This window comes from Rousettus aegyptiacus, unplaced genomic scaffold, assembly GCF_014176215.1.
Source record: "Rousettus aegyptiacus isolate mRouAeg1 unplaced genomic scaffold, mRouAeg1.p scaffold_m13_p_2, whole genome shotgun sequence".
NCBI classification, from domain to species: domain Eukaryota; kingdom Metazoa; phylum Chordata; class Mammalia; order Chiroptera; family Pteropodidae; genus Rousettus; species Rousettus aegyptiacus.
Genome location: NW_023416295.1, coordinates 129,553,966 through 129,611,172, shown reverse-complemented (window position 1 = coordinate 129,611,172; position 57,207 = coordinate 129,553,966). Strand labels below are relative to the sequence as shown.

The 57,207-nt window shown below is 45.5% G+C and overlaps 2 protein-coding genes across 2 annotated transcripts in view; both read left to right on the top strand.

The window, feature by feature from the left end:
* The first annotated feature begins 15,192 nt into the window (after window positions 1–15,192).
* On the top strand, window positions 15,193–47,433 carry ACVR1B (activin A receptor type 1B). Its single transcript, XM_016142656.2, has 9 exons — window positions 15,193–15,321; window positions 30,638–30,877; window positions 31,709–31,957; window positions 34,880–35,110; window positions 37,612–37,779; window positions 38,827–38,983; window positions 40,159–40,283; window positions 42,644–42,774; window positions 44,292–47,433. The coding sequence occupies exons 1-9, from the start codon at window positions 15,231–15,233 to the stop codon at window positions 44,415–44,417; spliced, it is 1,518 nt and encodes a 505-aa protein (XP_015998142.2). The 5' UTR covers window positions 15,193–15,230; the 3' UTR covers window positions 44,418–47,433.
* A 7,091-nt stretch (window positions 47,434–54,524) lies between these two features.
* The window catches only part of TAMALIN (trafficking regulator and scaffold protein tamalin), a 6,905-nt gene continuing 4,222 nt past the window's right edge, over window positions 54,525–57,207 (top strand). Inside the window, exons 1-2 of the mRNA XM_016142657.2 lie at window positions 54,525–54,848; window positions 56,877–56,926. Coding sequence (XP_015998143.2) covers window positions 54,606–54,848; window positions 56,877–56,926 — 293 coding nt within the window. The 5' untranslated portion in view covers window positions 54,525–54,605. The remainder of the gene's footprint in view (window positions 54,849–56,876; window positions 56,927–57,207) is intronic.

The window sequence follows — 57,207 nt, the reverse complement described above, 5'->3', positions numbered from 1 at the left end:
GAGATGCTCTCAACTGCTGACACCAAACCTACAAACTCCCTCCTCAGGTCCCCCTTTCAGGTTCCTCCATCTAAATGACCTTTCACTCTTCTGAATGAATCCTCAACTTGTCCTTCTTTATCAGGTCCTTCCCACCCAGGCGTAAACTTGCTGCAAACAAAAAACTCTCCACTCCATCCCCCTGCCAACCTTCCCAATCTCTCTCCCCTCCCTTTCATGGTCACATTTATTGGAAAAGTCTCTGCTTCCTCACCTCCCACTCGCTCCTCAGCCCACTACCTTCTGGCTCTGCCATGGAAACTGATCTCTTGGAGGTTACCACTGGCCTCCTTGTTGAGGATTCCAGTCCTTAACAGTCTTTCCTTATCTAACTCAACCTCTGGGCAACATTTGACTGCTGGCCACCCCCGCCTCTTGGCTTTCCTGCCACTCGCTGGTGGTCTCCCTCCTACCTTTCTGGGGGGCACTTTCTCAGACTTCTTTGCAGGCTTCTCTCCATTACCTCGCCCATAAATGCTGGTATTCCCAGTGTTCCGTCCCAGGTCTTCCTCTCCATCTACACACACCTCCTGGGTGAGCTCATCACACCTTGGCTTAATGCTCACTGATGAGTTTCACATCTGTGTCTCCAGCCCACACCTCCCTCCTGAGCTCCAGACGTCAAGACCCATTGCTTCCGGAAGGCTCCTTGGGTGGCTCCCAGGAACCCCAAATTCATCGTGTCCAAAACAGACTCATTATCTGCCACCTCAAACCTTCTCCATTTCTGATGTTCAGAGAATAGTATCGCTAGCCAAGCAAACATATGATATCTATTCATGACCTAGCTCCCTATCACTCCCCCCACCCCAATCAATCAATCAATCAATCAAACTCGAAGTCTTGTCTAGTCTACCTCCAAATTATCTCTCTGACTTCGGCCACCTCTCTCCATCCCTACCCTGGTCCCCACTACCTGCATCTCTCACCTAGGTTAGTGGAACACCCTCCTACTCTCCTGCATCCATCTAGCTCCCCGCCCCCCACCCCAGTACATCCTTCACACTGAAGCTGGAGAAGCACCTCTAAAATACAAATTAATATTCTATAATGCTCTCCTCCGAATGTCACTGCCCTCAGGTTAAATTCCAAACTCCTTATCTACAGACACTTCTTGCTTGATCTGATCAGGCCCACAGCTCTTCCCACAGCACACCTTCCTCTTCATGTTCCAACTTCACTTGACCGCTTTCTTTCAGCTTCTTAGACTCACAGTTCGTTTTTGTCTCTAGGCCTTTGCACATGCTGTCCTTCTGTCTAGAACACTTTTAGTCCGACTAACTTGCATTTATTAGTAAAAGTGTATGGCGGTGTGATGGAGTAAACTTTGGAGAGAGGCAGACCTAGGTTTGAATTCTAGCTCTTTTGTTTTTGAGCTGTAAGTGTGACCTTAAACCTAGTGACTAACCTGAGACTCTGTGTCTTCACCTGTAGAAAGAGGGATAATAATACCTGTTTCGTCAGTCATTTATTGATTTTTCTTGTCAACTGCCTGACCCACTTCCACCTATCTACTCTCACATACTTTTTCTGGAAATTGCCCCTTCTTCGCCATGTGTGTAAGAATGGTGGTAGTTCCGAGCAGCCATGTTCTTACAAAATGATTCACTCCTGATAGAGGTGGGCACCTGACTCAAGCTGGAACATCAGTCCCTACCTCCTGAATGAGGAATGGCGATCCAGAGAGAGTCACACTGGAGACATTCCTGCACAGTTGGACTGAGCAGAGACCCAATGGCTGTCAGGAGCCATATATTCCTGTGTGGATGAGAAGCAGGGAAAGCTGGTCTGCATCAAAGAGGATGAAAGCGGATGCGCAGATGAAGCAAAGGCCTGGAGAGAAAACGAAGGTAGAAACAGAGAAAGAATTTTGTACATTAGACATCCTGCTTCCAGTGACTGACTGAGACCAGCTGCCCTGAGCCTGGCAGAAACCTTTGCATCCTTAAACTAAAAAAATTAAATAAAATAAAATGTCTTCAATAGCTAGACTGGATTTTTCTTACTTAGAACCAACAAAGTCCGAAGTTATATGCCTATCTTGCAGAGTTATAGTGAAAGTTAGAAATGAAGTATGTTTTCATATGGTAGATATTCAATAAATAATAACAATAACATTATTATTAACACATTCAATGGATGAATGAGGTGAGGACTGAGGAAGTGATGTCAGAACTCTCTGAACTAATTTCTCTAGAATAGTTTCCAAAATAGGCCCCAGTGCTTTGCACCGTTATCGTCCCGTGAGCATTTTTTTTTTAATTAAAAAGGTAAAGTATCATAGTTCGATAATTTTGAAAGAAAGGAAAAAAATTACACAGAATCTCTCCCTACCAAATTGAAGCAATTATTTTCTTTGCATACATACTTTACATTCTTATAATCATGGTGCACATTCCATTTTGTGTCTGGTATTTTTTACTTAACATATCATAAACATTTTAATATTTCTACACAGACTTTACAATCATTGTAATGATTGCATAATATTTAATACAGTATATTATGTAATTTATTAAGCATATGTATTCTGTTTTTCTCTCTCGTAAATCATGCTGCAATGTGTATATTTGTGATGAGGCTCTTTTAAATTAGCTTACATTGATTGTTTTAATGACAAAAGTAATATATAGTCATCTTTGAAAAGGTTGATAACATAGATAATCACCAGGAAAATATTCGTGATTTCACCACCTGGAGAAACATTTTACTAAATATCTTTCCAGCTCTTTTTTATGTATAATTTTAAAATAAATATTAGATTATACTATACATATTTAATAACCTGCTTTCTTCCCACTTTTACTGTAGATCATAAACATCTTTTTGTGTCATTAAATACTTTCTACATCCCTTTGTATAAGATGAACTTCACATGAACAATGCTCTATATTTGAATATTCATTTGTTGCCAATATTTCGCTATCTCAGCCAAAACTATGATGACATTCCTAAGTCAAATCTTTATGCATATGTCTGATTACAGTATTCCTTTAGGATGGGTTCCTATAACTGGAATTGTAGGGTCGAGAAGTATATGGATATGCTTGGGACAATTTCTAGGAGTGCAATTGTGAAGTCCAGATTTAAAAATTCTTTAAGGCTCTTGATGTATTGCTATTTTGCTCTTTTAGAACGGCTGCTTTAATTTTCAAGAGTGGAATTTTAGTGGAGGAGGAAAGGAGAGTGGATTTTTTTTGTCCTCTCAGAATCATCTCCCAGAGGAGAGACAGATGGTGTGCACTGGGTTATAGGGACCAGCTCTTGGCCCTCATCCCTCCCTCCCCTTCACCCTCCAAGGCAGGCTCCCCCTACAGTCCCAGGCATTTCGGGGTAATGGCAAAGATCAAAAGACTTGGGTTTCGAGTGTTGGCTAAATGACTCTGGCAAGTCACTTAAGTGTGCTGAGGCCTCAGTTTTCCCATCTAAGTGAGGCTCATATACCTACTCTTGGACTTGAGTAGTTTGTCTCCTAGGTAAAGAGGAGTAATACATCAATTATAAATCCCTATTCTAAGCCATACATTTGTTCAGCCTCACAAGGAAACGATGTGTTCAGTACCAGGATCTGTTTCTGAAAAGATGATGGAGGGTGGTGCTGGAAAGTGTTGAACGATGGGATCTCACTCACCTGGCCAGCAATGGGCTGGATCAGGAGTGACCCCCATAAACCCCTCCCTCTGGCCCCCACTGTCTGGATCTGTTCTTGGGGCTAGCATGGTGGCCGGGCCACTACTGTAGTGGCTGGAACAGCCATGATGGGATTCCTTGGCTTTAATCCACAACCCCTTCCTTCCCCAAACCCAGGAGGCCACTGGAGGTTCCCATGGCAACAGCACGCCTGGGAAGGACCAGCTTGGGAAAAAACAGATTTTACTGTAAGGAAAACTGGCCAGAAGCCACAGACAGGGCAAGCTGGGACAGGGGCTCTGTAGTGTGGCTGGTCCTGAAACAAAGAGATGTGAGTGCAGGTTCTGTATTAGGTGATCTGTAGAGTAACACCAGACATGTTTTGAGTACTTACTATGGCCAGACATCATTAAATGTGCTTCGTATGTATTGACTCGTTTGATCCTCATGACAAACCTATGAGGTAGGATCATTATTATCTCTACTTTACAGGTGAGGAGATGGGTATAGTAAGGTTAAAAACTGGTAGTCTGCATTATGGACCTCCAGGAAGTCATAACTCTCCTGTTCACAGACTTTGGCAATTGATAAAGGATGGTTTCATTCTATCATAAAGATTTTGCAAGATAAATATTATCATTCCCATATTATAAATGAGGAACCCAAGTTCAGAGAGGTTAAGTGATGGGCCACAAATCACACAGCTAGTAAGTAACAGACCTGGGATTTGAACCCAGGTCTGTCTCAACCCAAAGCCCATGGTCTTTCTTTTACTAAGGTGCCTAGAAATAAATCTGGACCTTCATGTATTCACATGGGTACATATGCCCATAAGCCTGGAGAAGCAGGTCATAATTGCTTAATATAGCTTTAGGAGTGCGTGTGCAGCGGGCATGTTTCTGTGCCTTAAGCATTGTGCCAACTTTTCCCCAACATATCCACACATGCACAGACACAGGCCCTGGCAGGCTGACACTGTCCTCCTCCCAGCCAGCAATGGCCCGCCTACTCACAGCAGGCTTTCCAGGCAGGTGAGCCTGCCCACACCTGCTTGCTCACCTGGGAGAGGCTGTTAGAAGGTACATCTTCCCACCCCAACTCATTCTGCATAACCAGGACCTGGCTTCTCAAGGGAACTTCCAGAGGTCTGTGATGCTACTGGAACTTTTGGGATTTTTGCCTTAACAGAGCAGAGACCTTAAACTCCAGTGCTTGGCACCTAGGCTGCTTAGGGTAGGGAAGGTCCTAAAGGACACTGTCCCTGTTGTTCTTCCAGTGTCCATTTTTTATTTAATATATTTAATTACTTGTCCCTGATTTGATTCTTTTCTAGATGGTGGCCTTTGATTTTTAAAAGTCCCACAACCCCTATGGTAAACACAATGGCCTTCTGTCTATCTATATTTCTGTCTCATCTCTGACAGACTATTCCATATTTTCAACTGAGAGCTTACCTCTAAAGTCTTAAAGGAAAATCACAACATTTGCATGAGGTATTGCATAGATATTCATCCTATGCCTTTCCCCTCAAAGACAGGGTATACCCGGGATATTAAGACACATTTGGACCCACCCCTTCCCCCCTCTACAAAGTCAAGGGAAGCACAGAAGCTTCAAGTCCCGCCAAGTTGTGTCTCAGATGGTGGGCTAGATAAGGGGCAGAGAGTCGATAAAAGGCGGAGACCTGAAGTCCTGTCTTGCAGCAGGCAATTTCTACACACTTTTCCACTTGAAGCCGAGTTAAGGTCCTCTCCCCAACTCCACAGCCTGACTCTCTGCCTCCATCCAGTTCCCTCTTAAGCACCCTAAGCATGTCCCTGGGGAGAATTTTAAACCATCTTAAGAGGCTTGGATGCCCAGCTTTCTCCAGCAGCCAGCAGACCCCGCCATGCCTCAGCATAAACCCCATTTCTCCATGCCCAACTGCAAAGGATTAGAGTTGAAGATTCAGCACACTGCAGCCAGTTCCCAGTTTCTCACTTGTCTACACAGTTTCTACAACCAGCCATGAAGTCTTTCTTTAGAGGATCTGGACATTCATCTGCAGGACATCTTGGACTCTAAAGTGGAGCGGATAAGGGGGAGAGAGGCTGCAGGCTCAGGGAAGAGAAGAGCCAGAAAGTGAGGAAGTAGGGGCTGGCAGGAGAGAGAGCAGGGCAGATCGTGGTCAAAATATGTCAGCACCATGATTGTTTTCTCCTCTGGTGGGGACAGGGGGGTGGGGGAAGGCATCCCTGCTGTCTTGAGTATTGAGCATCTTGCATGCACCAGCCTCCACTGAATGCCCCTCCCAGCCTGGTCCAGTCACGCAGTGGGCATTCAGTAGGTGCACACTTGAGCTGGTGGTTATGTTGATGAGATGACAGCACAGCACTCAGTCTGCAAAGTCCAGACTTCTGTCTCACCCACCCCCTGGGAAATTCATAAATAAATCTCTGGACCTGTTCCAAGAAGAATTTCAAGGCTTCTCTGCGTGTGTGTGTGTGTGTTTCCAGAAACACAACAATTTTACATGCTGCCTGGTGTGCAAACTCCTAAGCAATTCATGGGGGAGTGGGGGTGGGGATGAGGGCGGGGCACAGCAAAGAGAAGGCTGAGGCCTATTGGGCCAGACTGGGTCAGGCAAGCAGCAGTTAACAGTGTAGGTTCCAGCTGGCACTGCAGCTGGCTCTGATAACCTGGCTCCCAGACGCCCAGTCGGCCCCAGGCTCAGGTTGCTCAGCCTCCCCTCCCCCGCCCTTTGGCTTTGGCAGTATTCTCCACCAGGTTTTTGCAAAGTGCTGGGGTCTTAAAATAGCATAAATGCACACAGACATACTCAGGCTATAGTGTCAATTCTTGTACCACAGAATGATCAAAAAAGAGGGAGAGTGAGAACTCCAGAGCATCTTCCTAAACAGAGAGCAGTGTGAGTGTGAGGACAGGAGGGAGACAGGGTTGAGCACTTGGTGTGAGGAAGGGGATAAAGGAACGGGGAGGAGAAATTGAAATAGAGTCTGTATTTGAGTGTGTGTGACATGACAGGGCTAATAGTCATGTCTGGATTATGTGTGTATGTGTGTCTGAGACCATGAAACGAAAGTGTTGGTGTGACCAGTTTGTCAATGGGAATCTGGATTTCCCTCCTGAACTCCTAGAGGGCAAGAATTAAGAACTTCATCTGAACCATTCCCAGGGCCCAGCCCAGTGCCTGGCAAATAGACATTTCCCAGGATAAAGAAATGATGGATGGAAGCATGGATTTGCCAGAACATAAAATGACAGAAATAAAGATAGTCCAACTTCAGATGGTAAAATTAGAAATGGGTGCCCGAAAGTTAGAAGATTCCATCAATGAACAAGTATTCACTGAATGTCGGTAGAAAAATGGAAGTGGTGGAGTTGATGTGTCTGAAGGAGAGAGGAACACACCCAGTGGGGGGGGGGGCACTTCCTGGAGGAGTCAGACCTTGAGCTTGTTCTGAAGGATGGGTAGAGTTCCTTGAGCTGGTCTTCTAGCCAGCGCTCCTAGGCTATAAGACAAATACACTCAAACCAGTGGAAGAAAAAGAGGATTTCCTGGAAAGATGTATGGGAATTTTGAAGAAACCGGTAGTTGAAAATATAAGCAGATCTCATGGGATCTTAGTGGGCAATGGGCTGAGTATGGGTTGAGGACAATTTGACTGTTAGAGTGGGTGAGGATGGAGGGCACGGTGCACACACACACCCGCAGACACACCTGGGTAATCTTCTCTATCCTTCTTTCTCTCTCCCCTTTTCCCTGCCTCTGTTCCTTTGCCTCTCCTGCTGCCACATATCCCTGAATGGCTGTCAGGTACTATTCTGTAGCACCTGCCACCATCTAAGTAACTTGATTTCTATGCCTTGTTAGTTCAAATGCTTATGAAAGGGCAGCTGAATAGTTCAGCCAATCTATTTATTGCTATGTCTTGGCTGTGACGCCCAACCCTGGTGCAATCATCCGTGGTCAGAGGGCAGACTGTGCACTCACCTAGGAGAAGAGGGTGTAGGCAGGTGAGAGCCATAGACTCTTGTGGTACAGATAGAAAAGAAAGAGCAGGGGATGGGGAAAACTATGAGTGAGGACTAGATGTAAATATGTGTGCATGCATGTGTGTGTTTGTGTGAGTGTGTGTAAGAGAGAGAGAGAGACAGAGAGATAGAGACAGCGATATAGATGATAGATAGGTAGATAGATACACAGATAGATAGAAAGAAAGCACAGCAGGACAATAGGGGAGCTGTCAAGACTGGGATTAACTGGGCGATCATGGGTAAATTATTTGATCTCTCTATGCCTCAGTTCCTCATCTCTACAATGGGGTGGTGAATAGTAGTACCTCTCAAATGGGCTTGTTGTGAAGATTTAAAAAATAATCTACATTAAGCTCTTAGAAAAGTAAATGGCCAGTCTCTGAACACTATTTTTATGTGTAGGGGTAGTAAGTTTGAATGGATATCATGTAGAGGTCTGGACTATCCATTTTGGTTCTGTTGTGGATAAGTCACTTATCATCTCTGGACCTCAGTTTTTCTACTTGCAAAACAATGAGATCAGACGAAATAATTTAGATTTAGCATGACATATGTTTGGCTGGTTGTTATGGGGCAATAGGGACCCTGTGTGTTCTCAAGAAGTCAGATAACAAAAGGAAAGGAAACTTCCCTGAACACAGGTATGCGGGAATGTGCCTGGTGACTGTACGAAAGTGTGGCCAAGAGGTAGGGAGGTTGTAGCAGTAGCAGCACCAGAAATGTGTAATATGAGGTTCTGGACTGTGGTTTCATCGAGGAGAAGAGGCAAAAGCTCAGAGGTCCACAATAAAAGGAGAATGAGCAGGAGAGCCATTCTGCTTGGTCTCTGGGCATGCCTGGATAGAAACTGAAGTATGAATCATCAAGGCTAAGGGCACCAAGCCTGTTTACCGAGAAGGCACTGGGGTAGAACAAGGTCAGTGTGAGGGTTAAAGAAAATAAAAAAGTCATAAAATGGCCTCTGGAGTAGAAAATGAGTGAGAAAAGCCTGAGGAAGGTTTTCTTTGGGACCACCATAGCTCCGCACCATCCGATAAGACCACTGAGCACAGACTGCATGCTGCTGACCACATCAGGTCCCTGACGCTGACGAGGGCCTTCGGGCTTTTCAGGCCTGCAGCAGCCCCTCTAACCAGCCGCCTCCCATCTTCAGCCACCAGACACATCACGTTCAAGATTCTTCCATTGCCTAAGTTGCGCTCCCTTTGCTTCCCTCAGTTTCATAGCCCAGCTGTTATCTCACCAGCCCCTATATCCCACCCCCACCGCTTCAGCCTCCAAACATCCTCTCTCCTGCTCCCACTCTGGGCTGCTGTTCTATCAAAGAGGTGTATTATGACCTCTACTTTGTGCTTTCGCGCTCTGGCCTAGTGCCACTCCGACAATCCCCTTTCGCTTTTTTATGTCCCTGGACACCACTTCCGTGCTCCACAGTGGCTTTTACAAATTCTCGCCACTCTCTCTTCAAGCACATCCACCATCAAGTGCCATCCTACCTCCTGACCATATTGCCCCAAAACAGACAGCCATAACTGTAACTTGACTGAGAACATCCAGTTGATTCTCTCATGCTTTGCTCACCACCTTTCTCCAGCCTCTGAGAAGATAATATTCTCCTCCAGGATAAAGCTATTCTCTGTACCTCTGGATGTTGATCCTGTGCCCCCGTCCAATCTGGGTTCCGGCACCATCACTTATTCGTCCTTCTTCCTGTATCTTTTGAGCAACTCTTGGCTCTCTTATAGCTATCTGAGTTGCAGTCTGTCCTTTTTACTAAAGGAGCAAAACAAAGGAAACACTTCTGTGATCGTGTGTACTCCTGGAAATTCCCTTTTTCTCTCTTTCTCTTGTCCAGTCTGGAAATTTCTATTTTAAAATTGGATTATTTAGCTTATTTATATTTACTATATCATGGATGTATTTGAACTTTTCAACATCTCATTTTGTGCTCTATATTTATATATTTATTCCACCTTAATGTTGTCCCTTTTCTTCCTTTTTTTTTTGCCCTTTTTTACATTATTTTTATCTCATTCTACTTCCTTCTTTCTCCTATTCTGGAAGTTATGCACTCTGTTTCTCTCCTATTAGTGAATATCTGACAATTAGTAAAGTACACGTGAATTCATACATAACTTACACATTTTTTAATTTAGCCCTCACTTTTAAAAAACATTTCTATGAGCATGTAATTATAAGTTATTTTTTTGTTTGGATTTTTGACTATTTAGAGTATATTTATTGGAATTTTGTCTGTGAGAAGTCCTTGTAGCCTGAGTTGAAGATGGGTTCCTATGGAGATGATTTGCTCTTCTTCCTTCCAGGTACTACCAGGGGGTCCTACCATCCCAGGACCACTTTAGTATAAATAATGTGTAGTTTTTCACACTACCTAGGTAGGATGAATTTGAAATGAAATTAAATCATGAAGGCCAGTTTGCGATTATGAATCCTCGGGGAATATTTTTCCCCACTGTCACTCAGAACCAAGGCTGAAGTCAGACAATTTCCCTTGCAGTCTCCCGGAGGAAGGAATTATTCCTAGTTCATCCTTTGAGTATATTACTATCCCTTGTGGGACACAGCTTTGAATGGAGGGTCTCTTATTAGACTGTCTACCTTGGGCAGGCCTGGGTTTTACATCCCGTTCCCTGCATCTTGCTCACCTTAGCAAACCAAGTTTAAGTTCATCTGGTCTGCAAATATCCTCAAGGGGAAAGCCAGCTTTGGTGCTCCGTTTTCCTCAATTTGTTCCTTAGTTTTGACTTGAGCATTCTTCAGTTTCCCCCTAGTTTACTGAGTATTTTGAGTTGTTTCTTTGGCAGCAGATTTGCTCAGGGAACCGGGTCCATCATTCTGAAGAAAATCTCTTTCTATTACAGCCAACCTCTTTTCAAGAATAGACGATGCTCAGTCTTTCGAAGCCTTCACCTCTCATCCACTTATAGCCCCCTGAAGTTAGGCCTCCATGCCATCTTCCGCTGAATCTGCTTAGGTAAATGTCATTGATGGGCTTCAAGTTATCAAATCCTAGACATTCTTTGTTCCTCATCTTATTTGACCTCTTCTCAACATTAGATACTACTGATCTCTTGAAATCCTCTCCTGTCTTGGTTTTCATGTTTTTGTTCTTTCCACGTTCTCTTCCTATTTTTCTGACTGTTCCTTCCCTCTCCTCTTTTCTGCAGTATTGCTGTACAGAATTCTCTCACTCCCCTGAGCTATTTGAATAGCTATTATATGGAGCTGTATCTTCATGGCTCCAGGTACCTACAGGAGGCCCTTCAAACCTAGTATGCCCAATGCAGAGCTTATTATCTTCCTCCCAAACCTGCTTTAGCTAATCTGCTAAATAGAGCCACCAAGCAGCCAGTCACCCAAGTCAGATTATCCTGGAATCATTTGGGGTCATCCCATTTTTTCCTCGCTTCCCCCATCTAATCAATCTGATAGTTTCTACCTTGTTAAAATCTCTTGAATCTATTTCTCTTTCCCATTTCTATTGCTGCTGCCCAGGGTCAGGTCCTCCTCCAGCTTGTCTGGGATACTAGAATTGCCTCCTGTTTGGTTTCCTACCACCAGTCTTGTCTTCCTCCAACCATCTACACAAAGTCATTTGGTTCAGCAAAGTGGTCTTCCTAAAATACGAATATGGTCATTTTACCCCCTTGCTTAGAACTCTTCCAAGTATACTGGAGAAAAGTATATTTCCAAGTGTAATTCCATGTCTATCTGTCTCTCCAACATTATCTTTCATCACCAACAGCCCCCTTCACTCTGCACTCCCTGGGTGTGCTGTAATGCTGCTCACAGGTCCCCTAAATGCCAGGCAATTTTACCTCAGTATCTTGCTTGTACTGTTCCCACTGCCAGGTACAATCTCTTACCTTCCCTTGCCCCATACAAGCCTATCTACCTACTTAGGGCCCACTCTTTGGTTTTCCAAGGGTCAGCTGTAGCATGGCCTGTTTGTGAGACCTTTACCACCTCCTCAGCTTATCCCTGAAAAAGTGAATCACCCATGCCCTCCTAAGTGTTTCCACTGACCCTTTAAGGTGCATGCTATAGCATACATAGCACATTGTTGCTTCCCCCCACCCCCATGCTTGTCTCTGTTAGACTGTAAGTTCCATGATGGCAAGGACCATGACTTATCTACGTTAATATGTTGTGCTTGGTATACCGTAGATGTTTAATAAGTGTTTGCAGAATGCATAACTGAAGATGAACTGTTGCCTTCTTGGGATTAATGACCCTGCTGCTTGCTTACCAAGACAAACTGTGCTGAATCCCCTAGGAGGCAGGGTGTCTTGGTGCACTGCAACCAAGATGGCAGCTGTAGCACCAAGTGGTTTAGTCAGTGGAGACTGGGGAGGGAGACTTTTTCCTAGAAACGTGAATCCTGTCAGGTCTGGAGAGTCTCATGACAAAGGGACAGAGCAAGGCTGATGAGAAGTTCATAGATTATGACGTGGGTCCAACCCTAAGACTAAAGAGGCTCACAGAAACGGGCACTTTGCTGAGGACTTCATGGATGGTAAGAGAGCCAGGTTGCAGCCGAGAGGACAGGTAGCTTGGGCAGTCTACCCCACACAGCCTGGGACCTAAAAGGCAAGGTTGATGCATCACCTAGGAAAGCTCTGACTTGAGCAGATGCCCCAAACTCTGAAGAATGGGGTGTGACAGATATAATTAACCTCCCTTCCCAACCCCATCAAGTCTAATTTCCTGAAGGGCTCCTGAAGACCAGACTCTGGGAAAGCATGAGATGCTAGCTATGATGTTGAAGGAGCACAGGACCAGCAGGCTATGGCTTCAACACTTAATTACACCTGAGCCTGGGCAAGTTGCTTACCTTCCCCAGGTCTCAGTTGCCTCACCCATAAACTGAGCACACCCTGACATGCCTCAACCACTTCACAGGATTGTAGTAAAGGTCTAATCATCATAACAAGAATAGTGATTCTTTTTATATCACTTCCTATGTGTCAGAGACTATGCTAGATGCTTTACATGAAATATCTTCATCCATCCTCATGACATCTCTCTGAGATAGAATTATTATCAGCTCCATTTTACAGATGAGTGAATCAAGGTTTAGGGAGGTAAAATACCTTGCTAAAGTCAAATGCTAGCCAGTGGGCTGATCGAGGTGGCATTTTGTCTGTGGATCCAGCATTCTAGTTTCCTGGGCTGTATATTCAGGCATGTAGCAGATTTTGCTATTTAGGAGTAAACCTACCACAGGTCTCCACTGGGACTTTTGGTCCTGCAGCCACAGTGGCAACACTTAGCAAGGTTTAGGGAAGAATAGTCCCTTCCCCTTGGCCACAGGTATGCTTCTGAGGGGTCAGCTTTCCCTTCCCAACCACAGGGATTGATGAATATATTGTGTTGAATAGTGTCTCCTCAAAATTCATGTCCACCTGGAAACTGTGAAAGTAATCTTACTTGGAAATAGGACCTCTGTATATGTAATTAAGTTAAATTACTTGAATTTCAGTGCTAATCCAATGACTGGTGTCTTCTTCATAACAGAAATCTGGAAGGAGATACAGACACAGAGGGAAGACAAGTATGTAAAGATACGGGCAGAGATTGAAGTTATGCTTCCACAAGCCAAGGAACACCATGGATTCTGGGAACCACCAGAAACTAGAAGAGCTAAGAAAGGAATCTTCCCTAGAGCCTATTTGGAGAGAACATGGGCCTGCTGACACCCTGGTTTCAGATTTCTAGCCTCCAGAACTGTGAGAGAATAAATTTCTGTTATTTTAAGCCACTCAATTTGTGGTGTTACAGCAGCCCTAGGAAACTAACACAGTCACCTAGAGCTATGCCCACCACGGCTGGGAACTCTAGGGGTAGGTGGAGCAGAGTTTGGGAGATCAGTTAAATGGACTGGAGGGAGGAGGTGCCCGTTTGGGTGGGTGAGGGAGAGCAGTATAAAAATAAGGTGTTTACTCATCCAGCTATACTGACCCACTTGTAGACAGTGCCTCTGCATGACTTTGCATGTGTGAGTGTGTGTGTGGTGGGGGGAGTAGAGTTTTGTCTGGGGAGTGTGTCTGCAGTCTTGTTTTTTACTGAGGTCTTGTTTTTTTTTCTGGTGAAGATGGGCATTCTTCAGGTTGCTGACAACTTAGAAGGTGAGGACTCTATGTAAGAAACTCCTTCCACCCTTTGGACATTGTCTCCCTCCCTAGATCTTAGAGCTTGAAACTGAGCTTAGAGAGGTGAAGAAAACTTGCCCAAGTTTTCATCAGTTAATAAGAACAGGAGAATTCAGATCGACAACTCTGGCTCCAAAGACCCTGCTCTTCTCACCATCTCAAGCTCAAGAAAGTGAACACTTTTCAGAAAGATATGGTGATTCAGTTTTTCTTTCACAAGCATTTTTTCTAAATTTGAAAGTAGCACTTGTTTATTTGTAAAATATTTAGAAAATACAGAAATGTTTAAAGAAAAAGTAAAAAATTATTTTGGCAATAACTCCCGATAATATTGGGTAATTTCCTTCCTTTCTTTCTCCCATACGGATATTAAAATTAGACTAACTACTATAAAGTTTTGTATTTTGCTTTTTCATTTAAGTGATCTCACTTAGCATTATCAGTCATTTAACATTTTCTCATTTCATTAGTTTTTACAAACATTTTAAATTACTAAATAATACTCCATTATACGAATGGGCCATAAGTTGTCTTCTATTATTGCCTACTTAAGTTTCTAGCTTTTTACAATGATAAGCATGCAACAATTAACACACTTTTAGTAAACATTTGTCCTCATCTCTATTATTTCTGGAAGACAGGGGATATACCAGGTATGTATATTTTAGGGGATTTGATACATAATGCCAAATTGTTTACCAAAAGGGTTCAACCTACCACAATGGGAGTGTCTCATAGGAACCCTTACCAAGATTGAGTACTATCATTAAAAAGCCTTGGTATGTTCTGCAAAGGGGCATCTTATGATTGATCACACAGGTTGCTGGCCGTCCAGAAGCTTGCACTGAGGAGACCAGTTAGCGGACGCTTGCAATGATCCGGGTGGGACGTGACGGGGCTCGAGGCTAGGCAGCACGGATGAAGGGAACGAGAAAGCGCACGACACTCGTAGAACATTCGATGCAGGGGAGGGGGTCAGTGCGGATAAGATAACCTGAGCTGGGTGGGGTACAGGGGAGGACTGAGGCTGCGCGCTCCACTCGACCTCCTCCGCGCTGCGCTCGCACCCACCCGTGAGGGGGGCCGAGGAACGTACCCTTCCCACCCCTTTAACAGGGACACTCCCCTTTAAGGCGGGCGCCCGCGCGCACCCGGCCCCGCCCTTCGGGGGCGCGCGCGGCGGCTGCGGCGCCGGCTCCGCCGGGAGCGCACGTGCAGGCGCCGGGCGCAGGAGCGGGAGGCGGGAGCGGGGCCGCGGGAGGAGGGGAGGCGCCGGGGGCGCGCGCGCGCGCTGGGCGCTGCTGGGCTGCGGCGGCGGCGGCGGCGGCGGCGGCGGCGGTGGTGGTTACTATGGCGGAGTCGGCCGGAGCCTCCTCCTTCTTATCCCTTGTCGTCCTCCTGCTCGCCGGCAGCGGCGGGTCCGGGCCCCGGGGAATCCAGGGTGAGTCCCGCGCGGGGGGCGGGGGCCGGGATGGAGAGGGCCGGGCGAGGGCGAGGCCTCGCGCCGCGGCGCCTTGACTACAGCGCGCCCCCTCCCCACGCGCACAATATGGCCGGGCGGGGGGCGCGGAGGAGTCGGGGTGACCCCCAGTGGTTTCTTCTGACCCCTAAGGCTCGGCCACTCAGCCGCTACCCAGCTCACGCCGGGCCCCTGGGGATCCGAGCCCTCTTCCAGGCGGACCTGGATTCACGGAGCTCTCAGGGGTCGCGCTCCTAGCACCCCCATGTTCTATATAGGGGAACGCAGGTTTCCTTCCCCTAAATTTGGAGATCATGTTTCTTTCCCTTTGCTTGTCTAGGGACGGGGGGGGGTCATCATTCCTTCTCTCCAGATGCTCCTAGGGGGACACCTTTTCTCCCGCCAAGATTGTAGGGCCGGGGCGAGTGGATTTTTGCTTCTCCGAGGTATCCTGATGCTGAGAGTCCTTGCGCATCTCAGATGATAGGGGAAGGGGTCTCTAACCTTTCCTTTAGATCCTGCTCTTTGGGCCTCTGTTTTCCTCGATCTCCTTCCTCCCTCATGTTTTGGGGAAGGGAGTCACATTTCCCCTTCGCGCGGTCCCTTGAGTTCAGTGGGGCAAACCCCCCACCTCCAATACACATGCCCCATGGAAGCCCTTTGAAGGAAGTGGGACGAACAGGCTCCCTCAGCCGTTTTGGAGCTTGCCTTTGGAATCTCTCTAACCCTAGGAAACCTAGTTCCGGAATGGTTAATCTGCATTTAGTTGTATTTGCTTTCCATCTCGCCTCCCCCCAGCCTCCCCCCACCTTTCCCCACTCCCCCCACCCCAGGGGACCCATTCAGTTACTCACTTCGGGGATGCCTTTCAGGTGAAATCCTAGAACCTGCCTCCAACCACTAGGATTTAAAGATCCCACCACTGGACTGGCCTCTGGTCAGACTTACTTACCTTCCCACACCATCCCGCTTCCTAGCCCTCCCTCCACCCCCACACACCTCTCTCCTTACAGCCTCCACGGCCTTCTGCTCCCCGATGCCACCCCCTTCCTGCCCACTATAGAGGTGGGTGCCTTCTGTGGGACCCTCAACTGGGTATGTTTGTTTATGAGGCTTTGGAGGGCTGAGAAGAGCTGATGAAAACCTGAAATATTTAATTTAAGAGAGCTGTCTCCAATGTGTTTTGGCATTGGGGTAATAGATGAAGGTTATATTTGGCAATTATATTGAAGTGATTATTGACCCACGGATGGATCTGGGAGAGAGACTATCAGGATTGTATTCACTCGGATGTACAAAGCCTGCTGCTTTGACTTCTCAGCAGCCCCTAGCCTTTCAGCAATGGGAGATCAAGTGTGTGTTCTGTGGCCCTCCTCTCCACTAAAAATAATAATTCTCAGGTGGGTTCAGGCTTCTTTAATAAACCAGACGATCAAGAAAAGACATCATCCCACTTTGGAGTCTCAAAAACAAGTTCATTATCTCCAGCTTTGATATTTGTTCCCAGTGGTGTAGCCTGTGCAAGAGGGGTCTTTGTTCACTAGCTAATGCTTCTGTTAAGCACCTCGTGTGTGTTCTTGGGTCTCGCTGCCCTGTGCACTGGTAATGTGCCTGTGGGTCTGATCAACACAGTGAAGGTGTATGAACACAGCCTAACGTTTGTGGTAACACTGGTTTTTGTAAATAACATTTGCTGGGTCTTATTGTGGGTCATGTTTTTGGAAAGTGTCATGTAATGTTATTTCTCTAATGGGGTAGTCAATAAGGAGACTTGGCCTTCAGGTAGTCATTTGATATGTGTATGAATAATCTTTAAATTCCTTCCATAGGAATTTTTATCCTGTCCGTACTATATCCAAGATTTTTAAACAGCCATTTCTCTGTTGATTTGGTGTCGTGTCTGTGGGGCTTTTCTTGTTGTTGTGTACCTAGTTAAAAATGTTTAATTGATAATCCGACTGATTTTGAATGGGGCAGAGTTCATTTTTTTGTAACCTTCTTAAAACGGATGTTTGTTGGGGTGAGGATGGGTGGTCATAATAGAGAATTAGTTTCTTTTTTTGGTAAATTGGAAGTTAGATTGTGTGTCCAGCAAACATTCTCAAAGGCCTTTAAACTTTTTGGCCAGACACTACAGTTTTTTCCGGGACACATCTAGTTGCCAATAGTGCATGCTACAGAGACCACTGTTGCAAAAGGCTTAAAGTAAAACGTCACTTCTGGGAAAATAAAGGCTGTGGGATAGCAAGAAGTTGATTGCTTTCGTCCTCTGCACTTCCTCTGTCATGCTCCCCTAGGTGGGTTGGAAGAGTGGCGGAGCCAGGCAGCCTGTGATGCCCGGTACTTGGACATGACATGAGTACAGCAAGGGAATAGGTGTTTCTAATAATTAGTGAATTAACCACAACTTTGTAAAAGGCCAGTGATAGGGAGAATGAGTTCCAGGTTTTAAATAGTGTGCAGTTGATAGGTGTACTGTGTTTTAAGGCCTAGCTTTGGAATCTTCACATTAGTATTTAAAAATGTAAAATTGCATTAGTAGCAGTAGAACATGACATTCATTTCTTATGACAAAAGCAACAAGGGAGACATTTGAAGTTCTGATAGGAACATTTTGAATTTCTGTGAGCAGACTAAAAACCTCATTGCAGGCCAAGTCTTAAAATTTTGTTGTGTGGATATGGATTCAAAGTACAGTGAAAGTGAACTCTTGCAATGAAAAAGGGCATCGCAAACTAGTTTTGTCAAAAGAGCTCTTGCAATAATAGATGTGATTAAAATGTAATAAAATGTCCACTCTGGTTAAAGGTTAGAGCCGGGGGTAGGAAGACGCTGGTTTATAGCCCCAGAACTTCGGTTCCTTACAGGTTGTCCTTGAACAATCACTTAACCTTTCTCTGACTACCTCAGTTTTCCCTCTGTAAAGTAGGGAATAGTCTCTGTCGCTCTTATTGGGACATTTGTGAGAATGACTTACTGATAGCCAGTTAGCTGGGAGGTATTTTTAGACATAGTTTCTGACTTCAGCAAATAAGCATTGTTTGGTTACTTTTTATCTTATGGGGCAGAATAACACTCTCAGGATTGATAGAAGCACCACTTGTCACAATGTGGTTGATTTCTTCTTATTTGTGCATTTTTGTAGACTGTCAGATTTCCTCAAGTTAATTTCTGTCTTTTGACAGGCTCTTACATCGTAGACTGGGCAGCATACCTGTGCTAATCAAAGACAGTCTGGAGGGAGTAACCTGTTTTATTGGTTTGGCAATGTTTTAATTCTTACGCAACTCTGGGTATGTTTATGGCTCTATGTAAATGTTACATAAGAACATGGAGGCTGAGAGGTGGCCAGAATGGTGCCTGTGAACACAGGAAGGTTAGACTGAGGACTTCATCCGAAAGGACCTTGGGAACCTACAGTCAGTACAGGAAGAAGCGGTACTTCACTTTCCTCTAAAAACCTTTTTAGATGATTGTGTCTTTCAGGTGGACTGCTGTGTTATAAATAGGTTTATTCTCCACCGGTGAGCTAATTGTAACCTTGCTACCAAAATATGAATCAGAAAATGAGGGGACGTGCTGCTGCTTTCAGCATGTCCTGTTGAAGCTGCTTGTTGCATTTTGGAACATGAGTTGAATTGTGGTGCAGCCTGTTCTCATAATAACTCAGGAGTACAGGGTGTTGAGGTGGAATGGAATTCTCGGTTAATGGCACTTTAGATCTACTTTATTTTTGAAGGTTAAATTAGAATACTGAAGTGGCTTTTGTTTTAATTTTGAAATTCTTATTATTTACTGTTCAGTTTTTGCTTAGAGCAACAGTGAACATTAATTCTGGAATCCCGCCTTTTTGTCTTTAATTCTTGTGTTATTTGTCTGTTATAATAGGGGTTGATGTAAGAGGGTCTTATCTCATTTTTCCTCTCTGTATTTATACAAAGAAAATCCTAGAATCTTCTTTCTCATCAGCCCTGCTGCTGCTACAAGTACTGCAGGCATCCGTAGCCCATCAGTTCCGCCTGGGCTGGGATTGCTGAAAGCTTTTAAGGAATCAGCAGCTCATACCTAACAGTACCCCACAGTCTAACTTGCATTTCTCTCACTCTGTAGGCACTGCCTCCTGGCCAGGTTCAAGTACATGTTCTTGGTTTTTGGGGGCTTCAATTTCTCTTTCACACAGTTAATCCGAGTTTGGGTTCCAGAGGCACCATCTCCACCCATGTCTAGTTGCTCTGCCTGCTTGGCTTCTCCATCATAGATAAATATAACACCACACAAACCCACTCTTGCAGAGTGACTCTTTCTTTCCCTTACTCCGTAGAGCTGCCAGAGTTTAGCTGTGAAGTTTCCATTCCAGGTGATATCACCTGCGCTCTGTGTTTCAGAGACATTGCCACTTCAGGTAGCTCTGCGGTTCTTTTTGGTTTTCTTCTCTCTCCACTTAGCTTAAGCCTGCAGTTGTGTTGTTAAATATTTTGAATTTAACACAGGAAAGTAACTGCCTTTCCCTTTAAAGTATCAATCACTCCTAATATTTACACAATTACATATCGGAGAATTCTTTATTCATTTGGTTGGGTATGTGCTTGGAATAGTTCTTGGCATTGGGAAGTAATAGAGAACAAGATAGACAAAGATCCCTAGATGCCTAACTTTCGTGGAACTTAAAATTGCAGCGGCTTACACTGAAGATAAATAAGTATACACAATTATCAGTCATGAGTGTTATGAAGAAAATAAACCAAGATGATGTGCTAGAGTTTGCCAGGAGCTGCCATTTCGTGCCTCTCTCAACTTCATTGTTTCATCTGTAAAAGGGGGCTAAAAGTCATCTCATTTGTGGCAGTTATGTTCCATAAAGGCACCTTGAACACAGCGAATACTGAACCATTGCTTCTAGGAAAAATACAGGGTTAGGGTCCTGTGAGTTACTGGTCACAACATTTTCATCAACAGATCAGTACATAACCTTGTTTTAGGTGTGTTTCTGTTTAAAGACACCTCGTTTAATATATATTGTTGATTATTTAACATTGAACTCAAGACCAATAGCATTATAATGCATACCTGAACGAAGCTTATCTAACATACAGAGAAATCAGTTTAAAAACCACCAAAAGGCAAAAAGCATGGCACTGAATAAACCATGAAAAGGACACACACGAGAGCTGAAGTAAGAAGGCAGAGTATTGCCTTGTTCTGCCTAAGCTGGAACGTGTGCATTGGGCGATTCAGATTTTCACCACTCTGTATGTCCACAGATGACCGTAAGAGCACGGAGAGTATTGATTTTGGGGTTACAAGTAAATTTTTGCCAAATAGACAGATTCACAAATATGGAATCCGTGAATAATAAGAATCAACCATATTTTGTTAAAGCCGTTCAAATAATTGTGGCAGAGAGAAAATTATATGAAATTCCAAGGACTCCTACTAAATGGTTTCACTGAACCAGAATTTTAATATATACAGTTAGAAATGCCATTTCAAGCCTGTAAATAAACTAAATACATATATTTATAAATATATGTGTGTCTATATGGCAGGGGAGGGAAACACTATTGTAGTGATAAAAAGATTTCTTTAACACATGTTTATTGAGCACCTACCATATGCCAGGCACTATTGTAAGTGCTAGGGATACAACAGTGAAAAAAAAAAAAAGAGACAAAAATGCCTTTCTTCATGAAGCTTTCCTTCTGGCGGGTGATATAGACAATAGGAGATTCTACCAACCATAGCCTAACCATAAACCAAGATTCCTGGCCTTTGTTTGGTATATACACACCTCTTCCAGGTAAACATGAATGTTGGTACTACTGTGAAGGGACTTGTAGAGGTAATTAATTAAGGTCCCAAATTATTTGATCTTCAGATACGGGGAATATCATGGTGGACAGGATCTAATCATGCTAGCCCTTTGAAAGCAGAGGGTTTTCTCAGCTGATTGCAGAAGAGGGCAGAGATGCTCCAGCTGGCTTAGAAGAAAGCACACATCCATGTGTGAACTGCCCATGAGGCCATGTGGTCAGGAACTGCAGGGTGACTAGAACAGTCTCTGGCTGTCAGGAAGGAAATGGGGACCTCAGTCCTTCATCCACAAGGCACTGGGGTTTGTCAACATTGTCAACAACCAGTGAGCTTGAAAGAGGTCCCAGCCTTGGATGAGAAACCAACTCTGGCCTTCTTACCTATAGAAACTGTGAGATAGTAAATAGGTGCTGTTTTCAGTGTGTGTGTGTGTGTGTGTGTGTGTGTGTGTGTGTGTGTGTGTGTGTGTGTGTGTGTGTGTGTGGAGTTGGATGGTGATGTGGCGAGAAGGAAGGCAGGAGAGGAAAATGAGAAATATCCACAGGTAGGCTTGAACGTACTTGAGACCTGGTACTCAGCCATCCCATCAATGGACCTTGTATATGAAAAGTCCTTTGACTAAATGTGATTTTCATCTGTTCGTTACCTTTTCCTAGATACTTGTGTTTGGAGAAGAGAGGAGATTTGGGATGCTTTGGAGATAGTTTTCTTAGATGATCATGGTGTTTGAATTGAGGAAACTGAATTGAAGCATTTTTTTTTTCTTTAGTATTTGTGGCGAACCTGTCTTACCCCAAATCTTTATTTATTATCTTGGTATATGTTTGTATATTACATTCTGCACTTGTAGTAGGTAAGATTCAATCAGATTCAATCAGTGTTCGTTTCTAATATCCAGGACCAAGCCGAATGTTGAAAGGGATACTGAGGAAATAGTCTGTCCTTGCCCTTTAGAAGTTTATACACAAATTGACTTTTCTGCTTGTTGGAGCAACCACAGAACTGCAGAGTTCAAATACTTCTCATTGAATGGGATGACAGTAGTAATGAAAGCTTCTCACTGACTGAATATTTACTGTATATTCAAGCACTGTTACATCATTTACTCTCTACAGGTCTTCTCTGAGGCACTCTTATCCCCGTTTACAAATGAGAAACTGGGGCATACAGAGGTTCAGCAGTAGGCCTGAGGTCTAATTCCAAAGCATGTGCTCTAAATACTGCACTCCACTATATACTATGATGCCTGTTCAAACAATTTCATAACCGGTCTCTGCCTACAGTATCCCACTTTTCCTTCATCCTACTGCTGGATTTAAGTTTGGAAAATACACATTCTGTGCCTGATAGTTCCACCACTTTTGTGCAGCCTCCACAATCAACCCCAGACCCCTTAGCCTGGCATCACAATCTGTCTAATCTGGCCTGGTCTCCTTTATTGCCCCATCTCTGGCTGGAACCTTGGTACTTCTGCATCTGTCCATTCACTGAGGACCTAACATGCCTTGTGCCTTTCTTGGCCTTGGTTTTCTCTTCTTAGCCAAATCCAATGTCCTCTAATGTGGGATCTTCTTTGTCCTTCTGTCTTACCCTCAGTCAGTGATTCCATCCTCTCTCCTTTTCTCCTTGGTTCCTGTTGGTATTGTAGAGGTTCACAATGGTTTATAGTTGTCTGCTTCTTCCATTCTCCCACCCTCTAGCTCCTGAAAATTGGTGCTAGGAACTGACTTATTTTTTATATGGCTTTGTTCTGTCACAGAGTCTTGCATATTTTAAGTACTTAATAACTTCGTTTAATTGCATTGCTTCATTTCTGTCCTCTCAGCAAAATCCAAGGTAAATAATTCCAATTCTGTACTGCTATAATTTTATTATCTCCTGTAGAAATGCTACAGACATTTGTGAGTTACTTGGAACATCATAATCTCTTTTCCTACCTCCTGTCTTCCATCTCTGTTTCTTCTGCCACCCACCCATTTTATTCCAGCCAAATGAACTTTATCTCAACCTCATTAGTTTTATTCTCAGCCCTGGCTGAAATTTTTCTTCTTCACTGTCCCAGTTGCCTGAAACAACCATTCCTGTCCCTCTTCTCACTCAAAAACTGATGTATACTGTCTCCTCTCCACTCACTCATAGTATAGGAAATAGGTCAGGAAGCAAATACTAAATGCCACTGATAAATATCTTCCCCTACCCTAACAAGCCAGATATGTCAGTTTAAATACAATAAAGAAAGAAAACAGAGTGCGTTTACATGTTCATTATAAACTAAGCAAAAGAGAAATATCAAGTTACTAGTAGATAGTCTAAATATGGTGGCCTATTCTGTACACTTAGGTTCATCGGATACATTTTGTCATAGCAATGCCACTCATTCTTACCTTGACATTCTCCTGGGCAGCAGGTGGGCTATTGCTAGATGTTCAGGTATTTATAGTCAGTCATAAATAAGTTACAGTGACAGGTCTCCTTAGCATAAACATCAAACATCTCTTTTGATTGAGAACAAAGCTTTCATTCTCTAGACCTGAGGCTTAGGGGTAAACTTGTTTAAACAGCTCTCTAGGGTTGGGTTTGTCTCCAAGTAGAATGTCAGAAAGGCAGTTTGTAGAATAGATATAGTGTGAAGCTGGCTTTTCTAACACCTTTCTCTTATGCAAACTCCATTCTGAGACCTTTTCCCAGATCAGAATTAAATACCAAGCTTATCAAGTGTCTTATTGTTTAATCTGTGGGTTTTTTCCTTCTTCATACAAGTAACTTCCTTTATTAAGTCAGTTATATTTTTTTCATAAGTGCTTTTTACCAGTACAATTTTGGGGGTTTTTAGGTACCACCAATTACACATGTAAAATTTGACTTTATTATGGTTCTTAGATGGATACTTGAGAGTTTTTGTTTTGATTTGCTCTAATGTCTTCTTGTAATCTAATTTTGATGATTGTGAAAGGTGAGGGTGTAACTTGGGTCTCTTTTACCATTAGCATCTGATTGCTTTACTTTAATGCCACAAGATTTTTCCGCGTAATTTAGTTAGAACTTTGGCTGCTGGTGCAGTGTCAGTTCCCAGGTATTGTACCCCTACACTGCTGTTCTCCCAGGAGAACTAAACCATCACCTGTATTTTGTGAGAGTTTAGTGCCAGACACCTCCAGTTTTTAATCCGATTCAGGATTTTCATAAACATATTGTCAGTTGTCTAGTAATGACTGAATAACTTTTTTTCTTTTTTCTTTCTTTTTAAAGCAGTGGAACCCTTTTAAAAATGAAAGTGTAGAAACGTATAAAGTGGATAAAACCTGAGCCAGTTGGGTGGAGCCCCCTTTCCTCCTCAATTACTAGGCTGAGATTTATTGGTGATTTATTAAGCAGGGCGCTGTTGGCTAGGCACTGTGTTGGACATCAGTGAGAAAAACGGTGAGGAGGAGAACACTGGTTCCCTCCTTGTGGAGTTCACAGGTTCCTGGGACATTTTGGGGGGTCTAAGGCTTGAGGAAGAGCACAATCTGAAGAACACTGTACCTCCAGTTTTTTTCCCTCTTTGTGTTAGGTTTTTGGTGTTTTTGTTTTATAATTGAGATTATAGCATATAAACTGTTTTACAAAGACCTATAGTATTTTTACAAAGATTTATAGTATTTTTACAAAGATTTATGGCATTTTTTAAATTATGGTAAAACACATGTAACAGAAAATTTACCATTTTTCACCATTTTAAAGTGTGCAATTCAGTGGTGTTAAGTACCTTCATAATGTTAAGCAAACTCTCAGTCCAGAACTTCTTTACCCCAGAGGAAACCCAGAAACCCAGTGAAGCAGTCGCTTCTCATCCTGCCCCTCTCCCCAGCCCATGACGACCACTAATTTGCTTTCTGGATATTTACTATAAATGGAACCATACAATATATGGTTTCTTTCACTTAACATAGTGTTTTCACAGTTTATACATAGTGTATGTCAGTAGTTTATTCATTTTGATGGCTGAATAACACTCCATTGTACGGATATACCAAATTTTGTTTATCCATTCATTACTTAACAGATATGCGAGTTTTTTCCACCTTTGACTATTGTGAATAGTGCTGTTATGAATATTAATGTATAAGTTTTTGTCTGAACACTTGTTTTCAGTCTTTTGGATATATACCAGGAGTGGAATTGCTGGTTTATATGATAATTCAATGCTTAACTTACCGAGAAAACATCAAAATGTTTTCCACAGCGATCCTGCCGGCATTGTATGAGGATTCAGTTTCCCTTAGTCTTCACCAACACTTGTTATTTATTTTCTTTTTCATTTTCTGTGGCCTTCCTAGTGGGTGTGAAGCAGTATCTTATTGTGGGTTTTATTTGAATTTGAAACTCATTTGCATTTGAGATGATGATGAACATCTTTTCATGTGCGTGGCCATTTTTTTTTTTTTTTTGGAAAAATGTCTTTTCAGGTTCTTTGGCCATTTTTAAATTTTTTGTTGTCGAGTTGTAAGAGTTCTTTATATATCCTCTATACTAGACTATTAGTAGATAAATGATTTGCAGCTGTTTTCTCTCATTCTGTAGGTTGTCTTTTCACTTTCTTGTATTGTCTTTTGGTGAACAAAAGTTTTTTTTTAATTTTGATGAAGACCAGTTCATCTCTTTTTGTGCTTTTGGTGTGATATCTGTAAGGGACCATTGCCAAATCCAAGGTCGTGAAGATCTACCCCTGTTTTCTTTTTTAAAGTTTTAGAAGTTTTGGAATATAAGTTTGAGCTCTTATAGTTAGGTCTTTGATCCATTTCGTGTTAATTTTTGTATATGATGGGAAGTAAGGGTTCAATTTCATTCTTTTGCCTGTGGATATCCAGTTGCCTGGCACCATTTATTGGAGACCAGTCGTTCTCCCTGAAGGTTCTAGACATTCTTGTTACAAATAAGTTGATCACAGATGTATAGGTTTGTTTCTGGACTCTCAATTCTATTCCATTGATTTATATGGCTATATTTATGCCAGTAGTAAATTTTGAAATTGGGAAGTGTGAGTCTTCCAACTTTGTTTTGTTGTTTTCGAGATCATTTTGGCTATTTGAGGTCACAGAATTATGTAGTGCTGTGGTCTTTGTTCTATCCTAAGGAAGCTGTAGGAGGTTTGGATAAGGTCCAGGGAAGAATAATTAAAATAATCATAGGTTGTAATAGGCTATTCTTATCAGTTTGGCCTGTCTGATGGATGCTGTTATCTGGAAGGACGAGAGCTTAGAGGCAGTTTATGATCAACTTGTAAAATCATGAAGAGTAAGGGCAGCACAGGCTGATTTGGGCACCAAATCTTGGATACTCTAGAACTGGAAGGTGGCCCGGTAAAGTTTGGAAGTGGCAAGTTTACTGTTTCTAAACAGGACAGTGCTTCACACAAGTACTAAATTAATGAAACTTATTATCCCCAAGGAGCAGTTAATATAAGCTAAAAATCGTAAGTGCTGTAGCTTTAAAATGTTTTGGAACGTTCGTGGACTTTTAGCTACCAGGACAAATCTATGTTTTGCAGCATGCCTCTTACCTTGTGAGGTTGGTGCACCACCCTGCACTTTCCCACACCCTTCCCCTGGTGATGTGGTCTAGGGCCTAATGTTGGGCTGTGGTATGAGTCTATCCTATAAGGTGGTTCTTAAGCATTCCCAGTGAGCCACAGCCTTGCCGAGTATACTCCCATCGACTGCCAGTAGGTAAAAGCGGGGACCTAACCAGCACCCTGCCTGGAGTGAAATCGTTTTGCTGAGACCTGGCTATGTTAGTGCCTTCATAACATGCCGCTAGACTGAGTCTGCTGAAGTTAGGACTTGTCAGCCTTCCTGAAAACACAGCCTCTCTCCTGAATCAAATTTGCGTTTACATCCCACCCTCTAATTATATTTTGGAACTATGTTCAAATCCTGCCAAAGTGGTTTTGTCTTTAGTTCAGGTTTGACTAGTTTGTTAATAACAAAGTGCTGCGCTAGTGGGAATTTAGTTCTCACCATTTTTAACTTGCTTGTATGTATAGTGATTTTATTACTCCTCTGTGATTGGTTTTCCTACTTGTGTTGTTTCTACTACATAACTCTCAGGTGTGTATTGTTTATATACACATGTGTGGACTGATTTAACTTGATGAGTCACTATGAAATAGATTATAAAGGGTTGTTATCATTAGTCCACATTTAGCTTTTCAGAGACATCGAAATTAGGTTTGTGATTTAGTGTACTAGTAAATTTATGGTAAATTCAGATTTTTTATAATTTTATTATCACTGATTTTGTTTCAGTGAAAAATGAATATTAATAGAAGACTAGCCATATGTCTATCTTTAAAGTTCAAAGAAAGGTACATACACTTTAAAGCAATTTAAAGCAGAAGTCCCCAGTTTTGGATCAGTGATCCAAACAATGTGAATTTAGAAACAAACTAGATTCAAATTTCAGTCGGAGCATTTTAGAGGTCATCTAGTTCAGTCTCTTCTTTCTGGTTAATCATGAGGAAAATGAGGCTCAGGGAGGTTAAATGACTTGCCCAGAGCTCCGCGACTGGTTACTGGCAGAGCTGAGACCTAGATAGCAACTTTTTGCTGTGGTCTTGCTGTAACTTGCCATTTCCTAATAATTAGTAGTTAAAGAGAGTTGCTAATGAGTGTGTGTGTGAGTTTTACATTGAGAGATTAAAATTTATTGAGCACCTATTTGCTGAGCACTTTTTTTTTTTTTTATTTCATGTAAGTCTTGCATAGTCCTGTGATGTAATTATTAACAGTCCCACTTTACAGATTAGGAAATTGGGTGCAGGAAGTTTCCTAACTTGCTCAAGGTCATGTGATTAATAGTAGAGCTGGTATTTGAGCCTTAGGTCTTTCTGACCTATTCCTGCTGTGATACCCAGCTGTGGCTCTAGTGATAGTAACTGAAACCTTTTCAGGGGTGTAGGCAGTAGTGATGGTTATCTTAAAAATAGATCTATTTCAGACATTTCACTCATTGTAAAATATATAGACTTACACAGATGGGTGCAGAGAGAGTCTTTCTCAGAGTACCCAGAGCACTTAGTGGATGTTCGGCTAATCTTTATACCATTTCTGCAAGATAAATGGTATTTTCTGGTTGGGCAGCTGAGGCCCAGATAAATTCAGGGGCTTGCTCAATTCCTTATCACAAACGCACATGGCCCTGCTCCCAGTTCCGTTCTTAGTCCCGTCTAGCATAGATTTCACCACTTTTGTTCTTTCCTGTCTTACACCAGGATTGTTTAAGTACTTCCCAAAAATAATGAGCCACGTGTGGGTGTGTTCATTCTCCAGAATGAATCACTGTGAAAGGGGCTGTGAACCAATGAAAGGAGAAGAAGTGTCTGGATTCAGACTCCTGGCTCTCCTGCCTGCTAATTGACGGACTCTGAAGTGAGCTTTTTTTCAAAAGGCGGCTGTGGGTCTGGCCTGTGTGTCCCACTGTGCTCAGAATAGCCCTCTTGGAGTTGTTCACTTTCCCTTCTCGCTTCCCAAAATAGACCCAATGCTGTTCTCTTTGCTGGACGTTTTGGTGCATGTATTGAGAGGTGTGTGTTCCATGGGGAGCCCCTTTCGTGCCCAAATGTTCCCACTGACACAAAGGGGAGTGGGCATTAGCATTCCTGAATTAACAGTCAGGGCTTCAGGGCTTTGGAATGAGTGAAAGGGGTTTAGATTAAGTATTTGGAAAGTCGCAGAAGTAACTTTAAGTTACCAAGAGGAATGAAAGAGGGAGCAAGTAAATGAGGAGTTTCCTTATTCTTTTTTGTGTCTACAAGGGTTGAAATTGAAATTGAGGAGAACTTTACTTTTAAAATTCCTTTTATGATTTGGATCCTAGTTCTAAAGGGTACCCGCTTTAAACTTCCTGCCTTTAAAATGTAACACTACCCAAATGCTTCAGCAGGTAGCTGCATGTTTTGTAATTTCTCCCAGAAGAAAGGGATCTGATCAAATACCATGAAAAAAATACTACAAGCCATACAGTGAAGATCTACACTGCCTGTTTACCTGTCAGAGCTGTCTCCTTTGTTTCTTTGTGTGGGAATGGCAAGGGATCATGTCATTTATAGAAAGCTGAAGGAAGGAGGGGTTGGATACTGAGATATTTAGAATCTGTCTTTAGATTTGAAAAGCCAAGAGTTGTCTTCTAGAGTATTGGAGCAAGAGACAAAGATAGACTGTTTGCAGCCTAAAGGGGCGAGTTATGACGGGCTAGTTTTTCATGGAACTGGTCATATATGTCTCTTCTCTAGAGGCCTTAGTTTGAACATATTCCCTCTTGGTATCCAGGTAGCATCCACTTAGTGTCCAACCGAGGACCTGGGTGAGTCCTACCACCTGCATACTGTGATGGACAACTGTTTCATTCAGGGACGTGAGTCCTAACTTAAAGTGTTCTAGAAGCTAAAGCCACACTCCTGCCCATCCAAAGAGGTCAGGGCTAGGTTAGGCTCTTGGGAGACAGTGTTGGGGAGAACCAACTGCTGCTGTCTGTGCTATTCTTGTTAGATTGATAAAGGATTTCAGACTCTGAATTGACTTTCAGAGGTACCAAATTCATTTACAGTGATTTCCTGTCAACAGTGCACACTTATGTATAATACACACCCAGCAAGACTCACTAGTCTCAGAAATGATTGCATATACTACCTATTTGAAAAAAGGAAAAGATTTTATACACACACGCACACCCTTTAAAGTGTTTTCAGAGTCCTTTCAGAGCGGTTTAAATTTATTGAGTACTTTTTATACCTGAGCTCATTTAATCCTCACAGTAATTTATAAGGTAGCCACTAATATTATCTTTGAGTATATTTTTTTGGTCCCTCATGAGAGGAGCACCTACCATGGACTGCAGGAAGAGGGTATTGGGCTAGTCAGGGGAAGCTTTTCAAAGGGAGTGACTTTAAAGCTGAGTTTTAAAGGATTTGTAAGAATTAGTCAGGAAAAAAAGCATTGAAGGAAGAGAATGTGTGAGCATGCTTACTGCCTTCAGGAAACTAGGCATACCTAGTGTTGGAGAAAGGAGCAGGGGGTGATGATGGCACCAAGGAACCCTCGGTAGTTTTGGATGGAGTGTGTGTATTGGAGGTGGAGACCTATATTCTTCAAAGGGCAGGTGCCGTCCTCTCATGCTAAGGCATGTAAATTTAAAGGAAAACCTTTCCCAACCACAAAATAATTTATAATAAGTCTAAGGCAAAGTTCAAAAGGTAGTGTCTCTGTGCCTCATAGGCATAAAGTAGAGCACTTAGAGGAAAATGGTGAGGCTTAGAAAGCCTTGCTTATGAGCTGAATAAACAGGTGAAAAGGCTGTTCCCTCACTGAAGATATCGTTCTGGCCCCATCTTTATAAGAGCTCTTCATTTTGGAACAAGTATGCTAAGGGATTATATTCTAAGTCTGGAAAAGGACCTAGGGTAGGATCTGATCATTGATATCGGTGTCTACTCCCAAATTTCCTGCAGCTCTGCTATGTACGTGCACCAGCTGCCTACAGGCCAACTACACATGTGAAACAGATGGGGCCTGCATGGTTTCTATTTTCAACCTGGATGGGATGGAGCACCATGTGCGCACCTGCATCCCCAAAGTGGAGCTGGTCCCCGCTGGGAAGCCCTTTTACTGCCTGAGCTCTGAGGATCTTCGCAACACCCACTGCTGCTACACTGACTTCTGCAACAAGATTGACCTGAGGGTGCCCAGTGGTGAGTGGACACCCTTGTTGGACTATTGGCTCATCTCGGAGGTAGGGCACCCCTGGTCATTTCATCCTTCTCTACTCTTTCCCAACTCTCTTTGATGATTGGTAAAGGATTCCTTTTGATGTTCCCAAAGGTAGCAGGGAATAGGATGCCTTTCATGTCAGGTTCATAGATTACAAGATGAAGGAGACATTGTCAAGTTGGTCCCAGAGATGAAAGCTGGATTTTGAATAGTGGCTGAACAGCCATAGGCAGCCATTGAGGTGGGAGAGCTAGGCGGGGATCCTAGGGGATGGTATAAGACTGATCATGAAGGAGAAAGCCCCAGGGCTGTGTGCAGGGAGCTACTGGGGTGGGGAAGAGGACAAAATGAGAACAAGGGCTAGAATTGGGCAAGGACTTTGAACAAAGCTGAGAAGTAATAGATCCCACCCCTTCGCAAGTGTGCCATTTAGAAGTATTACTAGAGAGATCAGAGCAGGAGGAGAAAGACTGGAGCAGAGCTTAAAGGAGCTGTTACAAGTTGAAGAGTAGAACTTGGCATCTGTCTGGGGCACTGAGGTGGGACTAGTACCATGAAATGCTCTGAAATTACAAAATGGGTTGTGGGTTAGACTGCTGCAAAGGGCTTCTTAACCAGAGAGGTTTGCACTTGAAAGCATCCAGGCAAACAAAGTAGCCCAGTTAGAGCAGAGAGGTCAAGGACACCTCGTACATGAGGCCAAGGAAAGGACATTTTCACTTGGAGGGTTGTGTCAGGGATAAATAAGGCCAGTGCATTCTCTCTTTTTTTTTACTCTTTGTTCTTTCCCTCTCTTCTCTCACTTAACCCAGGTCACCTCAAGGAGCCTGAGCATCCTTCCATGTGGGGCCCTGTGGAGCTGGTCGGCATTATTGCCGGCCCAGTGTTCCTCCTGTTTCTCATCATCATCATTGTTTTCCTTGTCATTAACTATCATCAGCGTGTCTATCACAACCGTCAGAGGCTGGACATGGAGGATCCCTCATGTGAGATGTGTCTTTCCAAAGACAAGACGCTCCAGGATCTTGTCTACGATCTCTCCACGTCGGGGTCTGGCTCAGGTACTGAGTTCTTCAGGCCTTGTGTGTGTTGTTGGCCTTCATTACTGGTTCCCAGCAGGATAGAGTGTTTGCGAAAAGGGCTGGGCTTTGCACTTGTTTCTAGCAGCACTGAGTCATTTGGTTTCATACTTCCCCTTCTTTTAGTGTCTGACAGTAATAAGATAAGATAATGAGTTCACAGAAAATCTTTCACTCCCTGGGATTCCAAAGGTCAAATGTAAAACTCCATTTCAGAAACTCTGCCTCTCTTCAAGTCCTATAACCATACATCTATTAAAATTCACCTGGTTCCACCTGAGCAATGGAGTGCACAATTTAAGGGCCCCTTTTGAAAGACAGGAGTGTGCCACTTTGCTGTGAGGTGGTGACAGCTAATCATTGATCTTTGAGCAACCACAAGGGGAGTTTAAGGACATTGAGTAAAGCTGAAAGCTGGGGTTTGGTGAATCATTAACTTGCATCAGTTGCCCAGGGCTTTTTGGGCGCGGGGGGGGGGGGGGTTGTTAAATAAAGGCAGCTTAGGCTTTCAGCAGGGCATTAGCACTATTTTCTGTATTGCCTGTTGGTAACCAAGTCTTTCTTAGACTAAGGAATTGAACCTAACACTGGACCTTGATGTGAGACCAGATTTTAGGATAAGGAGAATTGGGTCATTCAGGCCCCAGGGTATATAGCTTAGCTAGCTATTAGATGTGAATACTAATTGCAAAAGAGTCTTTTTATGAAGATAAACAATTATTTTAGTGATGGTGGTAGTCTGTACTTGTAAAAAGATCCACAAAGGTCACTGCTGCCATTCTAGCTAAAACATAGAATCACATTTGTGAGAATTTTGTGCTTATGTATGTTTCCCTGCCATGTGACAAGACTTCTGTAGGGAAATTATGCCATCAGTCATGACCAGACATTCCTCCTTGAGCACAAGGAATACTTTGAGCTGTGACATCTCTTGAATTTTAGTGTTTTGCCTTTATTAAGCTCTGCAGTAGAGAGTGCCAAAATGATGGATAAATTTAAAAGCTGCATATTTTTAGGAAGAGAGAAAATATATGGCTTGTTCTTTGCTGAAAGAGGTAGGGCAGTGGTTAGAACTGCCTGGCTGACTCTGTGATTTAATTTTCTGCTAGAAGAGGTTAGCTTGGGTTTTCTGGGGTCTTTTTAAAGATCAAGACCAGCTGAGAGGCTCAGGAAGGTCCATGCAGTTACTTAGTCAGTTGGAGTAAAATGATTAATAACTATTTCTCTCTGGATGGTTTAGTTCATTCTTAATCCAGAATATGCAGAGCTTCCAAAGTGTCGGAATTTTAATACTGTGGATTTAAAGTAAATAAGTCCTTGCTGTTTATGTGATGTTCAATTCACATCAACAATATATGTTGACTACCCTCTGGGTGATATAGGGTAAAACGATGAGAAAGAGGCCCAACCAGAGTTAGATAGAAGAGACAAGGATTGTTGGGAAGGGTCTCACAGAGGAGGACCATTTTAGTGGGTTTTGAAGATTGAGTTCAAAGTTTTAAGAGAGATGAGAGGGCAGAGAACTTTGCAGGCCAAGGAAAATCCCTTGAGTAATAGGACAGAAAGGCATAAAGTTCACCAAGTGTTTAGGGAATGGTAGACAGGCCGGCATGGTGCACCCATGCTGGGGGTTGGGGCATCAGACTGATGAAGGCAGAAAGGACCTTGAGTGCTGTGCTTTGTCTGGCAAGGCAAGAGGCATCTCCTGAAAGTTTTCGTGTGGGAAAAGAAATGTCTATATTTTTCGGGGGAAAGAGCTCTGGCAGTGGTGTGGAGGGTGAGTTCGTTCATTTACTGCCTTCCTGTGAGGATGGGCAGGGTGAGGCGGGGCTGTGTGTGGACTGCAAGGCAGGAGCAAGATGAGATGGGAAGCAGAAAGACCAGTTAGCAGTGTTTTAAAGAAGGGCCAGAACTAGCACAGGGCACAGAGGGGATGGGGAAAAGGGATGTAGTCTGAGAAACATTTTGGTGGTTCTGTACTGTCGTAGTTAAAAACACGAACCTTGGAGTTCCACAGTTCTAGATTTCAATCCTTACATTGCCACTTACTGTTTGTACGAATTTGAATGAACTACTTAATCATCCCCTTTGAGCCTTAGTTTTCTCATCTGTAAGATGAGGATAACAACACCTGTCTCATAGGTGGTTGAGAGGAAATGAGATCATTTATGTAAAGCCCTTAGCATAGTACCTAATGCATAGTAAGCATACAGTAAATGGTAGTTCACATCCACAAGAGTTAGGGATTAATAACGTTTATATATTATCTGTTGGGAGAGGCTGTGAGAGAGTTGATAAATGAGTCCTGTAATGACAGTAAAATTAATCTTAGAATAAGCATGATAGTTTCCCATTTTATATTTAGAGCATCATATGTGAGCCGAACTTTGATCTCGGGAGAGGGGGGAACCTTAAATGCCCTGACCACAATTTGGCTTTCATAGGCCACACAGCACCGCCCTCTAGTGGCCAAGGAACAGAGCAGCAGAAGGCACTCCAGTGCTCCAGCTCTCACTTTCATTTTTTCTGCCCTCTTCTTCCATCAGCATAAGGCAGATGTGGGTGGATTGGCCCACAAGAGGCTGGCTGTAGAGTTGGTAAATCTGGTCAGACATTTATATTCAAATCTGTCATCCACACTAACTGAGAGGACAAATTGCTTAGATAAGGAACAGATAATCCTATGCATTTCCCATTCTGTGTTCACTCACTCTGTTGCGTCCTGGCTTAGCCCCCTGGTGGATTTGGACATGGTGCAGGGGCGGTCACAGTTCTCCATGGTCAGTGGACCACTGTAGCATGAGGTAGTGTGGGAAGAGCTTTTCCAGTGTGGCAATAAGAGTGGGAGTTACAAAGTTTAGCAAATTTACAGTGTCAGCTTTCTTTCTACTCTTTTGTCCATAGGATTACCCCTTTTCGTCCAGCGCACAGTGGCCCGAACTATCGTTTTACAGGAGATTATTGGCAAGGGCCGGTTTGGAGAAGTGTGGCGTGGCCGCTGGAGAGGTGGCGATGTGGCTGTGAAAATTTTCTCTTCCCGTGAAGAACGGTCTTGGTTCCGGGAAGCAGAGATATACCAGACAGTCATGCTGCGTCATGAAAACATTCTTGGATTTATCGCTGCTGACAATAAAGGTAAAGAGCTGGGTTTGGATACAGTGTCTTAAAGCCAAGCATGGTCCCAGATGGAGGGGGTGACCGGGGACAAGCTCTGTTTGCCTTCTTAGTTATTACCCAAAGAACGAGAATCTAAATAAGGTAATAGTTTTCAAACTTCTACAAAAAGCTCGTACAGAAACCCAGGTCACTAAACAAGTAAATAAGTAGTTATTAAGCAGATGAACAAGACGAAAATCTCTTGCCCTACCTACTCACTTTCCCTTCCACGACACTCCCAAACCCACCCCGAGGGTAGTCCCTGAGGGGCCCTAGGAGAGGATGGCCCCAGAAAAATGTGTAGGCCACATTCTGTGACATACCAGCAGCATACGCTTGTGGTGGAGTGGGCACAGCGTGGTGATGACCCCTCTGTCCTGGAGTGCTCCCTCATGGCCTTCAAGCCCAGCTTTGAGTCCACTTGTACCCAAGGTCTCTTATTTTCTTTTTTCTTGCTTTCATTTTTGCTTTAATTTTTGAGTCTCTCTGGTCAGGCACGTCCTTGTTTTTGAGGACCTCACTGACTAGTAAAGAGACAAAGTAATGATTGATCATAGGAAGTAATCAAACAACAAGCTGTTCTAGTGAGCAAAATTAGGGGTGAGGTGGAGATCAGGGAGGTCACACAAGCTTGATTGAGGTGAAGGTGGCAGGAGTTGGTCAGGAAAGAAAACCAGTAGAAAGGCACTCCCAACACATGTGCAGAGGGGAAGTGTGTTTGGAAACCTGCAGGGGACTTGGGATGGTTATGATATAGCAAAAGATGGTCGAGAGGTAATGGAGGCCAGATTGTGAGGGCCTTTTTGAGAGGATTGTATTCTGAGATAGTGGGTAGTAACTGAAATTTCACTTATCAATTCAATAACTCATCAATTCAGTTTCACTTATCAATTCAGTGACTACAGGCTAGGACCTCTGCCAGCTGCTTGGATTATCACACATAAGAACAAGACAGTTCCTGCCTTTACAGCTCCCAGGAAGAGGAGACAACAGACACATGGGCAGGAAGTGCGCTTAAAGTCATAGACCATGCAGTGATGGCTTCATAGTTTGGAAGAGTCTCTCTGGCAGTTGTGACAGTTTGCTCCCACAGCAGTTTTTAGAAGTTAGTGTCTACAAAGCCTATGGAAGATGCTAAGTGTTATTTTTCCTTCCTAAAGCAACTCTTCATTCCCCACATTGTTATGGGGGTTTATAGTGACCTCATCTGCTCCTGAGCTGAAAAGTGTTGGACTCGTACACAAAGGAAGAAGAGGAAGAGAGAATTTTTTTACTCTTTATGAATAAGCTGTTCCTTTTTTAAAAAACAGCTTCACCTTTTGATAAGATTTAAACCTTACATATATTTTAAAGGATCAACATAGTCTTCCTTTTTAACATATTGGCAGGGCCCTCAAGACTTGGGGCTGGTTGGAGTATAATAGGGGTATGTTGGGTGGACTCCTTGTTTGTAATCAGAGAAGTCAAGATTGGTGTTTTTCCAGGAGCCACTCCCTTTATTGATTCTGGCAGCTGTGTGAGAAGGGATCTGGCCGTTGAAACCCACATTAGGGCCAGGGGAGGAGAAAATCGGACTGTTTTGTTCTTGCCTTTTTAACATGATATGTATAGTATAGAGTCCTGGAACTAGCATCAGCCCGGAATTTAGGCGATCTCAATTTACTTTCCAATTTTCCTGTTGACAGCAACATAACCTCATCAGATTACCAGCCTTTGGTTTTTCTTTTTCTCTTTTTCTCCTTCCCCCTCCTCTTTGCTACTGTGCTCTCATACACACCCACACCATGTATAAAAGTGTATGCTGTCCACCTTCCATTGCTCTTCTGAGGCTAAGATGACCTCTCTAGAATACTTGGACGTGTGCTCTTGTATCAAGAAGTATTTTTTTGGCCTGGAATACATTAATGCACAAAGGAGCCCTTTCCTGCTCTCACAGAGAGCTCATAGCCTGGTTGGAGCAATGGACTTAGGAAAGAAATGCTATAAATGAGACTGGTGCTAGAGTAGGCTGTGCTCAAAAGGTCTTCGAGCACCGAGGAGGACCTGCGAAGCCTTTCTCTTTGGCCGTGGTGGATGCAGCCAGTCATGGTTGCAAATGTGTAGATAGATGAGCAGGTCTTGTCCAAATCAAAAGCAGTGTTGCAGATGTTACCTGTTACTTTCTCTAAGCATATGCTTCCTCTTTTGGATGCCTTATGTTTCAAATTTGGTGTAATAGTGGAGTACTGTAAAGAATCCTATAGCCACCTGCAAGAAATAAGGGAGCAAATCTAAGAAAGAAATGTTCTTCTGACCTTTCTGGAGCCTAGAACTGGTAGACACCTGTAGATGCAGTGGGCATAGAGGGGGCTGCAGGAGGTGTGCAAGGAAGAAGCAGGAATTCAGGAATCTAACCCGAGTCGGTCTGGTACATATAGTCTTCCTTTCCTGCATTAACCTCTGTGCTTGTGTCTTTTCTGGAACTCTGTGGTTCTCTGCAGATAACGGCACCTGGACCCAGCTGTGGCTTGTCTCGGACTATCATGAGCATGGCTCCCTGTTTGATTATCTCAACCGGTACACAGTGACGATTGAGGGGATGATTAAGCTGGCCTTGTCTGCCGCCAGCGGGCTTGCACACCTGCACATGGAGATCGTGGGCACCCAAGGTGAGTGGACCCAGCCGAGGGGCAGTGAAGTTGGATCGACTTTAAAAGCTTGTACTGCACTGATTTAGTTCCCAAAACTCCTTAACTGAGAAAAGTGGACCTAAGAACCGTAATCCAAAGGAAAGAGGTTTGAGCTTTACTTGCATGAAAGGTAAAAAAAACCTCATGCGTTTTTTCCACCTGTCTTCAGAATTCCCTCAGGAACTCTTAATGCAAATGTTCAGTTATTTTTTATTCCATGGCCTGACACGTTAGTTGTTGGTTGGTAAGCTAGTGTTCATTGAGTGATCATCTCAGAAGCCTGTGGTGCACTAGTAAAAGAATGGAACTAAGAAGATTGAACAGACTTATGGGACAGAAGCATCAGTTTAGTAATTTCACACATTCATTTTTGGGGACAGCTGACTTAAAGACTGCTGGGTGGATTATACACTGGGCTTTGCTAATCTAGGAAAAAGATCTCGAGCATCCTTGCTGGTTGACTGTAACAGCAGCTCTTTGGGAAACCCTGGATCTTGTCACAGTAGCAGGTGTGCTCCCTGATGCCTGGCTGACCAGGGCAACAGCATTTGCTGGTCATGACAGAAAACCAGCCATTAAAGTTTGGGCCTGTTCCCAGCCTCTGCGGTGATATTAGCAGTCCCTATCAATTAGTCGATGATGTTGTTTGATACTAAAAACATAGCCAAAGCAGCAACTTTTCTTTGAATCCCTCAGCAATTCAATACTAGAGCATATTAGTTCAGGGAAGGCAAGTAGTAGTAGTATTAATAGTAATATTAGCTAATATTATGCTCTTCTAAGCTCTTTACTTACCTACATTAGTACATTTAATCCTCACAGCATTCCCATGAAGTAAGTACTGGCGTTAGTCTTGTTTTATAGTTGAGGGGACTGAAGTACAGAGGGGTGAAGTCACTTTTCCAGGGTTGGTGGGTTAGTGGGAGGCAAAGGCAGCACTCGAACGCACCCAGTCAGGCTGCAGAGTGTGTGTTTTTAACATATTTTACTATCTTTCTTTGAAGATCCCTGTTCTTTCTTTCCCAGGGAAGCCTGGAATTGCTCATCGAGACTTAAAGTCAAAGAATATCCTGGTGAAGAAAAACGGCATGTGCGCCATCGCAGACCTGGGTCTGGCTGTCCGTCACGATGCGGTCACTGATACCATTGACATTGCTCCAAATCAGAGGGTGGGAACCAAACGGTAGGAAGGCCCTGGGCCTCTGTCTGTGCCCTACACTTGTTCCGAGCAGTCCATGTGTGGCCCTTCCCATTGCACAGGAGGAGGTGTAGAAAAAAGAGGTGTAGTCCTTGCTCTCAGACAGCAGAAAGTAGAACACCCACTCCCCACACTGGAAAGCTACACAGTTACATCTAACAGCTCCATAGGACTGTGTACACATAGTTGTTGGTGGTGTTGGGTAGTGGGGAGCAGCAGAGAAAGAGAATCTGGAACAAGATTTGGAGGGTGCATAGGCACCAGACTTGCCTGTGGGAAGACGAAAATGTTGCTGTCCAAAGGGATGGCTTGTGCAGAGACCCCCGGGAAGGCAGGAAACATGTTTTGCTTGGGCTTTAGAGAGCAGGTTTGCCAAGCCAGAGCAGAGGTACTCTAGAGTGGAGATTGGGGCACCCCCAGGATTAGAGGCCTGCTTCCTGCTTCATGCAGAAGTGAAGTAAGGACTAAGGAATTACAGATTGACTTCATGAGTTGTGAATGGAATTGTCTTTTAATAGGATGGAACAGAAGGTCTGTTTTTCTGCTGAATCTCAGTGAATTTAACTGAATCATGTTTTTTCCTTTCCTTTTTACCTGAAAGAATGACCTAGGCCCCAAAGTGTGAGGCCCGAGGTGATCCCCTGATTTGCCTTACTGTGTGTGTGTGTGGAGGGGAGTGGCTAGACTAGTACTAGTTAGCTGAGGGGTACATTGATGACTATCTAGAATGAATTTTCACATAGCTATAATCAGGTAAGATAACAGAAGTGCAGAAGGACATTTAATGTCAGCCCATCCCTGTGGTTACATTTAACAAAGTCCAAGACCTTTGTAGCAATCAGATATTAGGTACTACTAATTGCCCTATGCCCCACAATACAAGTACCTCTGCCAAGAAATCAAAACATGCTAAAAATAAATCTTGATGGTTAAAAAGTAGCAGTACAAATAAGAGTAGCCTAGTATCAGCAAACTTACTCTGAAGTATTTAGATTCAAATCCAAAACACATGGGAGTTTGCAACAAAGAGAAGTGATCTCTTCCTCCTCGCCAAGGGGCTGTCTTGGGGGGATGCTTGCCCATAGTCAGAGGGCCCCTGAATCAGTAAGTAGAGATGTCATCTTTTTCTGTGCATGATCATGTTTCCTTTGCTGTTGTAGATACATGGCCCCTGAAGTACTTGATGAAACCATTAACATGAAGCACTTTGACTCTTTTAAATGTGCTGATATCTATGCCCTTGGACTTGTATATTGGGAGATTGCCCGAAGATGCAATTCTGGAGGTACCTTTCTTTTCTGCCTTCTCTCGCTCCTGCCTCCCAGTTCAGGATGCTGGATTACTGAGGGTGCTGGTGTTCTACTGACTTCTTTCTTTTTACAACCTGTTGGGTGCCTAGTGTCAGAGCACATGACACCTAGGGTTCTCATCAAAGATGAGGGAAACTTGGAGGCAGTTATGCAAAGGGTGTGTTTACTCTTTAGACCAGTTTCTAAAATAGTGTTGTACATTGTGGTAACCATTTTGGAGCTTTATTTGGCTTTTTTTTTTTTTTTTTTTTTTCCCAAACACATTGTTTTTATTGGTTTGTGGAGGTTGAGAAAGCCTGGGTAGGAATAATGCAGGACTAATACAGAAGTCACCTTTACACAGGAGGCAGTATATGCTAACATACTGGCTCTCAAGCTACATTCCTGGGGAGCATAGGGTTTCCTTGATAGGATAATAGTGGTGATTTCTCAATTTTTAGGAGAAAGCTTAATGCATAGAATTTTCTCAAAATGAGTTTTTTCTCCTGTATATTTTTCTTAAATCTTTGGAATATGCAATTGCTCATCCATGTTGGAATCCAGTAAAAGGTAGTATCAGATTTAGCAGAAAACATTTTTTATCATCAGTTTAGTACATCAGTATTTTACAATGACTTTCAAGTATTCTGCCATGTGATCAAGTTCAAGAACCCTGCCCTCAGCCATTTATCTCAGATATAAGTGATTCTATGTCAGTGGAAGTCAATTAAATTAAATTAATTGCCTTTTTCCATTTATGGTATTTTTAGAAAGATCCAACTTATGGAGAGGGCACCCAGGTAGTATTCATGGAATTATACATCTTAAATTTTGATCATCATTTAGAAATAGATTTTTAAAAATCTGATCGCACAGGTCTTAAACTGAATGAGTTAATTTTTTTCTTCCTCATGTCAATCATAAATTGAGGCTAAGTGTATATTAATAATGCTAACACCACTTGTTATATATAAACTTATTTAATCTTTGTTACAAACCTATACCTAGAAAGTGAGTACTGTAACTGTCACCATTTTGCAGATGAAGAAAATTTATCACAGAGAGACTAGGTAATTCGTCCAAGGTCACACAGCTAATGAAACTAGGATTCAAACTTTGACAGACTGAGGCCAGAGCTTAAGCTCTTAACTACCCCTTAGATAATTACTAAGTCAGATTCTGTTTAAAAATCTCTCCTATTAGCTCAGGTTTTTCCTGGAAAAGGCCATGAGAAAGCTACAGTGGATTTTTTAAATTAACTTTTTATTATGGAACATATTTCACTTGGTAGGTCTAAAAGATAAGGACCTCAAAAATATACTCTTATTGCACTAAAAAATGAACATTAATTCTCGATGTCATTTAACATCAGTGTTAAGATTTCCCTAATTTTTTCCTAAATTTTTTTAAAAACAGTTTGTTTAAATCAGAGTTCAAATAATGTTCATCCATTGCAGTTGATTGATGTACCTCTTAAGTCTCATAACCTTTAGGTTCCTTCTCCATTTTTTTCTTCATCAGTTTTTAATTAGAGAATCCAGTCATTTGTCCTATAAAGTTTTCCCATCTAGGTTTTGCTGATTGCCTTTTCATGGAGTTCCTATGTTCTCCTGTTCCCATGAATTTCCTGTGATAGTTAGATCTAAGACCAGAATATATATATCCCCCACCCCCCCAAAAAGATCCTTCTGTTACAAGACGCATGATGTTTTCTCTTTTTGTGAAGTTAACAGCCATTGATGATCATTGTCCAAATCCAAATTTAATAGAGATTGAAAGATGCCAATTTTATGATTCTGTCAATCTTCATGTATTAGTTAGATTTCTTGAAAGAGAAACTTCCCCTTAATTGTCTGCGGTTACCAAGATGTATAATTTAAATAAGAAAGACAGGAAAAATCCTTGAATTTTATTTATTTACCATTTTTCAAAATAATGAGTTTGCTCACTGTTATCCTACAAAAGTGACTGAGGTTTTTGGGGTTTCTTTGTTGTTGTTGTTGTTGTTTAGTATCATTATGAACTAGTGGGTTTTAAATATTTTCATTGAAGTTATTAGTCTTACTGTTGCTTAAATATTCTCATCTTTGGCTAGTTGGCAGCTTTTCAAGTTAATGCCTTTTGACTTAACTTCAGTAGTCTTTGATAGTTTTCTTGCAGTTTGGTATGAAAGATGTCCCTGGCTAATCTCATGTACTTCTTGCTCTATACCCAGATCAGCCAAACTCTCCACAGAGCCCTAGATCCTCTCAGTGGGAAGTAGTATTTTGCAGATCCCAGTGTGGTGGTTCTCACTGGCTTTTGGGTAATCTCTTCCTTCTATTGGCAACTCAGGTGAATTTTTTTTTTCTCCTAGGAGTCCATGAAGAATATCAGCTGCCATATTATGACTTAGTGCCCTCTGACCCTTCTATTGAAGAAATGCGAAAGGTCGTTTGTGACCAGAAGCTACGTCCCAACATCCCCAACTGGTGGCAGAGTTATGAGGTAGGAAATTCCCTCTGCCTGGTGCTGCTTTCCATTTGCCTGATTTCTCTACCTTATTTGACAGTGGCTCCAACTCCAGGAGTACTCCTGAGTGTCATTTATGATATACAGTAAGCCCTGAGGAGCCATGGTCCCTTGTCCTGGGCGCCGTCTGCTCTCCTTTGGAATGGACAGACTAGTGGAAGAAAAAGAGTTGGTCTCCAGGCACAGATGAGAGAAGTGGTCAAGAGACAGCAACAAAAAGTGAGCAGGCGCAAATAGACCTGTCTAACTAGAAAAATGGCTGTGGAGCCACAGGGTTGAGCCAAGCACTGTGGCTGAGTGAAGAAGAAGCCTCCGTGAAGAGTATAGAATAAGGGAGGGACTGGACTTAGCGAGGACATGTCTGTGAGAGAGGTGGCCTTTCTAACAACTCAGAAGAGAGGAGGATGAAGAGAATATGAATTTGGAAGAAATGGCAGATGAAGTGGGAAGGGGACAACATTTGGTGGAAAGAGTTGATATGAGAACTAATTTATGATACAGTTTCCTAATAAACATTGTTCTTAAAGTCTTCAGAGGGAATGGGGTTTGCCTGGCTAAGTGCAGTTGGGCCTCCTTTTCCCTCAGGGCTCCGCTTTTAAGGAGTATAACCACTAGAGGGCGTTTCTACATTGAAGAGCAAAATTACTTAGTTCACATTTTAGGTGATGCCTGCCTTCTCATTGCTTAGTAGAGCAGCATTTTCCGAAATGTTCCTTGGAACCCCCAGGTTGGGTATACTTCAGAGGGTGAGTGTGAGACTGGAAGAGCTGGTTTTACTGCCCTCCCTCACTCCCTCTTCAGTCAGTGCTATTTATGTGTTGGGATTCATCTTAGACAAGTGGGTTCCACTGTTACACAGAATTTTGAAAACCACTAGCCTAGGGCAGCAATTGAGGAACTTTATAGCCCTCAACAATCAGCACAGTCCATAGGTGACCGTCCATGTCATCTCTTGGCCCGACCATAGTGGTCGCCTGTGTCATCCTGGCAGTGGCAGTGTAGAGTTCTGCCCCTGACAAGATGCTTTCCGGCTTTCAGGGGCTATTTTCCTGCTTCTTCACCATGCCTCACCTCCCACCCAATTTCTGCATACGAACCATGAGATTACAGCCAGTGTGTGCACGTGCCAAGCTATATCCCTGGTTCATACACTACTTTTTAAAAGAACAATGAGTAAACAGTCAAACCTGACGGAAATGATTTTCAGATCACAGTCTATTGTGGATATTTCTTCCAAGATTACCCAGATGATGGGGAATGGCTGACTATTCTTGCAGAGAGGGTCTCCTCTCTTCAGGCTACAGCTTTCTCCTTTTGCCTGCAAAACCTGTCCCTTAAGGAACGGTGCGCCGAGGGGAGAGGGATGTTGCAGAGTATTTTCCTAGGGAGAAAAGAGATTTTGATGGACTGCACTAAGAAATGAGGAAGAGCCTAGGGACCAGAAAGGCTTCCATAGGGCAGGGTCAAATTGACACCCTCTGGTCTCTGTGCAGGCATTACGAGTGATGGGGAAGATGATGCGGGAGTGTTGGTATGCCAACGGCGCGGCCCGCCTGACCGCTCTGCGCATTAAGAAGACCCTTTCCCAGCTCAGCGTGCAGGAAGATGTGAAGATTTAACCCTGTTCCCCTCCCCCTACACGCAACCCTGCGCAGCGAGGACTGTACACAGAGCTGCCATGTTGAGCGTACGATGGAGGCCTACCTCTCATTTCTGCCCAGCCCTCTGGTCAGAAGCCCTGGCCTGCAAGAGGGACAGAGCCCGGGAGACCTGCTCACTCCCACGTTGGGTTTGAGACACAGACATCTTTTATATTTACCTCCTGATGGCATGGAGACTCTGAGAGCGAATGTTATGGAGAACTCAGTGCCACAACTCAAACTGGTTGTAGTGGGAAGTCCCGCAAAACCCAGTGCATCTGGCCGATAGCCAGGAGTGGTGCCGGGGCAGCCTGGGAGGGCCCAGGTGATGCCGAATGTTGCCAGTGCTAGGTAGCACTGAGGACTTTCCTCCAGGGAGCGACCCCAGCATATCGAGGTGGCCCAGAGGAACCAGAAGTGCAGCCCCTCTCACAGGCAGCTGTGGGCCCCGTGCTCCGCCCTAGCACGGACATCTGGAGGGACTGCCAGTGGAGGCAAAATCTGCCGCCTGTCTGTCCAGCCGTGTGTGCATGTGCCGAGGTGCGTCCTCTGTTGTGCCTGGTTCGTGCCACGCCCTTACACGTGTGTGTGTGTGTGTATGTGTGTGTCTGTAGGTGCGTACTTCCCTGCTTGAGCTTTTGGTGCATGTGCAGGTCAGGGGTGTGGTTGTCATGCCGTGTCTGCGTGCTGGTGCCTCTGTTCAGTAGTGAGCAGTGTCTTGTGTCCTGGTGCCCTTCTCGGAGGTCTCCCTTTCTCCCCCCCCACCCTGGAACCCTGAGCCACGGTCGTCCTCCCTTCCCAGCAGGCTGCTCTGCGCACCTTATGTCAGCACAGCTCTCCCTCTCCATGTCAGACCGGAACCAAAGCCAGCCCAGTCGTTCATGGCAGGCGAGGCGTTTGGGTTCAAATGTGAAGGAGGGGTAGGGTGGGCAGGGAAAGCATCTTAGTGGAAGTCTCGGGTGTTGTGGTCAGTGGCAACCGTGGGAAATGAGCCAGCCCAGGGCATCAGACTCAGCAGCATCAAGGAAGGCCCAAGGAATTTGAAGCCCAGATCTTGGGACTCAGATTGGAATGTCACATCTGTCTTTCATATCCCAGATTCTGGAAACAGCAATGTATATTTTTGGTGGTGGTAGGTTTAGGGTGGGGAAAGGAAAGGGGGGCAAAGAATGGGGAGGGAATAGGGGTGGGAGGGAGGCATCTGCATGGGTCTTTTACTGGATTATCTGATCACGGTGGAGGGAAGATATAAGGCTTGCACCCACTTCAGGGGCCCTTCGAAAGGGAACAGCTTGAGCTGAACCTGATATTTAACCTAAGTGTAGTATTTAACGATGTCTAGAAGCACGGTTGTGGGTGGTGGTTTGGTCAGCATATCTTAGGTATATAATAACTTTGAAGCCATAACTTTTAACTGGAGTGGTTTTAGGTTTTTTTTGTTTTGTTTTTAATTTTATTGGGAGGGTCTGGATTTTAACTTTTTTTAATATTAAGTTTTTATAGAAGGAAAACCATCTCTATGTGATGATTACCTCTCAATCTATTTGTTTTTAAAGAAATCCCTACAAAAATAACCACACACACACACACACAAATGCTTCAATCAAATGCACATAGCTCAATCACACTGGAAATGTCTATCCTTATACCTGAGCCTGTTCCCACCCAGCAGTGAGAGTTCCTCCTTGCCCCGGGAGTTAGTCTCTCTTGAGCTTTGTGCCCCCCACCCTGCCTATTCTGTAAGTGGTTTTTGTGCTGGGGCCCTAGCTTTTTGTGCATTGTCCAGCTGGTTGCACCTTCTCCTCCCCTAGGCATTTATTCAGCAGATGTTTGTTGAGTGCCTGCTGGGTGCCAGGCATTGCGCCAGGCACTGCCAATACTGCTGCGAACAAGACAAGCTGGGGTCCTACTCTTGGAGCACTGAAGAAGGAGCTGATCCAAGTTAGTGGATGCCTGTTTTGAGACCAGAAGTTTTCATACAGTAGTTGGTGCTGAGAGCCTTTTGAGCCTGGAATGATTGCTCTTACAGACCACCGAGGAGCAAGGATGCCCCCCCTACACACCAAAGAGACCGGTGGTGGGCATGAGAGCCCAATCACTGCATTCATTCTGAGCCCCCTCCTGCCCCCAGGGGAGCATGTTATGGATGCAGCCTCAGAGCACCCCTGCCTCCAGCCCCAGCGATTCTCTGCCAAAGCTTATGGAGGAGGGGGAGAGCCCTTTCCCTGCTTACATGTTTCCCCTATGCCCTGGCCTTTCTATTTATTTTCCTGATATATTGCCTCTTTCCTTGTGTTAAAGGAGATCTTCCCCTAACCTTTTGGGCCAATTTACTGGCTACTGATTATTTTCCCTTGAATACCAATTGTGTCATCGGGGGGACCTTCTTTCCCCATCCCTGTGGACACGGCCCCCCCCCCCCACCTCTCCACCCTGCAGCAGAACTTGGCAGGTTCTAGGTGGTAACAGGACTTAGACTCCTGTGTCCCTTTTACAACCAGCCTCTGGGATCTGCCAACACTCCTCAACCCAGGGATTCCCAAGCCACTAGCCACTCCCCAGGTGGCCCTCTCTGTTCTCACCACAGACAAATCCAGCTCCTCCAGGGGAAGACTGAGCAGTTTTTTGGGAAGCTCTCACCTTCACCCCCACCACTCAACACCAGGAGTTAGAGAGTTGGGGAGAAACTACAGCCTGAAGCGCGCTGTTTGGCCCTGAGGCCAACCCTGATCCTTAGGGCTACCTGCACCTCTGGATTCAAAGACCAAGTCCAAGCCCGTTCTTACTGTCGCCATCGAGGCCCCCGAACGGCATTCTCGGTACTTCTGTTTGTTTTTGTACATTTTATTAGAAAGGACTGTAAAATAGCCACTTAGACACTTTACCTCTTCAGTATGCAAATGTAAATAAGTTGTAATATAGGAAATCTTTTGTTTTAATATAAGAATGAGCCTGTCCAATTTCTGCTGTACATTATTAAAGTTTTATTCACAGAGCTGTTCTGGTGCTATCTGTTTTCCATCCGTGGACTGCTCCCAGCCGTTGTTAGCGGAGTTGGGCACGGGCAGATGTTCTTAGGTAGTGTTTCTGCCCTCCCACGTGCTGGAGTGTGTTGTCAACACGCAGCAGGTCACATCAGAAGAGGGGCACATCTGCTCAAGTTGGGTCTCTGACCGTTCCTCTGTGTTTCATAGAGGAGGGCCTGGCATATGAGAGGGATCAGAAGACACCGAATGCCTTTTCTTGGGCTTTGTTTTGTCTTTTAGCATTGTTCTCTTTATACAAAAGAGGGTCTTGATGCTGCTTAGTCACAAATCACTTAGTCTTAAAGGCAGCCTAACTGTCCAGGTTTTTGCTTGCCTCAGTTTTTGCTTCCTCCTATGTCAGAGTGTAAATGGAAGTTTGGGGATGCTTAGGTGACTTTGATATGGGAGTCTCCAGTGGGTCCCCTGGTATTTTCAGTGTGGTGGTAGCTGTGAATGCCTCTCAATCGCAAAGCTGAGGGAACTGAGATAGAAGTCCTGGAACCGTAGAATCTTGTGTTCAGATGGGACCCGAGAGGTCGCCTAATCTACCACCCACCAGGCATTTGACTCCATGCAGGATTCCTCACAAGGTTGCAGGCCTGTGCTGTGACACTCGAGACTACAGACTTCCACCTGCTCGCCGCCTGCTCTGTAGAAAGCTCCTGTGTAGAACCGGGCAACCTCCATGTGACTTCTATGCACAGGCAATTCAGAGTGCTTTCTCTCTTCCATATAAGGTCCCTTAAAATACTTGAAGGCAGCTGTCATGTTATCATGGATCTGGCAAAGCTTAGAGTTTCTTCAGTTAATATTAGCAAATACCAAGAACTTACCGTGTGCTAAAGCAATGTGCCAAAATTTGCTTTACGGACTTTAACTGTTTTAATCCTAAAACAGCGTATGAGGTGGGCATTACCATCCTCCCTATGGATTAGGAAATTGAGGGTTCGAGAAGTCAAGTAAGTTGCCAATCAATCAAGTACACTTAGGAGTGGAAAAGACCTTGGGTTTGGGATGTCTGACCACAGACTGTGGGTCTTTAGCCTTTGTGTCCAGCCTCTGTGGTTCCATGTGCTTCCCCCATGCTGGTCGCTCTCTGCTTGAAGGTTACTAACAGGGTTTCACCTTTGTAGGGCCCATGACAGGATACCTGAATTCATCTGAATGATGTTATCACTTGGGTTTTTGTTTCACACATTTTAAATTTCTGTCACCCCAGGCCATGTCTTCTGATCTCTGCAGTCTGGAAGACACACTTGCTGAATATCAACAAAACAACATTAAGAGTAGAGTAGCAGTGTTCAGGAGACACTCAGGAACACGTGACGGATGCAGAACGAAGGTGGCAGGAGGGGAGAAATCTTTGGATCGAGGCAGGTGCGTCAGGGATCTCCAGAGAAAGAGAACCAATAAGATGGATGGATAGATTGAGACATTTTAAGGAACTGACTCAACAGTTGTGGGGGCTGGCAAGTAGAAATCAGGCTGACAAGCTAGAGAGCCAGGGAAGAATCGATGTTGCGCCTTGTGTTCGAAGCCAGTCTGGAGGTGGAATTCCTTCCTCCTCAGGGACCTCAGTCTTTTAAAGCTTTCACCTGATTGGATGAAGCCCAATTATCCTCCACATTATGGAGGATAATCTGCTTTCCTCAGATTCTGCTGATGTAAATGTTAATCACATCTAAAACACCTTCACAGCAACCTCCAGATTGGTGTTTGACCAAACAACTGGCACCATACCCAGCTGAAAGTTGGTGGGCATCCCATGGTCGGACAGGGTGGGTGGGATTTAAGGACTATGGCAGATAGTCTGTCAGGGAATGCTCCTCAGAAGCCAAGGATGGGGTAGGAAGATTTAAGAAACAATTGGATAGACTAGGCTCTAAATAGATTATTATTCAATAATAGGTGTTTATTGAGTAACCTTAGTGTGTAAAGCAGTAGGCAGAACACAAAGTTGAACAATCTGGTCCCTGCTCTTCAGTACAGAGAGGACAATAAGTCAGAGTTTGGCAAGCCCCATTACAGAGCAATATATAACGTGTCATTGAAGCACAGATGAGGTGCCTAGGGAAATAAAGGATGGGTCCCTGCCCTCCAGGGGATCCCTAGATGGTGGAATGGACTAGTAAATAGATAACTACAATGGATTGAGATAGGTGCTATGAGAGGGTAGACACAGAATGCCCTGAGAACACAGGACAGACAGGAGGTTGGGATCAAGAGAGGTGACATCTATTTCGGAGTAGCCATTGGCCTGCTGATTGAGGAGAGGAGGGGGCTTTAGTCAAAAAGAATGTGCCATCATTCAGGAAACACAGATGTTCAGCATGGCTAAAGCAAGGGAGCCAGGGGTGCAGCGAGGGAGTCTGTTGGAGCTGTCATGTGCTGAGAAGGCAAGGCTTCACCCTGGGGGCCACCAATGCCATCAGTTCCCCGTGACAGCTAACCCAGGTGGTGCTAATCTATCAGTAATTTTTCCTCTCGAGTCTGGACTTGGTCCTCCAATATTTTTCAACAACATGTTTATGTGGATGGAGTTGTCCCATAAAACCTTTTTGTCATTCCTAATGTAGGGAATAGTCCATTTAAAGCAGAGTTTTAAGCAGGGGAGAGATGTGATCCTATGAATTTGCGGATGATCACAGTGCTCACTTTAGGAGGCAATTGCAATGGTGGTCATAGGAGCAGCCAGAAGAAAGGGAGAGACAGTTGGTGGAATGCACAGGTTTGGGTGTGAGCAAATGCAAACGGTGAGGGAAAGGGGAGCTGACCAATTTGGAGTAAATGGGAGAATGTTAGCCCTGTACAATGCTGGCCCCTGGGAGAGGGAACCGAGGATGAACCACTTGAGCAGCTGTGTTTGCTGAGAGGGTGGAGATCTGGGGAAACTAGGGCCCTGAGAGCTTTCATTTTTCTCTTAGCAATCTGTACCTGTTCTGAAACGAGGCAGGGTGAAGTAATTCATACCCGCTGTCCTAGGAGTGGTGTGTGGACGCTGTAAGGAAAGGTAGAGAGGTAATCCTCCCTTCCTTCTGCCAGTCTAACATGTTCAAGCCAAAGACACCTTGCCACCCCAAGAGACAAGATAATCCCTGGCCTCTAGGTGGGAATAGACTCAGAGGCCACCCATATGAAACACAAATAAACTGCCGTATCTGCCTTGCTCCTTCTCCTACTTCCAGACCCCCTAGAATCAAGTCTTTGGGCAGTAATGGATTCCTCCTGCTTCTGGGCTCCTGCAGGCCCAAGTACCACACACAGACACTATCCCATGGAAACTGTTGAGCAATAGGAGCCATTAAGAAAAACAACCACTCCCTGCTTGTCAGCTGCCCACCGGCTGTCCATGCCTCCCTCAGTGTCATGCAACTGGGGGCCCAACCCCTCATTCCTGGCCAGAGAGCCAGCTGAGTCCCAGGCCCTCTCCCTCCCACCTCCCCCTCTTAGAAGCAGCGGCAATACCCAGAGAGGAGCCTGGGTTGCAGACATTGAACGAGATTCCAGAGGGTCCTGAGCTTCTGGAGCTCTCTCCCCAACTTCCCTAGAGCTTGACTAGGTCGGTAGGGGTAAGATCCAGCTCTCCCCATTTCTTCCATGAGAGACTGCTGAATGTTAGGTATCTGTGCAAGGGCTTGTGCCAAAGAGAAGAGGACTTACCTTGGCCGGTCCATTTTCTGAGCCCCTGCTGTCTGTGCCTTCAGCACTGGCCAAGCCCTATTCTGAGAGCTGGGAGCCAGGGCAGCCAAGGCGAAAGGAAGCCAAACCTGGGGAGCTCATTCTGAAAGGCAGGGACTTGCTCTCAGGAATTAGGTACAGGCTGAGTGTAGATGTATGAGGAGCCAGAGCCATGAGGCTTTTGCAAGGAGGCTTCTTGGAGGAGCCGGGAGGGAGAGGTGTCCCGGTATGAGGTTGCTGGCAACATGCAGCATGCTTCCTCTACCCTCCTGAGCTTTAAGGAACTGCGGAAGATAGGATGAGGAAAACAGATGCTAGATGAAATTCAGTCTTAGGAGGAAGTCAGGGAGGGTTGGAAAAGGCAAAGCTTTAGGGGCCTCATGTACTGTCTGCTGTGTGGAGGTCACAGCACTGAGGCAGCCCACTTGTCTGCCCTCCTGATGAATTTTACCTTCAGCAGGGCAGCACTGGCTGAGATACAAACACAACCTCCTAACTGTGATAAGTGTGAGATTCCAGAACTCAGTGATTAAAGGAGAGCTTGGCATCTAGGGCACACAGACCCCCTGGGGTGGGAGAGGAGTTGTGGGTTATCTGTAATCCAGCTGGGATTCCAGGTAGAGTCCAGCACCAGCCCTTCTATCTGGTTTGAAAATTTTCCAATTAGAGACTCATAACCACCAGAGGGCATCACCACCCCATGGCATCCTGGGCTCCCCAACATCTTCCTGGAGAACTTGGGGAGAACAGGAGGAGGAATCAGTCACGGGTCTCTAGGCTCTCAGGGGAGCTACCTGCAGCTGAATTAAACAGTTTCTGGAGTCAGGAAACCTGGTATCTAGTGGGCTCTAGTTCCTATTCTGCCATCCTCTTTCCCTTCCCGGCGTCAGTTTGCCTCCTCCGTTAAATGAGGGCTTGGACTACAAAGTAACCTTCCGGACCACAAGGCCCTTTCCAACTCCGAAATTCCAGTATTTGGGGAAATCATGCAGTGAGCCTGACAGAAATTGCATCCCCTGGGCCCATCCTTACTCTGGGGCTGTCTGGGGCTCTCTGCCTGGCAGCAGGAGGAAACTTGTGTGACCCTCACTTCTCTGGTAGAGGCAGGGAGGCAGACTGACCTGCATACTGGGGGCAAGTCTGCCTCCACTTCAGCCTGAAGGAGGAATGTCTTAATAGGGCTGTCCAACACAGGTGCTGTGACACCCATGGCAGCCACTTCTCCAGGTTTCAGGCAAGGAGACATCAGGTAGCCCTCTGGGATAAGTAGGGTGGTGGGCCTTCCCAGAAGAGGTCGTGCAAGATGCTCTTCTGTGGGTTCCTTCAGGGATCAGCTGGGGAGTGAAGACGATAGAAACCATTCATTGCCTCTCTTGCCTTTGCTTGCCTCCCCACCCCCACCCCACCCCAGCACAGATGCTGTCAGGAGCAGGCAGCAGACGGTCCAGGGGTCCATCTGTGCTAATGCTTCACAATAGAGTCCCATGTTTCCCCACCCGACACCCCCTCGGCCCTTCAACTGATGGCCACTTGGTAGTGCCAAGGGGAGAAGCAGGAGGAGGGAGAGAAAGGCACTGAGGGAGTTAGTTCTTAGCTCCCAACAGTCCCCAATCCACCCCCTGCCCCCACCCAACAAAGCATCCTGCCATCTGGACTTGTATAATCACTGAGGGGTGGAGAAGCACCCCCTCCCACCCACACCTCCTGTAGGGCTAGAGCCCTGGGGGCCTGGGGGTGGGGAAGAGACAAACACAGAAAAGCAAGGGAACAGAGAGACCAGCAAATGAGATAGACGGGAGACAGAAAGCTTTTCCTGGCTGCCCAAAGAGGATGTGGCAACTTGCCCCTCTGTACTGTTCATTCCAGGTGTCTAATACAGCACATGTACATATACTACTCCCTACCAGACCAAGAGCCTCTGTAACCCCAGTGCCTAGCCAGGACCTGGCACGGAGCAGGGCTTAAATGCAGTTGAATGAAGAACTGAAGAAGACAACATCACACTATTAGATTGCGGGCTCTGGAACCAGGCTACCTGTGTTCGAATCTCAGTTCTGCCACTGAGTAGCCTAGAGCAGGTTACTTAACTTCTCTGGGCCCCAGTTTCCTCATCTATAAGGGATGAGAATGATACCTATCTCACAGTGTAGTTGTGAAGACCAAATGTAAATGTGCACTCAGGACAGTGTGCACAGCACGTGGTAAATGCTCAATGAATGTTAGCTATAAAGGCATAACAGGTTTGGGAAGATGGGAGGAGGGGACAGTCAGGAACAGTGCATCCCACGCCTCTGTTTAGTGGCTGATGTTGGGACCTGGAGCCCCCAGTTGTCGTGCTGACGTCCTGTGGTGGCTAGCCACTCTTCAGACACATGGCCTGGCCTTCCACTTCCTCCTCTCACTTCTTAGTCAGGCACCACTGATGACAGAGACTCCAGCTGGGCCTTCCCCACCTCTCTCATGGCCTGGCAGCCGCAGCAACACAGCCTTAGGGATGGGCCCTAACACAGGGTCAAAGAATGGCTGAGCACACCCCCAAACCTCAGCACCTTCTCAGCTCACGTATATCCCCTTCTCCATGAGTCAACCCCGTATTAAGAATCTGTCTTCTGGGAAAGGGGTTATCTGACCTCCAACATCAGGAGCTGAGGAGAGGGTTTTCCAAGAGGGACCACTCCTGCCCCTCCAAGGGGAAAGGCCAGTAAACCCACTGCCTTCTGCGTTTCCACCACTTCCCTTACCCCTTGACTTGGGAAAGGAGGCAGTCTTTTTCACCTCTGCTAGGGTAGCTGTGTAAAGGGGAAATCCTAGGCCCTCTCAGTCCCTGGGGGCTTCTGCACATTCAGTTCAGGATCATCTCTTCCCCCCAAGGGCCTCCCCTCTCCCCCTGCACTGCCCCGCTGCCTCTCTCCTCTTGCATAAAGTCTCCTGCAGCCCCCAGGATCTCCTAGAATCTTCCCCTGGTTCTCCAAATCTGCCTATAATGACCTGTTACTGTTCCTCTGCCACCAGATGCTCCACGAGTCTCCAAAGCTGTCCATTACCAAAATTCCAAATCTTGCGCACAAGCCCCTTCACAGACACCATCCCCTACCCTAAACCCCGCCCCCCCAGGTATCACGGAGACCCCCCTTCCCCCCCCCCCCGGCACCGCCCAGGGATGCCTCCTCCACGGCTAGGTTTTTCCTTCCTGGAGCGCTGGGTCCCTGAGACTTTCCCCAGCCTGGCTCGGTGTTGGGAGCCGTGGGCGGGGCTGCGGGCAGCACCCCCTCTGGGGGGTGGGGCCTGTCGCTTTGGGGGCGGGGCCCCCAGGAGGCCGCTCCCCTCTTGCCCTCCCCGGTCCGCCCAGCTCTACGATTCTATAAAGGGAGGCGACCCGCCGCCACCCGCCCGGCTGGCATCCCCGAGCCACTGCTAGTCCCGTCTCGCAGAGCTGTCGTCGCCTTCGAGGGGCGCCGGAGCCATGACCCTCCGCCGACTCAGGAAGCTGCAGCAGAAGGAGGAGGCGGCGGCCGCCCCGGACCCCACCACTCGGGCTCCCGACTCGGAAGTCGCTCCGGCAGGGACCCCGGCCTCGGGTCCCCCGGCCGCTGCCGCCAGCCCTGGGCCCCCCGGGGACGAGCTGTACGCGGCGCTGGAGGACTATCACCCCGCTGAGCTGTATCGCGCGCTTGCAGTGTCCGGGGGCACCCTGCCCCGCCGAAAGGTGAGTACCCCACTCTCCAAATCTCGCGACGTCAACTCTCGGTACCCTGGTGCCTCTTTCTCCGGACCCGCTCAACCCTGCAATATCCCCGACCTGTGCCTGCTGACCCCCAATATCCCCCAATATCCCCCGCTGACCCCTACAACACTACTCGGAGTCCACCGAATCCCCTCTCGTTCTTCCCCAGCCCGCCGATCTCTACGGCCACGTTCAGAACCTGCTGAGTGCCCTCGGCCTCACCCGGGGCCAGCCCCCACCTCCACGCAACCCAAATCTTGGGGTTCTCGCTCCGCTCCCCACACGCCGCAGCCCCTTCCTGCTCCTCTCCCTCCTGAGCCCCCAGCACTCTCTTCTCCTCGCCCATCTGGCCGGCAGCCCCCGCGTCCCGCCTCCTTGTGCCCAGGTGTCTCGAGGCCCCCAAGATTCCTCGCCCAGGCTCCTCCGGTTGGAGCCGGGAAGCGCAGGGCTGGAGTCCCGCCGCTTGCCCAGACCACTGGAAGGTCCCAGCGCCTAGGGTGGAGAGGGAAGGCGGCGGACGCTCCCCATTGGTGAGATCGCTTGCCCCCCTGAGGGGACGCTTGGATGCCTGGGCTGGGGGCCTGCCTTCTGGCCCTGCGTCTGAAGTACGAAGTGCGAGGCCACCGCTGCCCTAAACTTCAGTCGCGACCGGACGCGGTAGGAGGGGTCGCAAGGCGCCGGTGGGGCAGGAAGGATGCGGGCCGCGCCCGCCCTCTGAGTCTCCCCTTCCTCCAAGGGCTCTTCCTCTGGCCCGAGGGAGATCTGAGCTCTCAGAAGGGGGAACACAAGACCCAGGTTAAAGAGAGGGGGGCTGGTGGCCTTTCTTCACTCAGCCCTCTCCTCCTCCCCTGGCCCTTGGCTCCCCCCCACACAATGAACAGCTTGTTGAGAATTTGCATTTTATGAAAATAGGTTGGAAAGACAAAGGGGTCTCTCTCTCTCTCTCTCTATGCTGCCCAGTCCCATTTGGGAGCTGTCCCCACCCCTAAGGCCAATCTTTGGTTCTAGAGAAAGAGGGTTCCCTTCTCTTCCCAGCCTTGGGGCAGTCTGGGGCGGGTGTGTGTGTGTGTGGGGGGGGGTTAATAAAGGCACCCACCAGGAAGGCCCTGGGCTCTTTGGAGCACATGGACAAGCCTTTTTCCAAGGACCAAAAATTTAGGGAGCGAGACTGTTTTAGTTTCTCAAGGGCCCTAAAAAGGCAGGAACCCTCAGCTCTGTCACATGCCCTGTCCCCTAAAAAAATAAAAAGAACTCCCAATTTCTCTCCTTAAGTCTGGTGAGACTTACACGTTTGAGATCTAGATTTTTTTGTCCTAGAAAGCAATGAATATATGGCAATGTCGAGAGACCCAGGTAGAGCTGGGTACAGCTGGTCACCTACATCTGGGATCCACAGTTTGTCCCTGAAATAGGCTGTACTTTGGGAATGGTGTCTTGGCTTCTCTGACTCCTGCCTTTCTACATTTTAGGCTGGGATTGCCAGCCCTCCAGACCTGGGCCCCTGACCCCAGCTGCCCCAAGTCATTGTCTATGGCTGAAAGATTAGGAGAGACCTGACTGGCAAGGGGTCTCTGAAGTGCCCCTGCCCCTCTTTGGGAACCTTTGGGAGGAGCACCATGCCTCAGCTTGAGGGATCTGGGAGGCCTAAGACCTTGCAGACATGTGCCCTGGGGGTGGAAACTACTGTATCTAGACTAATGACTCCCCTCCCACCCCCGACCCCTGCTCCCAGCCTGGGCTTAGAGGTTCATGCGTCTGGAACCCAGGAGGACCCTTGTGTCCCTGAAGTCCCAATTATGGAGGTAAAGCCTAAGGAGAAAGCTACGGAGTGATATTGATGATGGCACTGAGCAGGTGTGGAACTGGGACCAGATAGGCAACAGGGAGTGAAGTGCTGGGTCCAGGCCTGGAGCCCAGGGGATGGACCTTCCAGAGTAGAACTCTCAGCATGTGCTCAAGGACGGCCCCTTTTTCACCTGCTTCTTCCTAACTCTCCATCTTCCCACCTAGGGCTCAGGATTCCGCTGGAAGAATCTCAGCCAGAGTCCTGAACAACAGCGGTGAGTCACCACCACCCCAGCCCCTGCCCTGGTTTAAAGGATGAGGTGCCCAGGAGGGGGTAAGGGGCAGCACGACGCAGCATCTCAGCCCAGTCCAGGGAGAGTCATTCTCCCACTCTTTCAGCACGTCTCCTTCACTAGGAGTGAGGGGCACGTGGGGGTGTGGGCTGTATGAAGGGGGGGAGCAGAAAAAGGAGGTAGGGACTTTTGAGTCATCAAGTGCTCCTCAACCCACTCCCAGTCTCTGCCAGTTACCCCCTTCTGGGGAGACATGAATCTGG

Coding starts and splice junctions, on each gene's coding strand:
- ACVR1B (XM_016142656.2), top strand. CDS start 15,231: ATGGCGGAGTCGGCCGGAGCCTCCTCCTTCTTATCCCTTGTCGTCCTC. Junction 30,878..31,708: donor TGACCTGAGGGTGCCCAGTG/GTGAGTGGACAC, acceptor CACTTAACCCAG/GTCACCTCAAGGAGCCTGAG. Junction 35,111..37,611: donor TATCGCTGCTGACAATAAAG/GTAAAGAGCTGG, acceptor GGTTCTCTGCAG/ATAACGGCACCTGGACCCAG.